Below are 71,391 nucleotides of genomic sequence, written 5' to 3' on the forward strand. Positions count from 1 at the left end.
TAAAAATGACTTGAAGAAAAAGGTAAACCTATGTTGTTTTGATAATGCAGAAATAGATTTCATGACCATGGGAATTCCCAGCTGCAGTTCCACATACGGTCGGTGGATGTCCCGTGATGATACTGTACTTTCAGAACAGGATATGTGAGGAAACTCGCTCACCCGTACATTAGTAAGGAATCCCACACCTAATCTTGTGGGTGGGAAAAGGCCGAAGTTCCGGCAGTACTAGCAGTAGGTATCAGCAGGTTCGCTGCTGCCCTAACCAGACGAGTACAGGGTGTCTGCCATGTCCTTCCGAAGTCTCGCTTTAAATTATGTATCTGACGGCCTGACCGGACGGGGGAGTGACTGTCGCGTCTAATATGCATATGCGTACAATTCAGCCACTTTCAGGGGGGGGGGGGCTGTGTACCGACCTGTAGTCTGTAGCCAATTTGCTGTTTGTTCAGTATTTAAATGTTATTTTTACAGCTTTGTTTTGTTATCATACATAGGGCAGAAAAAGCAGTTTATCCCACAGCACTCAGAAGTGGTTTGGCAAAGAAGAAACACCTGGTTTCAGACCATAATTTATTAGTATGGTGTACAGCCTCCTTTAGCAATGTGATTGGGGAATGACAGATGCAGGTCCTGCAGTGGCCAGAAGGATTTTGAGCCATTCCTCTTGCAGAACAGTGGAGGAAAACATTTTCTGTCTCACTCCTCCAAAACACCTCAAAGTGGCTCAGTACTGTTCAGATCGGGTGACTGTGCAGGCCATAGATGATGTTCAACTTCAGCAGCCCCACCATGAGCTCTGACCCTGTGGAGCGCCTACCCAGCAGTTTGGGTGGGAATAGGAGAGGCATGGTGTGCATTTAATTCCGCAGTGAGTTGGGCAACTTTCATGTTTTTTGGATACAATGCAGACTAGTACCCAGACATCCCTTTCAGAAGCCTCCTCTTGTAGCCACAGTTACTCCTGTTGTACACGGGCCATCCTATTGAACTCTGTCTCCCATTATGTTGTGTGGATTGCCATATTTTACGTACAGCTATGCTATTGCGCTGCTAATTCAATTTCACACCGGTCTAACTGCTGGAATGTGCAATCAGTGAAGGCTGGCCATCAGGCTGCACATATACACACGATACCTCAAATGCTATTGGCCACCAGGCTGCACATATACACACGATACCTCAAATGCTATTGGCCACCAGGCTGCACATATACACACGATACCTCAAATGCTATTGGCCACCAGGCTGCACATATACACACATGATACCTCAAATGCTATTGGCCACCAGGCTGCACATATACACACATGATACCTCAAATGCTATTGGCCACCAGGCTGCACATATACACACATGATACCTCAAATGCTATTGGCCACCAGGCTGCACATATACACACATGATACCTCAAATGCTATTGGCCACCAGGCTGCACATATACACACATGATACCTCAAATGCTATTGGCCACCAGGCTGCACATATACACACGATACCTCAAATGCTATTGGCCACCAGGCTACACATATACACACGATACCTCAAATGCTATTGGCCACCAGGCTGCACATATACACACGATACCTCAAATGCTATTGGCCACCAGGCTGCACATATACACACGATACCTCAAATGCTATTGGCCACCAGGCTGCACATATACACACGATACCTCAAATGCTATTGGCCACCAGGCTGCACATATACACACGATACCTCAAATGCTATTGGCCACCAGGCTGCACATATACACACGATACCTCAAATTCTATTGGCCACCAGGCTGCACATATACACACGATACCTCAAATGCTATTGGCCACCAGGCTGCACATATACACACGATACCTCAAATGCTATTGGCCACCAGGCTGCACATATACACACGATACCTCAAATGCTATTGGCCACCAGGCTGCACATATACACACGATACCTCAAATTCTATTGGCCACCAGGCTGCACATATACACACGATACCTCAAATGCTATTGGCCACCAGGCTGCACATATACACACGATACCTCAAATTCTATTGGCCACCAGGCTGCACATATACACACGATACCTCAAATGCTATTGGCCACCAGGCTGCACATATACACACGATACCTCAAATGCTATTGGCCACCAGGCTGCACATATACACACGATACCTCAAATGCTATTGGCCACCAGGCTGCACATATACACACGATACCTCAAATGCTATTGGCCACCAGGCTGCACATATACACACGATACCTCAAATTCTATTGGCCACCAGGCTGCACATATACACACGATACCTCAAATGCTATTGGCCACCAGGCTGCACATATACACACGATACCTCAAATTCTATTGGCCACCAGGCTGCACATATACACACGATACCTCAAATTCTATTGGCCACCAGGCTGCACATATACACACGATACCTCAAATTCTATTGGCCACCAGGCTGCACATATACACACGATACCTCAAATTCTATTGGCCACCAGGCTGCACATATACACACGATACCTCAAATTCTATTGGCCACCAGGCTGCACATATACACACGATACCTCAAATTCTATTGGCCACCAGGCTGCACATATACACACGATACCTCAAATGCTATTGGCCACCAGGCTGCACATATACACACGATACCTCAAATTCTATTGGCCACCAGGCTGCACATATACACACGATACCTCAAATTCTATTGGCCACCAGGCTGCACATATACACACGATACCTCAAATTCTATTGGCCACCAGGCTGCACATATACACACGATACCTCAAATTCTATTGGCCACCAGGCTGCACATATACACACGATACCTCAAATTCTATTGGCCACCAGGCTGCACATATACACACGATACCTCAAATGCTATTGGCCACCAGGCTGCACATATACACACGATACCTCAAATTCTATTGGCCACCAGGCTGCACATATACACACGATACCTCAAATTCTATTGGCCACCAGGCTGCACATATACAGACCTGATACCTCAAATGCTATTGGCCACCAGGCTGCACATATACACACATGATACCTCAAATGCTATTGGCCACCAGGCTGCACATATACAGACCTGATACCTCAAATGCTATTGGCCAGTGTTTCTCTTGCATTTCCTTTTTCTGAAATACTGACCGGGACAAAAAAAAAATCTGCAAAAGGAACTTCAGTTTATTGCATTGCAATACAGACAGCCAGTCTCCTGAGCACATGGAGTATGTTGCATCACATCCCAAGAAACTGAAGAGGCCGACAGAAGGAGGAGCCAGTAGTTGGGTATATCGTCCAATCAGTGTCCAGAACCTGAGGAGTGGATTGGAGGGAAACTTACTTCATCACAACATTGGTTAAAAAGGGCAATGTTATACATGGCATGTTAATTAAAGCATGTGTCACCCAGGTGACTTCATGTAGGTTCCACCACATAAGTGTCACAGCCAGAAATGTCTGGGTAATTCTCAGCAAGCCACATTTACTTGCTTGCTTGTTTCTGTACACCAGAAAGCTAAGTTGGAGAGTAACTAGGAAGTCGATGTACTTACTGCTTTTGACTGCTTTCTTCCCTGTGAGAAATAAAAAAAAAAAAAAGAAAAAAAAAAAAGCCAGTCATTGGCCAGGACACACAAAAAAAGCAGCACAAAGCAGTATATGTTTTGTATTTGATCTTCTTTTAAGGCCAGAGCCATTTTGTTGGTATGTCTCATAGTGCAGATCTATTCTGTATCGCTCAGAGGAAGCCCCTCCCAGCTGGGAGACCCTCAGGGACACTATGGCGGTGATGTGCACATTCAAACCGATCCTTGCATACATCCTTACTAAGGCGGCCATGTGCACATTCAAACCGATCTTTGCATTCATCCTTACTAAGGCGGCCATGTGCACATTCAAACCGATCCTTGCATTCATCCTTACTAAGGCGGCCATGTGCACATTCAAACCGATCCTTGCATACATCCTTACTAAGGCGGCCATGTGCACATTCAAACCGATCCTTGCATACATCCTTACTAAGGCGGCCATGTGCACATTCAAACCGATCCTTGCATTCATCCTTACTAAGGCGGCCATGTGCACATTCAAACTCATCCTTGCATACATCCTTACTAAGGCGGCCATGTGCACATTAAAACCGATCCTTGCATTCATCCTTACTAAGGCGGCCATGTGCACATTCAAACTCATCCTTGCATACATCCTTACTAAGGCGGCCATGTGCACATTCAAACTGATCCTTGCGTACATCCTTACACACACACACACACTATCAAAAATATCACTTTGGATGAAAGGTAATTGTCATGAAATAAAATGTTCAGAATTTCTGGATATTTTTTTCACAAATGTTACTGACGTTGAAGGTCAACCATTTAGCTTGCTTTTAGTCTACAGTAAGAATGCTTTTCATTTATTTTTAAAATATTGATATTTCCTCCAGATACAGGGATTTTTTTTATTTTTTACACAAACTAAGTTTTGGGATGGCAAAAAGCACACTTCCACACATGTGACGTCACCTTAAAGCCCCGACTGTCCTCTTTGAGAAGCAGGACTGGCATGTACACTATGAGGGACATCAGCAAGATCATAATGTCCCATAGAGAGAACAAATGTGCTGGATCTCTGGAGGAGACACAGTCTTCAGTGGGCAGCGTAATTTACCTGAACACCACCCCATGTTAAGAGGCGATGTACAAATCCCTGCATGTTTCTATTCGCATGCAACCCCATCTGGAGACAGGCAGAGGACTCACCTCCATAGGAGACCTTGTAGTACAGATAGGTCATAATGCCAACACCGACCCACACCTCCTGGTATGCCTGTGTGTAGTAGGGCTTCATCTTGGTCCACCACGCCGAGAGCACTCTCCCTGCCATCTGCATCAGCACACAGAGAGAAAGACACCCACATATCAACACCCCCATTTTTCATAGTCAGCCTACGAAGTTGCCCCACCGCTGCAATATTCGCTACTTTCAATGCAGAGGTAGACTTCATTCAAATTCAAGTTAAAAATCGTACATAGAAAGTTTGTCCTCTATACAACACACCGATCTCGTGCCCACAATGTTGTCCTTTATTATAATTGTTTTAAAAATGCATAATGCCCAACAGCTCATCCCTTCGCACAGGGCCAGCATTCCCTTTCTGGTATATACATTTGCGTATGTTACAGTGTTTGAGTTGATGAACAGATCTTAACGCACTTCTTGCTGATTCTGCACCGAAAGACACTCACGACGGTGTTTATAGCAATTCCCGATCCGCCATTAGTTTGTACATAGGCGAAGGATCAATAAAGTAGATTAAGCACAACCTAAGGTAGCGAAGAGGACAAAACACGGACGCGTTAACAACATCACAAACGTTATTTTATGCCCAGTGAAGCCGCTTACATTAACATCAAGTTACAATTTTACAAATTTACACACTGTATGGTTAAGTTAAAGCACAATTACTAGGTTAGTTTGTTCAAGTACAGTGAGCTAGGCCTCGTAAAAGCATAACCATCTAGCTAGACACATTGTTAAATTACTCGTAGACAGATTATCATAAAAAAAGATTAAATACTCCTATTTCCAAAAATGCATAAAAGGCCGTAACTTTAAAAATGTTTCCAAACGTTAAGAACTTGCCTTGTGAATTACTGGTACCGGCTTCTATCAGCTGAAGGCTGAGGAAGGTCACTGCCGCGGGGGTTTCTGGGAAGGCACGAGCTGCTCATCGCCACACGTCAAACTCATGCGTTTATGGCGGTTTCCACCTAGCGGACACCTCCGGTACTGAGTCACATTTTTTCTTCTGATAAGCGATTGTCTTACATACTGTACGCGCAAAATGCGGCAGTATTGCTATAAACCTGCATTTAAATGAGCTGTTTTTACTTTTAATATTTTAATATTTAAAATTTACTTTTAAAAGTATGACATTATTAATCTACATTTTGAATATATTAATAGACATTTTAATTTAACCGAAAGGGTTATGGTTAGGGTCAGATATATATCAGACTAATCAAATAAAAGCCTAAGCTGAAGTCTGTGATTTTTTCTTCACTGAATGAAAAGGCAAGTCGGTGAAAAGGCAAACGGGGGCACAATCAAAGGCCGAGGGCATCCTGCTTGTGGATTTCTCTTCAATCCTGGGAGAACAGAGCCTCCCGGGCTCCCCGCGCTGACTGCGCCGCGACGCCTCATGGCCAGAACACCTCCGGCACCATGAACTTCACAGCACTTCTATGTAGATATTTTTTATGTTTCTTACCATCTATCTACAATTCAATGGAATGTTTGTTTATATTGTAAGAGAGACACAATCCATTTTGGTGGGACGTGTTTTCAGGTTGCATGTAGCCACATATCCGGGATGATAAGATCTTTGGATTAATTAATCTCTTGCAGAAGGGGAAGGTATATTTTGTGACTTTTGATTTGGCATAAACATCATTCTGTTGAAGTATAAAGTTTTCCTCAGCTCATGTTTCTAACATTTCAAAACTTGTTTATCAAAGGAATTTGGGAGAACTTTAGGGCAACGGCAAAGAGGAGAGGGTAGGATAGTATACATAAATAAAGGAGGAGTCTTACTTATATCTGATTGGTTGGTCCAGCCTCCTCTAGTTACTTGGTCTCACCTTCTCTACAATCTGATTGGGTATCTCTCTCAACCAATCATTTTTCATTCAGCTCTAAGAACATTTTTGTGTAAGTAAAACACCCATGAGCACAAAGGACAGGGAAGAATGAAAACCAAAAAGAAAGAGGAGATGGAAGGATGGTATACACAAAGAGCAGAAGGAAGGGCGGTATACATAATAAAGAGGAGAGGGAAGGATGGCATCTGCATCCTGTCGTCTGAGAGACCCTCAGCATCCCGCCACGTGTGGGGAGCCCCCCCCCCCCACCTCACCACTGCCTTGATCACAAGGTAAAATCTGGTTCGTGTCCCACCTGTGGGACGCATGATGTACAGCCCGCTGGGCAGGGGGTTAAATGCCCAAAGAATGCTTCTTGCACAGTCTGTATCAGAATCAGATTTATTGGTCAAGTATGTTAAGTTACACAAGGAATTTGGTTCCGGTATTGAGTAATAATACAAATAACTCCGACATGAAAATAAATGAAGAGTACATCTACATTTAGAAAGGCGTTTGGCAAGGTGCAGGAGTCCGGGCTGTTGAATAAGCACCAGGAAACACATGAACAGGACTATTGCTTTTGAACAAACAGTTTTTCCCCACTCTGCACAGTCGTGGTACAGAAATCTCTTCACTTGCATATCCATAAAAAAAAATATAAAGCTTAATTCTCCTTCATGCTGGCACTGTAGATAAACAGTGTTTGCTGAAACACAGCAGACAGGTATCAAAAGGATGGCTTTCACCATCTACTGGCACCCAGGAAGTGCCGGCTTGCCAGTAGACATGGGGAGATGAGGAGCCACACAGCCACTCACCGGGTCCTAGGGCACCGTCAGGAGGAACAGCCTCAAAGCTGGAGGAGCAGGGGCTCTGCAGCCACCTGTGGGGAGGGTTAGACACTCCCAAGGCATAGAAGGTTTGTCTACTGCTTTGGTCCAGGAGCACTGAGTGAGGTCCACTGACAGGTCGCAGCTGCCACAGGCCCAGCTGGTGACATCCACCCTGAGCTGCCACACGCAGTACCAGTCCCAGGCTCCCGGAGGTCTGAGAGGAATGGCTCCTTATGTAACTAAGGGCAGGGTTGGTATAGGAGCAACCTGACCGCAAGTCTTGTGTTTGAGGGCCAATTATTAGCATAACTTGCTAGTCTGTTGCCCGGAACTGCATGAGGGTGTGGCCTTGAGGGGGCGGAGCCAGGGCCTATTCAGGGAGGAGTGCAGTGCTATAGGCCAAAAATTTGGTTAGAGGTGTACAGAGGAGAGGCCAGACATAAGGAGGAGGGGCCATCACAAAGCAGTGCTGTAAGCCTGAGAACAGCGCTGGGGGGCGGGGCAGTGCCGGGGGGCAGGGCAGTGATGGGGTAGGTCCCAGTCCCTCTGGGCCTCGTAAGGCCGGGCCCAGCGCATGCTGCGTTCCACATGGCTGGAGATGGTGGGGATCTCCTCCCTCTGTGGGTCTGGACACTCCGGCGCCGTGGCCGCTCCTGAGCCCAGCTTCCTCGGACAGCGTCTGTCCCAGGCCAGCACAGGCCCCGCCTGCTCTACCTCCTCCCCGCAGAGGAAATCTCGCAGCACCTGCTGAAAAGCGTAGACCAGCTCCCAGGGAGGTAGGCTGGTGCCCGCCAGCACCTCCTTGACCCTGGGAGAGAACACAAAGCTGTGTTAGTGACGCTGATGAAGTCGCTCATGCAAGGCAGCCCCCACGAATGAAGGACATTTTTAATGGCATCTTAGTGTGCAAATGAGGGAAAAGCCTTTTCTGTCAGGCTATGTAGGGTCCCAGAAAAAATGACAATGAAAAGTAACTTAATGAGCCGTCGGTGCACTGAACCCAGAGTGCAGTGAGTCCAGGCAGCTTTCGGTCTGATGGCTCTGTCCTCTCCGTGGTGTGATGGGGGAAAGTGTGTGTGCATCTGTGTCTCTGTGTGTGTGTGTCTGTGTCTCTGTGTGTGTGCCTGTTTGTATCTGTGTGTGTCTGTATGTCTCTTTCCCCCTGAGCGATGCACCCCAGCCATCTGAAAGCAGCTGTCTGACAGCAGAGATGCAGAGCCAGCCCAGCATGTGATGCGCCCACCCCCCCACACACAGCTGGGGTCTCGCCAGTGCCACAGCGCCTTCCATGCTGTACTGCATTTCCTATGATATGCTGCTGCACTTTAATCGTCCTGCTGGATGGTACACTGGATACTACAGTTAATACGGTTACTACAGTTACTACGGTTACTACGGTTAACGCATCACTGCCTAATGACTTACTGTTCACCCATTTCTACAGTGGGACGCTTTCTTCATTCGGGTCACGTTTCTCTTGTGCAAAATATCAAGGACCCTGTGTACTTAGACACTGTGTTAATTTTAATCATAATATTCATAATAATCAATAAGCTTCAGGGGTATTTTTATGTCCTTAATATAGTAACGGTACTGCATGATTCAGAAAAACAAAATATTTCACACGCAGAAAAGGAAGCATGTTGATTTTACATTTGCCGATTGTGGATTGGTCAGGGCACCGTTATTATGTAATGACCCTCCCCAGCCGACAGCCTGAAGCTCTAACACACACACACACACACACACACACACACACACACACACACACACACTGCGAGCGGGAGGGAGGAGTGTCTCTGACAGCCCTGGGGTGTCAGGCCATGTTCGGGACATTTTGGATAACCGCGCCGTATAGCGGGCAGCGGCGATGAGGCACAGGGGCTCAGCACTTCAGCACAAGATGCTGTCATTCATCCGCGACAGCCAATGCAAGCTCTCCTTTGTCTTGTCTCTTCTACCTCCCCCCAAAACAAGGAGATGTGGGGTCGAGGAGCTGTCACTTGCCATAAACATGCTGAGGGAGTCCTGCATGAAGGTTATGGTTGGGTGTGCCGTGAGAAATGCGTGGAGGAAGGTAACAGAAAAGAGGTTCAGCGGCTCGCCGACGGTACGTGTCAGGCGGGATGGGCTAAGCATGCTGGGAAGGAGGGGGGGACCGTGACACGGAGCCGGGACGAGCCGGAAGGACTCCCACCTGGAGAGAACGGCGGCCGCGTGAGCCGGCGGCACTCGAGCACAGAGCAGCTCCAGCTGCTGCCGGTCCTGGGGGGCCACGAGGGGCCGTGGGGCCGCCGGCTGGATGCCACGGGCCAGGCGGCGGCGCTGCTCACGCTCTTCCACGTGCCGCAGCAGCTGGTGCAGCAGGGGGCCGCCTCGCACCTCCTCCACAGGGGGGCGCTTCCTCCAGCTGAAGAGGGGCATCGCCAAGCCAGGGGGTAGAAAAGTGAGGCTCAGACCTCCGCCCAGCAGAGGGCGCCACTCGCTCTGTGTGGCCTCCGCCGCTTACTGTAAGAGCTGGCCTCCTAACCACCTGCGACCTCCCTGCCAAAAGAGAGCAACCAAATCCTGTCCTTCAGTCAGTAAGTTATGTAAATGTATGCTGATGTATGCAAATATATGTAAATTTCCATACATTGGTCTTTCTCTTTGTATCATTAATTGCCATCATCCACGCAGCACTAGTAAGAAGCTGTCAGTTGAAGCCGCACTTCAGGGAGCGCCCGCTCGCCTGCTCGCCCGCTTCACCCTCCGCCACCATCATCGCTGAAGGAGACGCCATATCTGCCATGACGCTGGCGTGGGCTTGGAAAGGCAGGCACGGCGCCCCCGCCTTATCAGCCTGTGTGCAGGGCAACCCGTAATGCCCTGAGGAGGCGGGGGCAGGGGCGTGTGGTAGCCAGGTGGGGTAACACTGTCTAGAGAGCCCTGGGTCGGGGGGGGGGGGCTTGGTAACTAAACAAAGGGAGACGACCCAGCGAAGGTTTCTGAGCAAATGGGGGACACATGTGCACGCACACACACACACCCGCTCGCACACACACACACACAAAATAGGCTATAGATACAACTATCTACAGATAGATGAATTCAGTACATAAAAACATTCACGTCCATGCCGAAATAAACACTCACGCTGTTCACAGTCCGTTACTTTCAGCCTCGCTTGTTGCTCTTCCGCGGTTCGTTACATTTAGGCAGCTGTCATTCTCAAACTTGAACGTTTACCGAAGGCTCAAAAGAGACGACGGACTCAGGGGATTTGCGCTGAGAATTTTCGTCGGATTTAACATTATTTAAGCAGTTTAACTTCAGATTTAGGTCGGCGGTTGTGATGGAAAGTGAATCTTCCAAATTCCAAATGTAATTAAATCTCTTGCCTCACGTGTTGGTGAGCATGGATTTTCATTGCACAAATGTCCCTGTTTTAATACCAGCAATAATCTCGGCGGACATTCCCTCAGTGAACAGACACCTGGCCCCGACGTTACATAACCGCCCTGTGTTATTTAATGATGCTCCATGTTAAGTTAACACTGCAAACCACCCGATCTCCCGAGCCTGTAGCCCTAACCCTAAAACTGCGTTATGTCACCCCAAAACCTCACGACACCCGCACCTGTCCAGCTCACGGTTGTTTACTTTCATCACTGATAATAAATCGTTAAGAATAAAGAAATTTAACGTAATTTCCCATACACCAATTTCCCCAAATAATAAATAAGGAATATTTCTATTGTTTTTACTGAAGAAACCATAATATTCACTGTTTAAATTTCCCTCAAGTTAAACGTTCGAGCTGGAGCGGTTTAATGCTGTATGGTGTTTGGTGCCTCTGTATAATACAGGCGATTTGGCATTTTTACACGTTGGCCTAATAAGTAAATTGAAAACGATAAGAAACTATGTAAGGCATTGTAGCATTATAAATAGATAAAAGTAAAATAGTCAGTGTTGAAACTTCTCTGTCTCTTTAGTCAACATATGCGAAACGTAGGATATTAAAGTAAAAATATATATGAGTTAGTAAATATATTAAGGACAGTAATTAATTACAAAGCCATGAATAAAGCCTGCGATCTGGGACGGGGTAGACACGAAGGAGAGAGCTGTTACTTACGGCTGCCAGGTAATCCGCAAATGCAGGGAGGAGGGAAAATGCTCCTCCTGTCTCTCACTGTTTCTCAGCCTGCGCTACTCGCTGCGCCGGCTGCTCTGCCCCCCTTTGTCCATCACTGCTTTAACTTCAGAAGACCGCAGATGTAACTTCTAATGGGAGCGACGCGCCTCAGCACCCAGGGTTGACAGGAGTGCGTCTCCACATGAGCGTGGTAGAGGAGGCGAGCTGGAAGTTCGCAGGGCGCACGACTCGGGCCGTGTCCGCCGTCGCCGCTTCTATCGGGTGTCTGAGCCAAGGTTCTGCTCCCCAAAGGGAGGCGCGCTTTCGCGTCTCCGCTCCTCTGCGATCTGACTGTGTGCGCGCGCAGAGGTGCGCGCAAATGCGCACAAACGCTGACACGCTGACGCACACACACCTGCACACATACACAAATAGATGTTAAACGAACTGAGCTACAGACAAGAACATTCCATCTGTTATTCTATAAAAGTTTTTAGTAAGACTGTAACAGAATCTCACAGACGTATCCAATTGTACCGTACACTTGCCACCCCAAGCCCCCCTCCAATAACATACTGTACAGACTTATTTGGCAGCCCTTTCATGGTCTGAGACTTCAGACCCCCCAGTCCTGTAAGAGTCGTGCTAAAGTGCCCCACCATAGCATTGCAAGACTCACTTGGGACATTTAACTCCTCATTGTGCCCTGTGTGCCTCAGGCGGCACCAAGGTGAGAAGTTAGAAGATGGATGCACATTGGGTACCCGGGCCATGGACTCCAGTGTCAGCAGCAGCAGATCCCTCTTTCCCAGGTCTGTATGGGGATAGCAGCCCGGCCGCAGCGTGTGTGACACGCCGCATGTGGCATGTGGATGGGGGGGGGGGGACATGGAAAACATTGAGGGGACAGAGGTGGTGCAAATTGCTGCAAGTGTGTGGATAAAGGGCAGGAGAGCGTGTGGATAAAGATCAGGAGAGTGTGTGGATAAAGGACAGGAGAGTGTGTGGATAAAGAACAGGAGAGTGTGTGGATAAAGGGCAGGAGAGTGTGTGGATAAAGGGCAGGAGAGTGTGTGGATAAAGGGCAGGAGAGTGTGTGGATAAAGGGCAGGAGAGCGTGTGGATAAAGGGCAGGAGAGCGTGTGGATAAAGGGCAGGAGAGCGTGTGGATAAAGATCAGGAGAGTGTGTGGATAAAGGGCAGGAGAGTGTGTGGATAAAGATCAGGAGAGTGTGTGGATAAAGGGCAGGAGAGTGTGTGGATAAAGATCAGGAGAGTGTGTGGATAAAGGGCAGGAGAGTGTGTGGATAAAGGGCAGGAGAGTGTGTGGATAAAGGGCAGGAGAGCGTGTGGATAAAGAACAGGAGAGTGTGTGGATAAAGGGCAGGAGAGTGTGTGGATAAAGGGCAGGAGAGCGTGTGGATAAAGGGCAGGAGAGTGTGTGGATAAAGGGCAGGAGAGTGTGTGGATAAAGGGCAGGAGAGTGTGTGGATAAAGGGCAGGAGAGTGTGTGGATAAAGGGCAGGAGAGTGTGTGGATAAAGGGCAGGAGAGTGTGTGGATAAAGGGCAGGAGAGTGTGTGGATAAAGACCAGGAGAGTGTGTGGATAAAGGGCAGGAGAGTGTGTGGATAAAGGGCAGGAGAGTGCATCCATGAGGAGGTCAGACACCACGAGGAGGGGGAGGGCTGGACACACTCAGCTCCTGGTATTTCAGTAACTTCGATTCGACAGCGAGGGGCTGAAATGAAAAGCGGAGCTGTCTGTCATGTTACACAATGGCCTGTCAGACAGTTACATGGGGCTTAGCAATGCTCCATCTGCAGCCCTCCGATCCCGGTTGTACACTGGCCCCTCCTCATGTGTTCTGCATCTTCCTCTTATCTGGCCTCTGTGATACTGGAAGTGCCTGATTCCCTCTCTGACATCAGCCTGAGCCACACAAGCAGAGTTAGTTGTTTGAAAAAACACACTTACATAAAGGAGCATGCTGTGGGTCACTAGGCTTCCAATGGGGGGCTTCGGGGCCAGAAGGGGCTGTTACTATGGCAACAGTAGCCACAAAGCGAAGTTAAACTCTTGTGGAAAGGTGCGGTTTATTTGTCTTTTCAGCACCTGATCCTGACACAACACACTTTGTTTGCGTTTCACACACACATCTCTGTTCCTCTCTGCTCAGCCTCTCAGATGAGGCTCTGGTTTGGGGGGATGGTGCTTGCTGTGGAGCTGTCTGACATCCGTAAAATGACTGCGCAGTGGAACCTGCAGACTCACACACACACATATGTACACATGCGCACACACACAAATACACACACACATACGTCACAATGTCACGATGCTGTGACTCTTAGTCTGCAGGACCCAGCGTCTGCCTTTGGCTTGAAGATGACTCGCCCAGTCTGGCACCTCCTGCTGGAGCTCTGCCGCGTCTCCTCCTGCTGGAGCTCTGCCGCGTCTCCTCCTGCTGGAGCTCTGCCGCGTCTCCTCCTGCTCTCCCGTGAGCTCAGCTTCATCTCGTGTCACTGGCTGCCTGTGGCTCTGCTGCCATTCATCCTTTCAGAACTTTCTCTTCTATTATTACCATTAACACGTCGGCATTACTGCCCATGCGGGTGGCTGCCCATGCGGGTGGCTGCCCATGCGGGTGGCTGCCCATGCGGGTGGCTGCCCATGCGGGTGGCTGCCCATGGTCGGGGCACAGCCGCCCTCCTGTAACAGCTGGAGTTGACCAATGGCACGCAGTTTAGTGCAGTGGTGTCACCGAATCACTGACCGTTTCTGGTCCGGCATCCAGCCCAGGGTCTGTACAGGGGGGCAGTCCTCAGGCCAGCAGGGAGTCTGTGGACAGACGGATGGCGGCGGCTAACCTTTCAGGATGAAGTGACTCACCCAGAGTGATCATTTCCCTTCTCACTGGCTACGCTCCACGAGCTCCGTCCACCTCCTGGCTCTCATCCATTAACCGGCTGAGGTCTGAGGTTGATGCGAGAAGGCAGAGAGGCTGGGGGGGGTCAGGGTACGAGGAGGCAGAGAGGGTGGGGAGGGTCAGCTTGGGGCCTGGCGTCAAGCACACCCCGAAAACTTGCCGGAGAAGGGAAGGGCAGACTGTGTACATATAATGTGACTGTCATGCATATTGCCTTTTAAATACATACTTTATAAGCATGGGTGTCATTAGGCCTATTTAGGGTGGGCTTCAGCCGCCCCAAAATGATTCCAAGACCCCCCTAAAATATAATAATTATCATACTATTTTTAAATTATCAGAGGTGGACATTTCAGGTCCAGAAAGTAAAAATCCAAACCAGGATTTCATTTCAACCAACCAGTTGAACATAAAGAGTCACAGTCACAGAGTACTCAACTGGTTGGTTGACATGATATCCTGGTTTGGATTTTTACTTTCTGGACCTGAAATGTCCACCTCTGTAAATTATATATCCATACATTTCATACAAGATATCACTGAGCGCAGGCACGCACTTAGCAAATAGAAGCAAGACTACGAATTGAAATTAAAAATAATACTGTAAGTCTAGCTATCATTATTCAATTAAAATTATCTTCTGGTTGTTTAAGCTGCTATAGGTATGGGTATTAGGACCCAGGCCGAAGCTATAGTATATGTCGCTGCTTGTTAGCGAGTAGCAACGTTTAACAGAAAGAAGTGGCCAGATAATTTCATTGTCAGAGATTGTGAGTAGGTGTCAATAACTGTTAATTGCTTAACTTTACTTATGTTTCCTTAAGTGAAAGGAAAGTGACGTTGTTGGCTATTTTAAAACTAATTTACAGCACCAAGCAAGAAGAAAGAGGAGTTGTGAAGCTACATATCTTTAGATATTATGTTTCACATTTAATATTATTAAACGCATTGTTTGATATATTTGCTAGCATGTTTTTAATGAACACAACCCCAACATGTAGGCTGTTAAAAAATACTCATGGACTCATTTAGACTGTAATAAAAAAAAAGGTGGACATCCTAAAGACTAAGAAGACCAAAGGCAGGGAATGTTCCAGAGAAGCCAGTGAAATGAACGTGAGCCAGATAACAGCATAATTGCTGTACACGACATAATAAAATTAAAGAAGCCTGTTTAGGTTTGGTGAAAAATTTTCAGCCCTCTATATGTGCTAATTCCCTCCTACAACCCTGGGGGCTAAAGCCTCCCTTGTCTTTCAGTCCCAGTGACGCTCCTGAGTATAAGTGCTGTGGCCTGACACCTGTGTTAAAGGCAGATGTGGCCCCCGGCTGCTGACCGATGTTCATCCTGCGCTTTGATCCATTTCCTTTCTACACCAAAAAGGACTTACATGTTTCGGAATAGCACATATCTGGCAGCTTCCAAAGCAGCCTGTGCATATTTTTCTTATTCAATGGAAATATTGTAATTCACCGTAAAATATAATCACAACCAACACTCACATTTTGCTAGTGGTGGAACAACTGTATACTGGGCCCGAGGGCAAAAATGGGCCGTGCCCCCCTATGCCAGTTGCAGCAGGTGCAGATGATGACATTTAAGTAGGCTCCGAATATCATACCCATCATGCACTGCAGTAGTTAGCAGAGAATCACAAGCATTTGTTAGATGCCTGACATCAGCACCTTAATCTGCTCAAGTATTTGCATATATCTGAGATTTGCAGTCGGTGGAGGGCTCTCAACTTTCATGGGGGGGCCCTGGACCCTGTGGCAACTGCCCCACCCACTGGGCAGTGGTGGCTTGATGGTTAGGGTAGCGCACTTGTAATTGAAAGATTGCAGGTTCGAATCCCCCACCAGCAAGTCACCACTGAGGTACCCTGAGCAAGGTACCGCCCCCAAGCACTGCTCCCCGGGCGCTGAATTAGCTGCCCCCTGCTATGTCACGAAAGTCACATATGGGTCAAATGCAGAGGACACATTTCGTTGTTGCGCACTGTCTGCTGTGGTGTGTTGACAATGACCACTGATCACTTAATTCTAATTCTAGTCCACTTGCATATTGCACCCAAACTGCAAACTCAGCAAGCCTATCAACAAACGCCACACCAAACAAAAGGCCGCCTTCCATTTGTAATCTACTTTTATATTTTTCTTCAGCAGGAACAGCTGTGGGGTAGTTTGATTTACGCGGCGGGAACCTTGTTTCTTTCTGACAATGCGGGGTACAAGACTGAGTAACGTTTTAAGAGGACGCAATTATTTTGTCCAAAGCCTACCATCCAATGTGCACACCTCGAAATTGAAAATAAATTGGAAACACGTATCCCTTTTCTTTCTGCTTACTTTGTTCGGTATGTGGCAGCTGAAACCGGAGAACAGGCGAGGCTTTTTCAGCACAAACACAGGTCCTTTGCGTAACAAACTCAGCATCCAGGGCGACGTTTGACCCCTCTGGTGACAGCTTGCTCCAAATCTCACTTGACGTTTCTTTTACGATAGAGGAAAGACACATCATGTGTCCCAAACCCACTCCTGACTGTCATGTCACGTCGTCTCCCAGAAACTTCCGAATGTGTCTAAATAAAAATAAAACGTTCTTCCACAGGGGCAATAGACTGACAGCTGCATTAGCTGCACTTACACATCTTTGTCACAAGGTGTTGTATTGAGCATCTCGCTGGAAACAGACATATTCACACATTGTGTAAGATGAGACCATCAAACTGCCTTGGCAAACATATAGAGAGTCCAGGGACAGATTAACATCTGTGTTCAGTGACTAACCTCACCTTTGGTCATGAACTGACTGTAAAGAATGAGGTCGTGGATCAAAGCGGCAGAAATGGCCGGGCTCAGCCTTAGGGATAGGGTGGGGCGCTCGGACATTCAGGAGGGGCTCAAAGTAGAGCTACTGCTCCTCTGCATTGAAAGGTGCCAGTGTAAGAGGTCTGGGCATCTATGTAGGACGCCTCCTAAACACCGCCTCTGTCCATCCTGGAACGCCTTGGTACTCTGATGGAGCTGGAGCAGGTGGCTGCGGAGAAAGAGGTCTGGGCATCTATGCTAAGACTGCGAAGTACCCCCATGTCTGTAAGGCTGTGTGAAGACTGTCCATATGTCCCCTCTGTGTCTGTGTAGCTGTATGTGTGGACCCTCTGTATGCCCCCCCCCCATCTGTGTGGACCCTCCGTATGCCCCCCCCATCTGTGTGGACCTTCCGTATGCCCCCCCCATCTGTGTGGACCCTCCGTATGCCCCCCCCCCCATCTGTGTGGACCTTCCGTATGCCCCCCCCCCCATCTGTGTGGACCTTCCATATGCCCCCCCCATCTGTGTGGACCCTCCGTATGCCCCCCCCCCATCTGTGTGGACCCTCCGTATGCCCCCCCCATCTGTGTGGACCCTCCGTATGCCCCCCCCCATCTGTGTGGACCCTCCGTATGCCCCCCCCCCAATCTGTATGCCCCCTCATGTCTGTAAGGCTGTGTGTGAGAGCCATCCGGATGTCCTCCCTGCGTCTGTGTGAACAGTCCATATGTCACGCCTTTGTCTGTGTAGACTGTCCTTATATTCCCCCTGCATCTGTGTAGACTGTCCTTATATTCCCCCTGCATCTGTGTAGACTGTCCTTATATTACCCCTGCATCTGTGTAGACTGTCCTTATATTCCCCCTGCATCTGTGTAGACTGTCCTTATATTACCCCTGCATCCGTGCAGACTGTCCTTATGTCCTTGCTGTCACTTTGGCTGTCTGCTGGGCTCTCTGCTCTCCTCCACCATGCTCTGTTTGTCCTGGGTCAGCTTTCAGGCTTAACATTTGTGGTAACAGGTTCACTATGATAAACCCATCTCAAATCACTGGCGACAGCTGAAACCACCTAGTGCTGGTGCGTTAGCGCCATCTAGTGACACATTTCTGTAAATATGCACATTGTGTTTTTTTCCCCATTAAAGCATTTACTGCCTAAAATGTGTTTGTTATCATACCGCTGGCAAGTACAGCTTCTGTGCAAATGGAACAACATAGAATAATCGCATCATGAAGCCCATAGAAAGAGGCAAAAACAAACCTCTAAACCTTCAGCCAGATTAGTGATGGACAAAATGACGCTTCAAGAACCATTTGCTGTATTTTCTGATCCCATTAGATGGTGCTTTCTGTTCAAATGCCATGCTGTCCATGCTCCAGAGCCAACCAAGAGCACCATCTAGTGGGGTCAAAAAATATAGCAAATGGTTCAAGAAGTGTCATTTGGTCCTTTTACCCAGATTTGTTAAGCTGGTTACACAATGAAGCTCCCAGTTCCTATATTCTGCCAAGGAAGGAGACAGTGTTCCATTGCAGCAGCTGGACATCAGAGGGCTCTCTGCCGTTTCACCCGGCCTGGGAGCGAGCTCCTTTAAAACGGGTATTCATAGCTCTCTTTCAAATAACCTGAGCTAGAAGCAGGGCCTCTTTTGGAACTGGAAGCCCCCTCTAAGATTCACCACCAAGCTGGGAACAACTTCACAAGAAGTCCTGTGTCCATAGACACAAAAGGTCATCATTTCTGTGCGTATTACATTCTTTAGAGAAACACCTTTCTGTATGCTGCTTTGCCATATAGAACCTTTGGAAACAAGTGTACATTTAGGAACATTTATTTCCGCATTCATTAATGAGTACATGGTAAGTGCAAACGGTCCATGGCTACAATCTACACTGAACAACATACAAAGTCGGACAGATTATGCAGGCTAGCACTCATTGACTGGATCCCTTGGCACCTTGGTAGTGTTCTAACAATAGTACCTAAAATGGGATTTTGACTCCCTTACAGATTAAGAAAACTGAAACATACTGTTACCATACATCATCAGTACATAGTTTCATTATTTTGTGCAGGAAGAACACAAAAAAGACACCTGTCCACCTTTCCATTCCATACATATATATACATACAGAAGTATGCATTCAAACTGAACAAAGGAAAGATCCACGAGCCACCCAGTGAGATAGTGAAGCGCCTTCAAGGGACACAGCTGAGCTTTAGAGCTAAAGTATCTGCCACACGGTGCCGTCAAATAAGCAGGAAATTACAGCGAAAAGATACCGAAGACTAGTGATGGACAAAATGATGCTTCACGAACCATTTGCTGTATTTTTTGAGCCTACTAGATGGTGCTCTCTGTTCAAAAAGGGGCACAAAGTATGTTCCAAAGCAAACGAAGAGCGCCATCTAGTGGGGTCAGAAAACACAGCAAATGGTTCATGAAGTATCATTGTGTCCAAAATTACCAAAGACCATTAAGACTCCAGGAACTGCAACTCCACGCACTTGAGAAGCGACACGGAATAAACACATAGAATTCTTTTTCTTTTTTGTCACTGTTGTTTTCCCTTGGATTTCTCTTCCTGGCTGCAGAGCGAGCAGTTTGGAGCGTAAACGCTATGGTTCTACAGACGACCTTGCCGGGGAGGGGAGAGGGACGGCTGTTCCTGCCACGAGTGGCGCTATGACAATGACATCATCATACTAACTAACGGACACAACGGCTTCCCCCCACCACCCGTGTGTCTGCCCTCAGTCCCCTTCCATCTCTCCCCGGGGGGGGTAAGCGGCTACTCCGCCTTCCGCTTGGCTCCAGGAATCTTCTCTTTGATCCTGTGGATGAAATAAAATGTGATGAAGTACATTCAGCGCCTGGCTATTGTGCGATTGTGTGAAGCATGAGAGTGTCAGGAAATAATGAAAGTATTCATTAGTGTGACTTAGTCACCTTTGTCGACCCGTATAGCTCCTTATTAAACTTTCCAATTTTCATACATTAAATCGATTAATCTTCGAGATATTCCATCTAGCAGAAAGCTTCTGGTTTTGAGAGCTACTTACTTTCCAACCACACAATTTACATGTGTCCTTATTAGTCCAAGGTATTGATCAATTTGGGCCTGCAGAGACAGAGAAACATGCAGGTGAAGCCTGAGTCTGCAATCCCACAGCTGGCCTGCAGGGGGCAGGTGGTAACAAGATTTACCCCCACCTGGTATTTCTCATAGACCACCGGCATGGAGAACATGGACACCACCGCTGAGGAAAGGCAGGGGAGAAGAAGTCACAGCATTAATATCTTCATCTTGATGACAACCAGGCAAAGGTGATTCATACTCCTCCACATTGTAATGATTGTTTAACTAAATACTTGTACAACCCACTGTTTAATCAATATTTAGGTTAGAGTATAGCACAGAGTACACATCAGTATATGTCCCAGTATATAGGTCAGAGTATAGCACAGAATACATATTGATATACAACCCAGTATATAGGTCAGAGTATTGCACATTGTACATGCCAGTGTATAGCCTAGTATATGTCAGAGTATAGCACAGAATACATACTGTACTAGTATATCAACCAGTATACTACAGGTCAGAGTACAGCACAGAGTAAGTTCTGGTATTTAGTCCAGTATACAGGTAAAAGTATAGTGCAGAGCACATACAGTACTGGTATATAGCCCAGTATATAGGTCAGGGTATAGTGCTGTGTGTAGCCCAGTGCAGAGCCCAAGATCCTGTGGTTCCTCACCCATGATGAGCAGGGTCAGGCCGTTGAAGAGCGCCCCCACGTAGGTAAGCAGCCACATGAGCACAGCGAACTGAAAGAGCACCACTCTCTTAGTACTGCACTCTGATTGGTGGATATGTCACACAGTCACACAAAAAAGTGTGTGTGTTTTATGTTTATTACCAAATTTGTTATCAAATGTCCCCCACAATGTGATAAAAGCCTGCTATTTTCACATTGTGGGGACCATTTGTCAGGTCCCCACAAAGATCTGTGAATGCAGTCAAAAAACTAAGAATACCAAAATTCTCTTATTTTGTTGGGTTACTTATGGTTAGGGCTGGGTAGTGGTTAAGGTTATCATGTTGGTATTAGAGTTTTCCCCATAGAAATGAGAGTCCCCACAAAGACATAACTGCAAACCTATGTGTGTGTTTGTGTGTGTCTGTGTTTGTGTGTGCGTGTGTTTATGTGTGTGTATGTGTGTCTGTGTGCATGTGTGTGTTTGTGTGTCTGTGTGTTTGTGTGTGTGTCTGTGTGTGCGTGTGTCTGTTTCTGTGTGTTTGTGTGCATGTGTGTGTGTGTGTGTGTGTTTGTGTGTCTGTGTGTTTGTGTGCGTGTCTGTGTGTTTGTGTGTGTGTGTGTATGTGTGTGTGTGTGTCTGTGTGTTTGTGTGCGTGTCTGTGTGTGCGTGTGTGTGTGTGTATGTGTGTGTGTGTGTATGTGCTCCAGACACCTGCCTGACCTTGAGAGAGTCCACCAGGTCCTGCACAAGGAAAAGACGACGCAGTTCCTTCAGGCTGCTGTTCAGGTAGTGCTGTGCTGTCTCGGCGTACCTCTGCATCTGCTCCGGGGACAGTGCCACCTCCATCTCCAGGTACGCCCTGGCCAGGGGCATGCAGGCTGTCAATGCACGCACAAACAATACAGGCACACGCGGGGGGGGGGGGGGAACCATGCAGCCACTCACTTGAAGGGGTGTCCCTCGTCAGTCTTCTGCACGGCCTGCAGCACGGACTTGTAGACCCTGAAGCTGATGGTGGTGGAGAGGGCGGCCAGGGCCAGGTAGGCCATCACACTGACTACGCTGAACTGGGTGAGCGAGAGCAGCAGCAACAGCATGGCACTCAACAGGAGGCCCGTCTGTTTCACATCCCGCCAGTACAGAAGCTTCACGGCTGCAGCGAGACACAAAGAAGGGGGCGAGCTCAGGGCCCTGGGCGGGGCTATCACACACCAGTGGTGGGGAGCGAGCACAGGGCCCTGGGGCGGGGCTATCACACACCAGTGGTGGGGAGCGAGCTCAGGGCCCCGAGGGCAGGGCTATCACACACCAGTGGTGGGGAGCGAGCTCAGGGCCCTGGGGCGGGGCTATCACACACCAGTGGTGGGGAGCGAGCTCAGGGCCCTGGGGGGCGGGGCTATCACACACCAGTGGTGGGGAGCGAGCTCAGGGCCCTGGGGCGGGGCTATCACACACCAGTGGTGGGGAGCGAGCTCAGGGCCCTGGGGCGGGGCTATCACACACCAGTGGTGGGGAGCGAGCGCAGGGCCCTGGGGCGGGGCTATCACACACCAGTGGTGGGGAGCGAGCTCAGGGCCCCAAGGGCAGGGCTATCACACACCAGTGGTGGGGAGCGAGCTCAGGGCCCCGGGGCGGGGCTATCACACACTAGTGGTGGGGAGCGAGCTCAGAGTCCCGGGGCGGGGCTATCACACACCAGTGGTGGGGAGCAATCTCAGGGCCCCAGGGTGGGGCTATCACACACCAGTGGTGGGGAGCAATCTCAGGGCCCCAGGGTGGGGCTATCACACACCAGTGGTGGGGAGTGAGCTCAGGGCCCCACGGCGGGGCTATCACACACCAGTGGTGGGGAGCGAGCTCAGGGCCCCGGGGCGGGGCTATCACACACCAGTGGTGGGGAGCAATCTCAGGGCCCCGAGGGCAGGGCTATCACACACCAGTGGTGGGGAGCAAGGTCAGGGCAGGTTTATCACACACAGGTCTAAACCACTTCCTGCTCTAAACCACTTCTTATTGGATACTTCAGCAATTCCTGTTGGATTAAGCTAAGAGCCTGATGTTACACTAAGAGGCCAACTGTTCCTGAGGCCTCCACCTAACAAGCTGTGTGAAGGTGGCCTCACACCGGGCATCAGTCACAAGTCTTTGCATTTTTCCATGTTTCCATCCATGTTTCCATCCTTGGAAGCCAGACCAAGCTACAGTACAGAGAGCCCCGGGAGCTTAGCCCCGTTGTTACCATGATGCCTAGTAACCCACAGCGCTGCCTCAATGAGGCCTCATAGGCTTCCAGCTCTCTGCCTCCCCCCCTCACTCCCTCCCTCCTCTCTTCATCCCACATGTACTTTCTTGCTCTCTCTCTGTCCTCCTGTACCCTCCCTTCATCTCTCCATCCTGCATGACCTCTCTCTCTCTCTCTCTCTCTCTATTGTGTTGTACCCTCCATCTCCCCATTGCCCCATACCCACAATGCATTGCATCAGCATGTGAGCTACAGGACATAGACTGAGACAGTTTCCTGCTTCTCATTAACCCCAATAATCAGATTCAGTCAACCGAAATAATCAATCACTCAAGCTAACAAATCACATCATGCCAGTCATGTCTATAGCTAATGAATCCCCCATCCATAACTAATCAATCTCTTCTGTAACCTAACATGGCCGCGTGATGGTCTACACAGAGCATTGGCCAAAGGATGGAGCTACACCCTCACACCCTTCTGAGCACAGAAGCTGGTCACTGACCATGGCTGGACTAGGACACTGGTGCTCCACAAAGCAAACTGACCCATGGCTGAGGTCTGATTGGATGAAATCATGGCCGAGTTCTGACTGGATGGAGCCAAGGTCGAGTTCTGATTGGAGGGAACCACAGCTAAGATCCGATTGGATGGAGTCATGACTGAGGTCTGAATGGATGGAGCCATAGCTGAGCGCCGTTCTGACCCAGCAGGAGCTGAGCACTCAGTGATCAGCATCATGGCTGAGCTTTAACTGGGTTATGCAGAGCTGCTCTGGGATTCAAAGACACAGCTAGTATATCACTGATAGAGCTCAAATGCAAATTTGGTACATGCTGCTCTCTTAAACGTCCACCATAAGACAAACGGCTGCTGGGTTCAGAAGACACAGAGCAGACATAATATAGGCTGAAATTCACACAGGAACTGCAATTGATGCAGCCAGAAACAGGGGCACAAGCGTCATCAGCAAGCACCAGCTAACCCTGTGTGAGTACAATCACCATAAGAGCACAGAGCAGACGGACAAACACAGGATTCCGTAACCATGGAGACCTGGCCCTGGCTCCTCCCACCCACAGCTCAGAGCAACGCATAGCAGAGCGAAAGGGGCACGTTTGATCCCTACCTTCACACAGAGACATACGAGACCAGGGAGCTCATGGCAAATGTAGCTTCAGAGGGTGCAGAAGCACCAGGGAGGCCCCCCCAGGGCAAAGCAACGACACCCGGCTTTCACAAGAGCCAGAGATGCTGCCAGCACGAGAAGGAGCAATTAGAAAGGTCTTTCCGGAAGGCCATGTGAAGATCTGAAGCTTGTAATGACCAAACCAGCTGTTTTCTTTATGAGGTGCCTATTGCAGGGGTCCAGTGTGTCTCCTATGGGGCCAGCAGGGAAGAGCTGCGTGGAAAACTGCAACCTTCACCCAGAACAAGGTGGCGTTGGAATATACTTGCTGAAACCGGCCAGTGTAAGCTGACCAGCTCTGCACGAGGGGGCACAGCTAGAGGTGACCGTGCTGCTATGAACACTGTCCGTCCTCAGGACAGGCAGAGAGCTCAGGACGCCTCCGCACCGTCCCTGCGGTGCAGCAGCCAGAGCCCGAATGCTAACAGCACAGTGGCGATATTCAGCAGCGGCGCAGCTCTGTGCGGCATGCAGAGCATCTGACCTGCTACGCTGAGCCAGGAGCCCAATGGCTCAAAGCAGGCAGGAGGTGGCGCTCAGGTTATATAAAGAATCAGATTTACCAAATACTAAAGTTTTTAAGTTTTTTAAGCTATACAATTTTATCAATGCTGCCCATTTGTAAATGAAGATCACAGTCTTTAAGTGTAAAGCTTTATTGTCACTGCGAGATGAGGGATTTGGCTCTTAGTGCAAGAATCACACATACAAATAGTGTGAAAGAAGAGATTAGGGCAGAGCAGAACATCTGAGTGTGATCCCCTAAGGTAACCAGCAGTGTGCTTCTGCGCAGTCCTGACGCTACACGAGGCACATCTGCATGCCACCTCACTCACACTGGGCAGAGCTGACATCATCTCTGTGTTCCTCGACCAGCTCCCCCACAACACCCATGGATTTCAGCTGTGCCATTTTGGGCAGCATCACAGCCAGTCTTTCCCCTGGGAAGCTCTGCAGCACGCCTGGCCAGCTGCACCGCATCTCAGAGGTGCCTGCACAGCTGCAGCATGCCTCACAGGTGTCTGCGCAGGACATCGCAGGCCATGGGAGCCGTTAACGGAGAGCCAAAGTAGGCGCTCACACCTCAGAACCTCACATCTCAGAACCTCACATCTCAGAACCTTCCAGACTCACCTACATTAAACTCTCAACTAGGTACAAAACAGACATTTAATAACATTTAACTAAAATAAAATTATAAATATAAACAGAATTAAATCTATGGTTACATATTATTCATATTTTTTTTCAAGAAGTAACAAAAAGAAAGGCAAGAAAAATCCACCTTTCGGTCTCCTGTGACGTCCTCAAACAGCAGGCGAGCATGAAGGACGTCTATCCCGGCTAATGCTTCTTCTCCATCTCACACCAGCACCCATGACCTCCTCTGGTCTTTGCTTTTTGACAGCTTATCAGTTTGACAGCTAGCCAATCATGCGCTAGCATTTAATGTGGGTAGAACCGGCCAAAGGTCACCAAGGTCTCACAAGAGCAGCCCTGAGCTGCAGCCTGTATTTCTGCAACATCGCATTACATGCATTTCAGCAGACTGCTGTGGGTGACTTGTTTACTGGATGCACACTTTGAACACAGGCTCCTGAGAGAAGGTTTGTGCAATTTGAGGGGTCAGAATGATGGAACCGTAGCAGTGCTGTAGCTCCCAGCCGCAGTACAGCTCCAGGCAACACAGAACAGCTGCCAAACCCTGAAGACCAAATGGACCAACATCTGCTTCGCAGCCTGAACCTACAACCTTGTACTCACCAGTCTGGTCCTGTGACCAGGTCCATGCACAGGTGGGAATGTCGATTACCAGGCGCCCTGATCCGGTCACCAGAAAGTACTAGCAAAAGCTCAGGGACGGAGCCCAGTTTGTAATCCAAACATCACATTAACTGTAACTGGATCTCAAAAGGTTCACACGGCGGAAGCCTAAGTGCTGTAGAAACAGGTAACATATGGGGGGTGAGGGGGGGCAGCTGGCCGGTCAATAGACAGCTAGTTATCAGGCACACAAAGACCCCCAAAATACACACACACATCCCATGTGCCCGCAGAAATACAGGCTCGCTCTCAAGTGACAAGCTGAAGCACAGAGACGAACACAGGCTCCAGGGGGGCAGGGGGGGGGGCAGCCGACAGCACCTCCTCCGGGCTTCAGTGATGGTAAGCATCGCCGTCAGCGTCTCAGAGCCCCGGGGGGGGGGGGGGCTGCTGAACTACAGCCGCCCAGCCCTGACTCAGCACATCTGACCTGGTCACATGATCAACGAAAATGAGAGGACAGGTGAACAGGACACCGGATCGCCAAACCAGCCACCCCCGCAGAGAAGGCTAGCAGTGGGGGGGGGGACCCCCCACTTCCCTGCATGGAATGTTCCAGGCCACCTCCTGCCATGCGACAGCCAGCCACATCCAGCCGAACCATCTCACCTAAGAGCCCCATGCCGCTTTGCCATGGCGATAACCAGGGTGGGGGGGGCACTGCACACAATAGGTCCCCCGACAGAAGGCAGCCGTGGATGTGGATGCCATCAGCTGGAGCGGCTTGGATCCCTAATCCCCAGCCCCCATCCTGCAGCCCCCAGCCCCCCCCATCCTGCAGCCCCCAGCCCCCCCCCATCCTGCAGCCCCCAGCCCCGCTCCCTTTGTCTCTTGCTACCGCTGCCTCACCCACCCCAGACACTCACACGCACACACACACACACGCGCGTGCATACAGTACCCTGGCACTTCCAGTTGCTCCAGAGGCACGGGGGTTGGGTGGAGTCGGCGACGGTCTGCATGCTGGAGCACAGGAGAGCGAGGCAGGCTGAGCCAGAGTGGACCGGGCTGAGCGGAGCGCAGTACAGCTGAAGCGTCTGGCTGCCTCACTGAGCACACGGGCGGGCAGGGAGGGGGGGGCTGGGGGAGGGGCCTCGCTACGCGGAGAGCGGGGGGGGGGGGGGTGTGGAGGGGAGCAAGAGGAAGGAGAACAGCGGAGAGGATGACAGATGGTGGGGGGGGGGGGGGGGGGGGTCAGGGGAAAGTGGGGCAGGGAGAACAACAGGATGGCAGGCGGGAGGAGGGGGGCAGTGGGTGGGGGCTGGGAGCAAGAAGGGAGAGAGAGACAGGGAAGGGGGGGTGACTGTCAGCCGGAGGGCGGGGCTCAGAATGAGAGCAGAATAGAAACAGGCACAGCCTCCACTGCAGCCAATGAGAAGCAGAATATAACATGCACAGCCTCCACTGCAGCCAATGAGAAGCAGAATATAACATGCACAGCCTCCACTGCAGCCAATGAGAAGCAGACTATAAACAGGCACAGCCTCCACTGCAGCCAATGAGAAGCATCACTGCTTCATACATACAGCCACAGACCTCCATCATCAACACATACAGACCCAAATACCTACAGCACCAACACACAGCCACAGACCTCCAGCACCGACACACAGCCACAGACCTCCAGCACCAGCACACGCAGCCACAGACCTCCATCACCGACACATAGACCCACACACCTACAGCACCAACACACACAGCCACAGACCTCCATCACCGACACATAGACCCACACACCTACAGCACCAACACACACAGCCACAGACCTCCATCACCGACACATAGACCCACACACCTACAGCACCAACACACACAGCCACAGACCTCCATCACCGACACATAGACCCACACACCTACAGCACCAACATACACAGCCACAGACCACCATCACCTACACAGCTACAGCACCCCAAACATACACATGGTCAGGCAGCTACAGAACTCCATCACTGACAAACACAAAGCCACAGACCTCCATCACCTACACTTACACAGCCACAAATCTCCTTCCTCAACACACACAGCCACAGACCTCCATCACCGACACACAGCCATGACAGCACCCTAAGCACAGCCTGTGTGTTGAGCAGCAGATAACGACACCACCCCTCCACCTGCTGTCCGTCACACAGACTTCATGCCACTAATGAGTCTCACGCAGAGCCATCAGATGCTATTCCACACTGGCAGCCAAATCAGAGGTAACGAGACACTAGGAGAGTCCATGCAGGACGGTGTCACGTGACATAATCCCCCCTGCCCTGCCTCCTGGTTGACAATGCAGTTGCAGCTAAGCCCCACACGTACAGTGAACCAGTGCTGATGGCTCAGACACACTGCTCCTTCCAGCCTTTGGAACCCAGTGCGTTGTGTAATATTCAGCGTAGGTTGCACTCACGCCCTTAAGCAATATGGCACAGTCTGCTGTGGCAGATCATGACATGGCTCGTGAAAAATCGTATTTTATCCAACCTGTTTTTCATTCCACCACCAGGGGTCTCCCCCCAGCAAATGAGCAGAGCCAAACGCTGAAGTATCACAAGCCAAGTGAAGCTGCAGACAGGACGCCCACTTCTCATTGGCTGCTTGCTGTCCTGACAAAACTGAAAAATCAGGGCGCTGACAGTAAAGTGGGCCGATCGCCTGAGTGCAGGCTGCAGTCACCACGGCAACCAAACGGGTTTGGGGGATGGCACACATGCTGCAGTGCTGCCAGTCAGTTGCAGGACACACATACACACACACACACACAAATACAGGTATTTCAGAAATGCCAGTTTGCTTCACTGCATCTCTGCAAATGCAAATGCCACAAGAATAGCAAAAGTGGGACTCGAACCCTGACCCTGGAGGGGTGAGGTTACCCCCCACACTGCCATTCCAGGAAGATCAGATACAGCCCATAGGTAAAAGAAGACACACAATGTGCTTGCTGTTAAGGGGCAGTAAGTGTGGAGCAGAGGGGAACAGCCACAGTGCTGAGATAGAGACCCCTAAACCTGCAGCTGTGAGCGGCTGGGAGCTGCCGCCTCATCCCCACGGCTCCGCTGCTGCACCCATCTCTGTTCCCATAGAGACGGGAAGGGAGAACCAACAGAGCAGGTCTCCATGGCAACTCAACGCATCAATCCCCAGCTGTCAGCATGCCAGCTAAACAGCTGCTCTGATGTCAGACGACGGCGCTCCTGCCCTGGGGGGTTTGAACCCCACAGCTGTCAGTCCTCGGTGCATATGGGCTCCAACCTTCTAAAACCCTGGAAGCACTGATGCAGAGCAGGAAGCCTCTGCTCTTTGTACGCTGCGGTACATTCATGAGCTCAGTGGGAGACGGGGGAGGTCGCTCAGGCCTGCCGGCTGGGGTCCAGTCCCCAGTAGTCTGACAGCAGCACGGGCACACAGACGCGTACACACACCCCCACATGAGTTACAGCACTGCTGACACTCAAAGATGCACCAGAAATTGTACTACTGCAGGAAAAACCTGCTGCTCATCTGATTCCTGCATCTGAAGCCTCTGCTGCACACCTTTTTTAACTTTTGAAGCAGCAAACCATTAATCATCAACTGAATCATCACCTAAAACAGGAACCATGAAGCAGTGCAGGCCGTGGAGGTTCTGGAGATGAGCCTGGCTTTAAACGGCACACCTACGCCCTGCCTGAGCCAACCCCCAGCTCCCTTCAGCCATTAACAGCTGCCCCTTATCCTTCCTGCTTGGTGGAGGACCAAAGACTCTCCCTGTAAGCCACTGGAATTGGGCCCCTCGCTCAGACAGGCAGCCAAACACAGTTAAGTGGACAAAGCGAGGAGGAGACCCCAGCAAATCACACACCGGGGATACCCAGCATGACTGCTCAGGATCGCCATAGAAACGGAGCAGGCACCAAGGTGTTACTCGCGGAGTAACTGCCACCCAAACAGCAGCCATCCAGTGCTGAGTTGGGGGTGAGGCATGCACTCTGTGAGCAATCTGGGAATGGCGCTCACATGCGACCCCACCCTCTGCCTCACCCTTTTAGAAGGTTATTCTGCAGGCTGACAGTGACGGTGACGGTGACAGGATTTTGGCCACTGTCACTTTTTCGGTTTGATGGCTGAAATGACAGCAAGAGCAGAAACACCAGCAGTTACAACACAGCGACACAGCGCTAACCTGAAGGGAAAGGCCAGCAGGTACGACGCAGCACTAACGTGAAGGGAAAGTCCAGCAGGTACCACACAGCGCTAACCTGAAGAGAAAGGCCAGCAGGTATGACACAGCGCTAATCTGAAGGGAAAGGCCAGCAGGTACGACGCAGCACTAACGTGAAGGGAAAGGCCAGCAGGTACGACGCAGCACTAACGTGAAGGGAAAGGCCAGCAGGTACGACGCAGCACTAACGTGAAGGGAAAGGCCAGCAGGTACGACGCAGCGCTAACGTGAAGGGAAAGGCCAGCAGGTACGACGCAGCACTAACGTGAAGGGAAAGGCCAGCAGGTACGACGCAGCGCTAACGTGAAGGGAAAGGCCAGCAGGTACGACGCAGCACTAACGTGAAGGGAAAGGCCAGCAGGTACGACGCAGCACTAACGTGAAGGGAAAGGCCAGCAGGTACGACACAGCGCTAATCTGAAGAGAAAGTCCAGCAGGTACAACACAGCGCTAACCTGAAGAGAAAGGCCAGCAGGTATGACGCAGCGCTAATCTGAAGGGAAAGGCCAGCAGGTACGACGCAGCACTAACGTGAAGGGAAAGGCCAGCAGGTACGACGCAGCACTAACGTGAAGGGAAAGGCCAGCAGGTACGACGCAGCACTAACGTGAAGGGAAAGGCCAGCAGGTACAACACAGCGCTAATCTGAAGAGAAAGTCCAGCAGGTACAACACAGCGCTAACCTGAAGAGAAAGGCCAGCAGGTATGACACAGCGCTAATCTGAAGGGAAAGGCCAGCAGGTACGACACAGCACTAACGTGAAGGGAATGGCCAGCAGGTACGACGCAGTGCTAACGTGAAGGGAAAGGCCAGCAGGTACGACGCAGTGCTAACCTGAAGAGAAAGGCCAGCAGGTATGACACAGCGACGCAGCGCTAATCTGAAGGGAAAGGCCAGCAGGTACGACGCAGCACTAACGTGAAGGGAAAGGCCAGCAGGTACGACGCAGCACTAACGTGAAGGGAAAGGCCAGCAGGTACAACACAGCGCTAATCTGAAGAGAAAGTCCAGCAGGTACAACACAGCGCTAACCTGAAGAGAAAGGCCAGCAGGTATGACACAGCGACGCAGCGCTAATCTAAAGGGAAAGGCCAGCAGGTACGACGCAGCACTAACGTGAAGGGAAAGGCCAGCAGGTACGACGCAGTGCTAACGTGAAGGGAAAGGCCAGCAGGTACGACGCAGTGCTAACCTGAAGAGAAAGGCCAGCAGGTATGACACAGCGACGCAGTGCTAATCTGAAGGGAAAGGCCAGCAGGTACTACGCAGCACTAACGTGAAGGGAAAGGCCAGCAGGTACGACGCAGCACTAACGTGAAGGGAAAGGCCAGCAGGTACAACACAGCGCTAATCTGAAGAGAAAGTCCAGCAGGTACAACACAGCGCTAATCTGAAGGGAAAGGCCAGCAGGTACGACGCAGCGCTAACGTGAAGGGAAAGGCCAGCAGGTACGACGCAGCGCTAACCTGAAGAGAAAGGCCAGCAGGTACGACGCAGCGCTAATCTGAAGGGAAAGGCCAGCAGGTACGACGCAGCACTAACGTGAAGGGAAAGGCCAGCAGGTACAACACAGCGCTAACGTGAAGGGAAAGGCCAGCAGGTACGACGCAGCGCTAACCTGAAGAGAAAGGCCAGCAGGTACGACGCAGCGCTAACGTGAAGGGAAAGGCCAGCAGGTACGACGCAGCGCTAACGTGAAGGGAAAGGCCAGCAGGTACGACGCAGCGCTAACGTGAAGGGAAAGGCCAGCAGGTACGACGCAGCGCTAACGTGAAGGGAAAGGCCAGCAGGTACGACGCAGCGCTAACGTGAAGGGAAAGGCCAGCAGGTACGACGCAGCGAAGCAGTGCTAACCTGAAAAGAAAGGCCAGCAGGTACGACGCAGTGCTAACGTGAAGAGAAAGGCCAGCAGGTACGACGCAGCGCTAACGCGAAGGGAAATGCCAGCAGGTACGACGCAGTGCTAACGCGAAGGGAACGTGAGCCTTGGAGGTGAGCTTGTTGCCTTTGGGGTTAGGGTGCCTCATGGTTCCTGGACTGGGCATCATGATCCCTGTGATCCCACAGAAAGTTATATAGGATGGATGGATGGATGGATGGATGAACTTAGTGTTCATCAATCTGTGAACTCACTATTTTGTTTTGAAATCTAGTCCCTTTTCTTTGTTAAAAAAAACTGGCCTCTTAAAGTCTACTTAAATGCCATGCAATTCCAGCCCAGAGCTCTCTAGCGATGCCAAATGGGCCATGAGCGTTTTTCTTTGGATGAGAAGTCAGGAGTCCAGGGACCTTTTCAGCAGCCACACAGGTGCACGCTGAGGTTAGGAGGGGCGTGTACAGGCACCGCGGTTAGGAGGAGCGTGAACAGGCACCGCGCCCCGGTTAGGAGGGGCGTGAACAGGCACCGCGCCCCGGTTAGGAGGGGCGTGAACAGGCGGCGCGGCGCGGTTAGGAGGGGCGTGAACAGGCACCGCGCCCCGGTTAGGAGGGGCGTGAACAGGCACCGCGCCCCGGTTAGGAGGGGCGTGAACAGGCGGCGCGCCCCGGTTAGGAGGGGCGTGAACAGGCGGCGCGCCGCGGTTAGGAGGGTCGTGAACAGGCGCCGCGCCGCGGTTAGGAGGGGCGTGAACAGGCGCCGCACGGTTAGGAGGGGCGTGAACAGGCGCCGCGCCGAGGTTAGGAGGGGCGTGAACAGGCGCCGCGCCGCGGTTAGGAGGGGTGTGAACAGGCGCCACACGGTTAGGAGGGGCGTGAACAGGCACCGCGCCGCGGTTAGGAGGGGCGTGAACAGGCGGCGCGCCGAGGTTTGGAGGGGTGTGAACAGGCGCCGCGCCGAGGTTTGGAGGAGCGTGAACAGGCGGCGTGCCGAGGTTAGGAGGGGCGTGAACAGGCGTCGCGCCGAGGTTTGGAGGAGCGTGAACAGGCGCCGCGCCGAGGTTAGGAGGGGCGTGAACAGGCGCCGCGCCGAGGTTTGGAGGGGCGTGAACATGCGCCGCGCCGAGGTTTGGAGGGGCGTGAACATGCGCCGCGCCGAGGTTAGGAGGGGCGTGAACAGGCGCCGCGCCGAGGTTTGGAGGGGCGTGAACAGGCGCCGCGCCGAGGTTTGGAGGGGCGTGAACAGGCGCCGCGCCGAGGTTAGGAGGGGCGTGAACAGGCGCCGCGCCGAGGTTAGGAGGGGCGTGAACAGGCGCCGCGCCGAGGTTTGGAGGGGCGTGAACATGCGCCGCGCTGGAGACTGGCTTCATAGCGCTCTGCACCCTCAGACTGCATGCTGTGTAAAGAGATTGTGTTCCAGCAGCTGATGTTTTAAGCTCACAGAAGGACAGCGAATGCTGGCTGGGAGTCAAGCGGCGATCCCTGCATTTGCGGCTAACGTGCCGTGAAAATATCCGTGTCAGACTGAGCCTGTGAATGAAAGTTGAGGCTTGCCTGGGAAGAACCTGCGCTCCTTTTCTTCTGCTCCTTTTAAGGCAGGTGGCTCCAAAGGTCACACGTTTCCGAAGGTGTGAAGCAGGTCAGCAAGACAGGAAGAAACTCACATACAGCGGCTGCTGCACCAAGTCACAGCATCAGTATCAGTAGCTGAGGATGGTGGCAGCACAGCAACAGCACAGCAACAGCACAGCATAAACGAAGAGCAGGTTCAGACGCCTACCAGCGTAGCACATGCTTAGCAGCAATCCGGGACACAGGCTGACCTGCAATGCACTGCATCCCACTGCATGACTCTCCTGCGTCTCAAAGCTGGATCACCTGCCTGCCTTTTTGGTGCCCCTGATCTTCAAATGCGTCACAAGAATTTCAAAGTGGGTAAAGGGGATTTCACCCACCAGCCCCGTGGCATCGCTGGCTATGTCTTCTTAATAATTAGCAACAAAAAGTATGAAAAAGTAAAAATGTTCTCCTAAAAACGGCTCTTGTCTGCCCGGGATCTGAATGAAAATAATAGCTTTTTGTAAACAGTGCTTGCAGGGCCCTGAGTTGTGAAAATGTTTTTACAATCTGCCATTTCAGACCTGAATGACTCATTATGCACTCTCACCAGGCATCCAGAAAAAGGAATTATCACTCTTCTTTGTGACAACTCTACTGCTGATGTGTGTTTTCCAAGGTAACAAGGACAGGTGTGGACAAGCTGTGCTTTCAACATCTTACCACTAGAGGGCAGCAAACACTAACCAAATAACTCTGAGCCCTACAGAAGTAATATTATCTTGCTACATTGCGATCCACTAAGCCTGTGTGTTTCAGTCCCTTCATATATCTCACTTGGACTGAATTTTTCAAAATGAATGCAGTCTGAATCCTCGTAAATTCCACAGTAAAATACATTAGAACTGGACTTTGCCTTAAGCTAATAGGATTTCTTTTTGTAAATGACACTGCAATCACAGTAACCTGCACTTACTCCTACAGCACTGCATATTTGACTTATTAACTCTTCTAATTGTTCTCAAAATGGTCATTATACCTGTGATTAATCATGAAGATGCAGCACAAACACTTTGTGGAATATAAAGCATAATATTAACCATTATCGTCCACCCACCCAATACGATCTGAGTCAGTATAAACGCTGTAAAATGGCATAAATGTATGACTTGCTCATATATACGGAAGCACTTAGTTGCTAAAAATAGCATCCATTTCCCATACAGCTTACCCAGTAGAGTGAGCCTATTCCAGGAAGGAGAGGGCATGAGGCAGGAGGCTCTCAGGAGCAGATGCCAGGCCACCAGAATGTCTATGCTGATTAGTGACACAAACACTTCACCGATAGACTGACACCTTACTGGAACCTTAGTATTACAGCATTCATATGGTCCACAGATAACCAATCCAGGTGGCACCAGTGGCCCTGACTCTCAGCGAGTTCCCTCTGCTTGCCTCTCATGAACTAATATTTAGTCAAAAAGATCAGAAGACACATAAACACCCAAAAGCGAAACATCCACCTCCGTATTTCATGGGGGTGTCGTACGATGGGCCGATCTGCCCACTGAGGAGAGCATCAAGCTAGAACGTTCCGAAAAGAGGTCAAGAGATATAAGCAAACGTAGCACAGGACAAAGCGCCCACGGCACGCTGCAGGAGTGCAGAGGAGGAGCATCCTCACAGGTTCTGCGACCTCACAGGTACTGCGACCTCACAGGTTCCGCGACCTCACAGGTACCGCGACCTCACAGGTTCCGCGACCTCACAGGTTCCGCGACCCCACAGGTTCCGCGACCTCACAGGTACTGCGACCTCACAGGTTCCGCGACCTCACAGGTACCGCAACCTCACAGGTTCCGCGACCTCACAGGTACCGAGGCAGCTCTGATAACCTGCAGGACGAGGAGGGAGCAGAGGCTCATAGCATGCGAGTCCATGCATAAAGGTTCATGCAAACCTAAGACACATGACAATCAGCAAGGAAAAGCACCCATAAGATGGGTGCGTGACGTGCATCACAAATGCTAAAAGTACTGTTACATAAGAAAAATATATACACCACCGTTCAAAAGTTTGGGGTCACTTACAAATTTCTTTGTTTTCCATGAAAACATACATGAAATGAGTTTGAATAGGAAATATAGCTAAATAAATAGGAAATAGTCATTGAAAAAGTTAGAAATAATCAATTGTGTTCTTCAAACTTTGTTTTGTCAGAGATTCGTCCATGTGCAGCACTGACAGCCTTGTAGATCTTGCCCATTCCAGATGTCAGTTTGCTGAGGTAATCTGATTAGATTTCACCCCGTGCTTCTGGAAGCATCTCCCACAAGTTGGACTGGCTTGATGGGCACTTCTTACGTACCATTCAGTCAAGCTGCTTCCATAACGGCTCGATGGAGCTGAGATCTGGTGACTGTGCTGCCCACTTCTCACATGGAGTAGCCTTCATTTCTCAGAACAAGAACAGACTGACGAGTTTGAGAGAAAGTTCTTTGTTTCTGACCATTTTGAGCTTGCAATCGAACCCACAACTGTTGATGCTGCATTCAACTAGTCCAAAGAAGGTCAGTTTCATTGCTTCTTTAATCAGCACAACAATTTTCATCTGTGCTAACATGATTGCAAAATGGTTTTCTAAAGATCAATTAACCTTTTAATGATAAACTTGCATTAGCAAACACAACATTCCACTGGAACACAGGACTAATTGCTGCTGATAATGGGCCTCTGTACACCTATGTAAATATTCCATTAAAAACAGCCATTTCCAGCCATGATGCTCATTTACAGCGTTAACAATGTCAACACAGTATTTATGATGAATCTGATGTTATATAAAAGGACAAAAAGCAAGAAGAGTTCTAAGTGACCCCAAACTTTTGAAGAGTAGTGTATATACAAACAAAGGCAGAATCAGTCAAAACTACCACAATACCACAAGCTAACAAGAGAGAGAGAGAGAGAGAGAGAGACCTTAATCTTCAGGGACCAGTGAGAAGGTCCGCAGCTTCCATGGGGAAGCTCTTTCTCGACTCGAGCAAAAGCAGCATTTGCTTTCTGCTCTGGTTATTCTCAGTCCTCGTCGCCGTCTGAGGACTGTGACTGACACAGTGAATCGCAGCTGCTTGTTCTGAGAAGCACCATATGGCTTTTCCTGACTCTGCCCCCAAGGCCCCCCATGTTCAGCTCAGCAGTACCTATAGCACTGCTCATACCTTCTGTAAGGGATTTAAATCCATACTTTATTCTTACAGGGTGAAAAGGGGGGGGGGGGGCTTAACCTCAGCTGCACACCATGGGTCAGACTCCCCCGTGGTGCAGCTGATATGCTAATGTTAGCCGTGCATAGTGAGTGTGACTGTGCATATGTGCTGCATGCGGGTTGATGTAGCTGTTCGCTCGGCATTCCCACCTGTCTGCCGATCCAGGCTCTGCAAGAAGGCTGGAACCGAGGCCCTTCTGTCTGAGCCCGTCCTGGTCTGGCTGGTCCGCCTCTGCTTCACGGCCTTTTCCTCCACTGGGGGCTGCTCCACTCGCACTGTCGTGGTTACCGTGGCGGCGGGAGGCGTGGCCTCCACCACATCTCTTCGGATAGCAGTGACGTGGCCCACGTTGGGGGTAGGAGCAGCGCAGGAGTCAGGTGGGAATGGTTTATGTGCAGAGATGGGGGACGGAGGCGAGGCAGCCCGTCTGGGCTGGGCTTTTTCGGCGGGGGGACGGGGGGCCACACGCTGCTTAATGGGACTCTCATCACAGGGCTCCAGGATCAGCTCGCTGTCCAGCTCTGCCTCCCTCTCCTCCCGAAGGATGCTGTACTGGATGGGAGGTGGGGGGGGAGCAGGGCTCGGGGCTCCTGCAGGGGCGGGGCTGGGGTGCGGAGTGCTGGCCGGCCCTTGGCGAGGTGGGGGCGGCTCCTCCAACACCAGCTCGATCTCAGAGTCACCTGACTCTATGCTGCTGTCCTCCCGGTCCTGGGAGTCTGGCTGTGTAGCGGTGCTGCTCGGCAGGGGACTTTCCTCACTGGCCTGCAGCTCGAAATCCAAGGGAGAGTCTGCCTCCTCTGTGAGGAGAGGGAAAGGAATGAGGGAAGAAGAGGAAGGGAAAGAGGAAAAGGATAAAGGGGAAGAGGAATGAGAAAAAGAAGAGGGAGAAGAAGAAAAGAAAAAATAGGAAGGGGAAGAGGAAAAGGATAAAGGGGAAGAGGAATGAGAAAAAGAAGAGGGAGAGGAAGAAAAGGAAAAATAGGCAGGGGAAGAGGAAAAAGGAAAAAGAAGAATGGGAATGGGAAGAGGCAGTGGATGAGGAATTGGAAAAAGAGTAACAGGAAAAGGTAATGGTGAGCCAGAGAGAGACACTGCACCAGCATGACTGTGGGCTGCCATGTGACCTGTGTTACTGTGAGCCCACTGCAACCCCCCCCCCCCACACACACACATACAAACACACACAAAGGCAAGATTCAAACCCCAAGAATGTTACCCACAGCAAACCACACACAGGCAGCAGGGAGGGGATTCAATCGCCATGCATGTTACCCACTGCAAATCCCACACATAGACAACGGAGGGGGGGTTCAAACCCTAAGCATGTTACCCACTGCAAATCCCACACACAGACAACGGAGGGGGGTTCAAACCCTAAGCATGTTACCCACTGCAAATCCCACACATAGACAACGGAGGGGGGGTTCAAACCCTAAGCATGTTACCCACTGCAAATCCCACACACAGACAACGGAGGGGGGTTCAAACCCTAAGCATGTTACCCACTGCAAATCCCACACACAGACAACGGAGGGGGGTTCAAACCCTAAGCATGTTACCCACTGCAAATCCCACACACAGACAACGGAGGGGGGTTCAAACCCTAAGCATGTTACCCACTGCAAATCCCACACACAGACAACGGAGGGGGGTTCAAACCCTAAGCATGTTACCCACTGCAAATCCCACACACAGACAACGGAGGGGGGTTCAAACCCTAAGCATGTTACCCACTGCAAATCCCACACTCAAACAACGGAGGGGGGTTCAAACCCTAAGCATGTTACCCACTGCAAATCCCACACACAGACAACGGAGGGGGGTTCAAACCCTAAGCATGTTACCCACTGCAAATCCCACACACACACAACGGAGGGGGGGTTCAAACCCTAAGCATGTTACCCACTGCAAATCCCACACACAGACAATGGAGGGGGGTTCAAACCCTAAGCATGTTACCCACTGCAAGTCCCACACACAGACAACGGAGGGGGGTTCAAACCCTAAGCATGTTACCCACTGCAAATCCCACACACAGACAACGGAGGGGGGTTCAAACCCTAAGCATGTTACCCACTGCAAATCCCACTGTCCATAAATTCTGTCACTGTTACTCTCCTTGCTTCCCGGCTGTTCTTTTTCCTGTTCATTATTTTTCCTTATTCCTCTCCCTGCTTCCTGTCACTGTTACTCTACCTGCTTCCTGGTTTATTATTCTTCCTCGTTCCTGTCACTGACCAATCAGTGACATGTGCTGTGCTGAGTGACATATTACCTGTTTTGCTCTATACAACAATATTCATGGCCTATATTTAAATTTGTTCTGTGTTGTAGGAGGGAACATCACAGAAAGGTCTGTGGCTATTCACCTGTAGGGGGCGTGGACGAGCCATGGCTGTCCTCATCCGGCTCTGACAGGGTGACGGTAGGCACGCCCATCACACCTACACTGAGGATGCTCTCCCGCTCTGACACCAGAGGGCGGCGCTGCTGTGTGATCCCGGCTGCAAGGGCCTCCATCGTGGGGGTGGGGCCGGTGGTAGCTGGGGCAACCGGGGTCTTCGTCAGGTCCCTTCCATAGGGGTCCTTGTCCAGCAGGATGTCGGAGGCGGCGGCGCTGACCCGCTCCCAGTCATCCAGGGCCAGCGGCTGGCCCACCAGCGGATCCTTCCGGCAGCTGATGTCCATGTAGTTGTAAGCTTCTGTCTTGCCCGACTCCAGCAGGTCCCGGGCAACGTCGATGGGGTCGCTGGGGGTCATCTCGATGCCCGAGTCAATGCTGAACATGCCCTGCGATTCCAGGCCAGCGATTCGGTCGCCCAGCGGACTAGTCTTCTGCTCCTCACGCTTTACCCCCCCGGGGAGATGGGACACCTCCTGCTGGAAGGAGTAGCTCTGGCCTGAGAAAGAGGAGGTGAAAAGATCACTCTCAGTTTTGGGGGATGTCCTCACTGGACCTCCTGCTGAAAGTGAGACACATCAAGGATGCCTGGGAATCGGGAGACGGCACCAAAGCACCTCACTGATATGCATGATCACAGAAGGTTGGGGACAAGATGCTTAATGTGTCCTTCAAAGTGTCTCCATACCCTGCTTGGATAGTGTTAGTGACTCCTGAGGAGAGCAGGACCACACCAAGTATCTCGTTCTTTGAATCACTAAGTGACAGGCTCTGAGAGGGGTGCTGCACACACTCACACACAAACTCACACTCTATCTGCAGTGAGCTGCCAATGACCATCCAAGAAGATCACGGATCCACCAGGCAGTCTACCTCCAGTGATTACAGCTTCTTAAACATTGTCCATCTTTCCTGTGCTGTTTTTGGTAACTGGAAGCCTATATTGTGTCACTTTCGTGCTGCATTTTAGATGCATATATGCAGCTTATTAACTGGTTAGATTCTCTTTCCTGCACTGGCCCATAAGGGCTCTAAGAACACGTGGAGCTCGTGTACGTTTCACCTTTGGAGAAGCTCCTGACTTTTCCGAAACATTTCCGTGAAATTGGTACTGCTGAATGAACACCTCTATGCCATGACACAGGAGAGTGTCTAATGTTGGGAGGGGGGACACAACTTTCAATTTAATTATTTAAATACAAAGGTCTGTTAATTGAGGGGATGAATGAATCCAAATTAAGCAAAGGGTGTGTGCGTGTTTGCGTGTTTGCGTGCTTGCGTGTGTGTCAGCTGACATGCCTGCATGTCCTCCATGTGCTCATACAGGCAGTGCAGGCTCCTACTGCACCCCACAAACATGTGATTAGCTGAGCTGTTGTCTCCACACTGCCCTCAAAGTGGTCTCCCTTCCTAGGTGAGCTCTGTCCTGTGTTGTCTGGGACAGACTCACTCTTGCAGGCATTCTGGCAAACCAAAGGCGGCGCTGTGTAGCCCATCTGACTAAGACGCTGAGCTGGTCATCAGAAGGCTGCTGGCTCTAATCCTGCGACTGGCACAGTGATGTCACCATGAGCTCCTTAAGCCTGTTTCCTCACACTGCTTCCTCACACTGTTTCCTAACACTGCTTCCTCACACTGTTTCCTAACACTGTTTCCTAACACTGGTTCCTAACACTGCTTCCTCACACTGCTTCCTCACACTGTTTCCTCACTGTTTCCTAACACTGTTTCCTAGTACTGCTTCCTCACTATTCCGCTTTGGATAAAAGCATCAGCTACGTAATTATAAATAAATATATCAACAAACCCTGGAGCAGAAACGGGAAAAATGAAGAAACGGGAAGAAAAAGACTGGAATCAAGGCCACATGGAGGAGGAGGCGGAGGGGTGAGGGGTGCCGAGGTTAATTGGTCTGGGCCGGAGGCGGCGGAGCGCCCCGCTGTGGTCCCCTGGATAACGACGCCATGGCAGAGATTCACGCTCGACTGCAAAGCTGAGCAGAGCCGAGGAGTGCAGAGAGGCGGAGGAGCGCAGAGAGGCGGAGGAGTGCAGAAAGGCGGAGGAGCGCAGAGAGGCGGAGGAGCGCAGAAAGGCGGAGGAGCCGCCGGGTCCTCAGCTCGCTCACCACGTACTGCAGAAGGGCTGTGCTTCCCCAATCAATACAGAAAGCTCTTAACTCGTCTGGAACGTTCCATGCTGTACTGCTTACAGGGGCTCTGCCTAATATACGATGTCTGCAAATTGCTCTAGAGGAGATAAGTGGGGAGGAATAATTGCTCAGTAGCATATAAGAGCCAGCTAACAGTGAGCATTAGAGAAGCTTTTTGTCAGCATGGAAGTTTTAAATCCAGCGCGGTCCCAGACGCTGCTGTCCTACATCTCACTCTGAGGCCGTCTGGGAAAAGGGTATTTTTACCATCCCGCAGCGGAATAGGCTGTGAGTTCTTTCCATCAGGCTGAGAGTACCCATGATGCATTGCCACAGCCTTCTGATAGGGTAGAGGGGATGGGGGTATGGGGGGGGGGAGAACCAGCAGGTGACAATATCGACACCACAATGAGCTCTTGCTGCTGAGTTCATGCTTTGTCCACAGGAATTAGTCTCTCAGAAGAAGCTTCACCGTGACTTAGGTCACGCATCTCTACGAAGGGCATGAGGGCGGCTTGGTAGCTTCAGACGGCACAGACTGAACTTTCCACATTGTCATGGACTCCAGGGGGAGCTGAAGGGTGAAAGGTCACGAACCAGTGGGAGTTCACTGTGTGGAACATAAGACAAATTTAGTGACCCCCGGCTGGGTCGGTGGTTAAATGGGCCGCTGTCCACTGCGGGTCGCTGCGGCTACTCAGCGGCAAGAGGCAGAAAGAGGAAGACCACATGAGAGAAGGCGGCAGAGTGCCACAAGCAGGCCGCAAAGCTGGGGAGGGAATGTTGGCATGTTTGATGGCATGGCAAAGGAGGGGGGCTCACATTCACAGCTCAGCATGAACTGTCCGTGACACATGTGTGTGTGTGTATGAGTGCGTATATGTGTGACTGTGTCTGTATGAGTCTTTACGTGTGTGTGTCTATGTGCATGTGTGTGTATGAGTGTGTATATGTGTCTCTGTATGTGTGTCTGAGTGTGTGTGTATGTGTGTCTGAGTGTGTGTGTATGTGTGTGTGTGTATGTGTGTCTGAGTGTGTGTCTGAGTGTGTCTCTGTATGTGTGTCTGAGTGTGTGTCTGAGTGTGTGTGTATGAGTGTGTATATGTGTGTCTGAGTGCGTGTGTATGTGTGTGTGCGTTTACAGTTTCCTTGCTAACATAACCAAGCGCGTCTGTATCCCTGTGCTGCTTTAATATGCACGCTCACCGGTCTTCCTGCGTATACGCACAGGGTTTGGCCTCACAGCACATCAGCCAGCACAGTTTCAAACCTCACTAATGTCCTCCTGTTAATGACCCCAAGTTAGGCTACAGGAAATGGGTGGGGGGGGGGGGGGCACTGAGGGGCGATAGATCTTCAGGCCTTGGTGGGCAGAACTGTGGAAAAAGGTGGCGAGAGATGACAGGCAGACAGAGCAGTGACACGAGGCTGTTTGATCCTAAGGACAGAGACCTGGGGTCAGTGATGATGGCCAAGTGGGGGTTAGAGCGACACAGACCGTGGAGCTTGGCACCCTGCCGATTGTAGGAGCTGCACTAAGTACAGGGTCTGTAAGCAGGACATGGGCCAAGAACGGGGGGGGACAGATGCTGACACACGGAGAGACACGTGCGGAGGGAGCGACAGCGGGCATGTGTCCCGGGGAGGGACATGGACCTCTGAGGGAGACGCGACTGCTTCTGTTTCCCTGTGTGGAGCTCAGCAAAGGATATCTCTGCCGCTTATTAATTAGCCTCATTTCCCCACGCGTCTTTCCATGTCTTGTCCAGCCTAAGCTCCATCAGCCCATCCCAGCAAGCCCCTGGGACAGGGCTGAAGCTGGAGGCAACGTGGATGGGATGCTAAAAGCAAACACTAGGGGCACTATAAACTAACCGTAGTCTTTGGCTTTGAATGATAAAACAATAATGGGGTTAAGGGCCATGTTAAGAGCGCCTGATCCCCACCCACTGCTGATCCTCACCCACTGCTGATCCCCACCCACTGCTGATCTCCACCCACTGCTGATCCTCACCCACTGCTTATCCCCACCCACTGCTGTTCTCCACCCACTGCTGATCTCCACCCACTGCTGATCCTCACCCACTGCTTATCCCTACCCACTGCTGTTCTCCACCCACTGCTGATCTCCACCCACTGCACTCTCCTCTGATGTTCAGGTCCCATTTCCACCTGGGGGAGGCACAGGTAGGCCCCCATCCAATCAGAACTCTTCATATCCCAACAATTAATAGTGCAATGACCCATTTTCTGGCCAAAAAAAGCTCTGGTACAAACTGCTGAATTAGCAGCACTTGCCTTAACCCTTTGGCAAAGCTTATGCGGTGCTTGGAGCTGGCACACCACACCACAGCTGGCCTCTCATCGTACCTGATGAGACAATGGCCAACAAAGAAGGTCTTATGCAGGTTCTCTTCTGACCTCCAGCACTAACGGAACAAGGGGACACAGCCTGACACATTGGGGGAGGCGGGGATGGGCGAGTGGGGAATTCCAAGCCCATCGTGCTGCAGCAAACAGCCAACAGGACCCGTCACCTCAAAAGAAGAAGCCTCCTGGGCTCAGACACAGAATAAGTGAGGGAAAGAGGCCACTTTCTGCATCTCCTGCTCCAGACTGCAATCCAGCACACAATAAGAGCAAGAGCCAGTGTGCCCGACACCTGAAGGAGAGTGTGCACAGAGATCACCAGTGTGTGTGACACTGGAAGGAGAACATGCACAGAGATCACCAGTGTGCATGACACTGGAAGGATAGCATGCACAGAGATCAATAGAGTGAGTGACACTGGAAGGAGAGCATGCACAGAGATCATCATTGTTCGTGAAAGAGAGCGTGTACAGAGATCAGTAGTGTAGATGACAAGGTATCGCTCAAGGGTCAGTTAGAAGTGGATTCCTTATGATCATGGGCGGAGTCATAACCCACAGAGTCAAAATTAGCGCTAAAATTAGTGCGTTGATCTGTAATTGTTGGATGAAACAGAATGATCAGACTATAACTGCTGCTAGCAGGTCAGACTCTGCCCCCTTAGATCTTTTATGGACACGGACTCTATGCAGAAGCACATCATGTGCCTCCTCCTCTTCAAGGATACCCAGGGAAGAAGAGTCTGCCCCACTTTCCTGCCCCCGAGGAAACAGCTATGCGGACAAACACCCAGGATCATTCACAGCACCGTTTTAAAAACACATCCTGATGTTAATGCTCCTTAAAGGATATTTCTAAACTGAAAATCACCCCAAATCACGCCATGTCGCAGAGACCGGCCACGAATCATGCCATGTTGCAGGGGCAGTGAGAGACCGGCCACGTATCATGCCATGTCGCAGGGGCAGTGAGAGACCGGCCACGAATCATGCCATGTCGCAGGGGCAGTGAGAGACCGGCCACGTATCATGCCATGTCGCAGGGGCAGTGAGAGACCGGCCACGTATCACGTCATGTCACAGCATTACACAAGCGCACTGCAGCCTTTCTCACACTCAATCTTTTCATCTTTACCTGAGATACAATATGTGGCCAAACGCATCTGCACAGCTGACTGTCCAAAAAACTCACTCTGAGACCACGGCTTTGGCTCACTCTTTAGAACATAAGAACTATACAAACGAGAGGAGGCCATTCGGCCCATCGAGCTCGCTTGGGGAGAACTTAACTAATAGCTCAGAGTTGTTAAAATCTTATCTAGCTCTGATTTAAAGGAACCCAAGGATTCAGCTTGCACTACGTTATCAGGAAGACTATTCCATACTCTGACTACACGCTGTGTAAAGAAGTGCTTCCTTAAATCCAGTTTGAAATGTTCTCCCGCTAATTTCCACCTATGGCCACGAGTTCTTGTATTTGAACTAATGCTGAAGTAACTATTCGGTTGAACAGCATCCAAACCTGTTAGAATCTTATAGACCTGGATCATGTCCCCCCTCAGTCTCCTTTGCTTGAGGCTGAACAGATTTAGCTCAAATAACCTTTCCTCGTATGACATTCCTCTAAGACCAGGAATCATTCTTGTGGCCCTACGCTGCACCTTTTCTAAGGCCGCTATGTCCTTTTTAAGATATGGTGACCAAACCTGTACACAATATTCTAGGTGAGGTCTCACCAAGGAATTGTATAATCTTAGCATTACCTCCCTTGACTTAAACTCCACACACCTGGAGATGTACCCCAACATCCTATTGGCCTTTTTTATTGCTTCCCCACACTGGCGAGAATGAGACATGGAAGCATCAACATACACACCAAGGTCTTTCTCATAATCAGCTACCTTTATTTCAGTAGGTCCCATAAAATACCTGTACTTTATATTTCTGCTCCCTACATGGAGTACCTTACATTTGTCTATGTTAAATTTCATCTGCCAGGTGTCAGCCCAGTCACTAATTAAATTAAGATCCCGCTGTAGCTGCTGAGCCGCTAGTTCAGTATCTGCTACACCACCCACCTTGGTGTCATCTGCAAATTTCACCAGTTTACTGTATATATTGGTGTCTATATCATTTATGTAAATTAGGAACAAAAGTGGTCCTAAAATTGAACCCTGCGGTACCCCACTATGAACGCAGGCCCACTGTGACATCGAGCCTCTTATAACTACTCGCTGCTTCCTATCCGTTAACCAGTTATCAATCCAAGTCGCTACAGTTCCTAAAATACCTGTCGCTTTGAGTTTAAGTGAGAGCCTCTTGTGGGGAACAACATCAAAAGCCTTTTGGAAATCTAAATAGATGACATCATAGGCCTTCTTATCATCAACTTCCTGAGTAGCTTCCTCAAAAAACTCCAACAGATTTGTTAAACAGGATCTACCTCTCCTAAATCCATGCTGGCTATCCCTCAAAATGTTATTTGAGTCCAGGTAATCTACCATTTTCTCTTTGATTATAGCCTCCATAACTTTACCAGTTATACAAGTTAGACTGATTGGCCTATAGTTTGACAAATTACTTCTATCCCCTTTTTTGAAAATGGGCGTTATGTTGGCATGCTTCCAATCAGAAGGTACCACACCTTCAGATAAGGATTTTTGAAACAGTAATGTTAAGGGTCGGCAAATAATATCCCTCATCTCTTTTAACACTATAGGTAAGATGCCATCAGGGCCCTGTGATTTATTTATTTTGAGCTTAGCTAGGCTTTGCAAAACATCAGCTTCAGTTATATATATATTAGTTATAGACGATGTTGAATTAGTAATAAGAACTGGTAAGTTACTAGTGTCCTCGACAGTGAATACCCGTGCAAAACTATCATTGAACTCATTTACTATGTCAATGTCGTTTTCAATTATAAGACCCTTACTATCCTGCAGATTAGTAATTTCAGCTTTTAGAGCTCTTTTAGAGTTAAAATACTGGAAGAAACTTTTAACGTCATCCTTAGCCTCCAATGCGATCTTCCTTTCGACATTCCTTTTAACTCGTCTAATGTCATTTTTTAATTCAGATTGTAGATTTAGATACTCTTGCTTTATTATGTCATCATCAGTTATTTTCCATCTCTGGAACAAAGCCCTTTTCCTCCTTACTTTATACTTTATGTCCCTATTAAACCACCTAGGTTGCAATTTCCTAGATTTATTCTTGCTAGAAACAGGTATGAAGTCCTCTTGTACTTGCAATAATGTGCTTTTAAAAAATTCCCATGCCTCTTCAACAGTTTTGTTATTTAACTCCATCCAGTTCACGGTTTCTAGTTTTAATCTCATACAATTGAAGTTAGCCTTCCTAACATTATATATTTTTGATTTGGACTTTGCTCTTCGGGCACTAAACTTAACCTCAAATTTAACCATGTTATGATCGCTACTGTCAAGTGGTTCTAAAACATCTAATTTACCAATCCTGTCCTGGTTATTAGACAAAACAAGATCAAGAATGGCATCTCCCCTGGTAGGGGTGTTAACAAACTGAGTAAAAAAACAATCCTGTACTAATTCCACCATCTCAAGTTCATTTTCAGAAGAGCCAGCAACAATGTCCCACTGTATCCCCGGTAGATTAAAATCACCCATAACTACCACATCATTTTTATTGCTCATAATCCTAATATCACTGTATAACAATCTGCTTTCCTCAGCAGCTACATTGGGTGCTCTGTAACAAACACCGACAATTAGGCTATTTGAGTTTGTAGCATCTAATTTTACCCATATAGCTTCCGTACTTTTACTTATATCAGTAAGCTCCCTTGCCTGCAAGATTTCCTTTACATATACTGCAACACCACCTCCCTTCTTACCTATACGGTCTTTACGGAACAATGTGTAACCATCCATATTATATTCTTGTCCATCCTTATCACTCAACCACGTTTCAGTTATTGCTATAATATCATAAGAGTCCGATGAGATAAGAGCCTCTAAATCATGAATTTTATTCCTAATACTCCTGGCGTTTAAATACAGACAACAAAGCGTAGGCTTATTACGGTGCCTACTTATAATATGATTTTTTTGGGCTTTCCGTTTCCCCCCAGTTACATACTTAACTAACCTCCCTGCCCCCCCAGTCCCTAGTTTAAACATTCCTCAACTACTCTACAAATACGCCTTCCCAGTACACTGGTTCCCCTCCGGTTCAGATGCAACCCATCCGGCTTGAACAGGTCCCACCTGTTCCAGAAGGTCCTCCAGTGCCCCATAAACCTAAACCCCTCTTTCCTACACCATCCTTTTAGCCACGCATTTAATCTCCTTATCTCAGCTAACTTAGCCTCACTTGCGCGTGGCACGGGGAGTATTTCGGAAAATACCACCATGGACGTTCTGCTTCTAAGCTTATTGGCGACTTCTATAAATTTATCCTGCAGAACAGCCCTTCTACCCTTGCCTATGTCGTTGGTGCCAACATGCACCACGACAACTGGATCCACCCCAGCTGGGGCCAAAAGCTTGTCCACACGATCTGGAAGGTCTCCTACCTGGGCACCAGGCAGGCAAGACACCGTACGGGACCCTCTATCACGCGTGCACACATAACTGTCTACTCCCCTAATAATTGAATCCCCCACTACCACAACCTCCCTCTTTCTGGGGGGAGGGGGCTCCTCAGTGCCCAAGGGCCCACCTGCTTCCCCAGTCCCTTCCGGCTCTAAAGCTGGAAGCACCTGAAACCTGTTAGACACAGACACCTCAGGTGATGCCGCCTCTGTAACGTGTGTACGCCTTTTCCTGCGTCTACGACCTACGGTCACCCAGCTCTCTCGACCTCTCTGCTCTTCATTCTCCCTCCCCCCCGTTAGTGGCGTACACACCGTCTCCCTAAACGGCGTATCAACTAGCTCATCTAACTCACTGTTGCATTGGATGCGAGCCAGTTGCTCCTCAAGGTCGCGAACCTTGACCATGAGTGAGTCCACTAGCTTACATCGCTCGCAGATGAAGTCCGACTGGACACTAACGTCCAGAAGGGCAAACATCTTGCAAACGCAACACTGAGCTGGCCCCTTTGATGCTATAATAACTGCTACTTTCCTTTAGGTGACCAAGTATTGATGTTGGGTGATCAGGTCCCTTCCTGTAAGCTTGTTTGTCCTACCACTCCAGCACTGAACCTGTTCCCAGATGTTTCTACTTCACAATCACTTCACTTGAGGCTGACCATCCCATGATGGTTCCAAGAGGAAACTCACTAACCTCTTATGTATGACCAGCCAGCCTGCTGCCAGTGTTTCTCGCTGGAGACTACACAGTAATTAGTTATTTGTGTCAGTAATGGGTGCAGCTTAATGAGCCAGTTCCTGTAAGCCAGCATTTCCCAATCCTGTCCTCAGGGACCCCCAGACAGTCCACATTTTTGCTCCCTCCCAGCTCCCTGCCAGACAGTCCACATTTTTGCTCCCTCCCAGCTCCCTGCCAGACAGTCCACATTTCTGCTCCCTCCCAGCTCCCTACCAGACAGTCCACATTTTTGCTCCCTCCCAGCTCCCTACCAGACAGTCCACATTTTTGCTCCCTCCCAGCTCCCTACCAGACAGTCCACATTTTTGCTCCCTCCCAGCTCCGTGCCAGACAGTCCACATTTTTGCTCCCTCCCAGCTCCCTGCCAGACAGTCCACATTTTTGCTTCCCTCCCAGCTCCCTGTCAGACAGTCCACATTTTTGCTCCCTCCCAGCTCCCTGCCAGACAGTCCACATTTTTGCTCCCTCCCAGCTCCCTGCCAGACAGTCCACATTTTTGCCCCACCAGGCGCTGGGAGGGAGCAAAGACGTGGAATAGATAGGAAACATTGTTATAAGCAATAGGGATGTCCACATACTATTAACCATACAGTGTAACAACAACAGTAGTGGCAGAAGCCTTTGCAACTGCTGCTCTTACAATATGAGGGCTGTCAGCTTCCTCTCTGATGGTGTCATGTGGTTCCAATGCTCACCCCCCCCCCCCACCCCACCCCACCCCACCCCACCCCACGAAGCTGATCCAAAAGGTGCAAATCCGACCTCTGAAGCAGATGAACTGAAACCTGGTAGGATCTGACATCTTCATGTCCGACGAGCAAATCCTTGTAAATCTAAGAACCTCCCCCCCCCCCCCCGAAAATCCACCCCCCTGTGAACGGCTTTGCTCCAGAGCCGGACGATCCTACGTGATTGTGGCAAGTGAGCACTGCTAGCTCTCTCGTTACATAACCCGCTGGTGGAGCTGCTACGTGGAGCCCACAGTGAGCCCCATTGAGAGCTCATTAAGGCCGCTTCCCTGGCGCCGGTGTGCCCGCTCCCTGCTCCCGAAAGCCCGAAGCGTGGGCAGCTCTTCCCCTCTCACATACAGCTCCAGGTGACAGCAGCGCAACGCCATGCATAAAAATACAGCCACTGCTATCGGGAGATGGGGCTCCTGAACTGCACTTTACTAAGTAATCATTTGGCTTGGTGATTCATGCTAATTCTTTTTATTCAACAGCAGAAATATGTTTTACTTGGAATGTTATATAAACTGTAATGCAATAAACATGCTGGTTTAAATTATACAGAAAGGGACTGGGCCTGCAAACCAGAGCATGTGAGCGGAGTGGAGCGGTGAGAATTTCCGCTCCTCGCTCACGAGGCTGTTGGCTCCGCCCGCTCCTCCGCTCTAATTCGCACTAAGCCGCTCCGCTCAACACCGCTCCTCGCTCCACTAAAATGTCCTCCCGCTCCAGTCAAATCGCTCCACGCTCGCTCCAATTTAAAAGAGGAACAAATAATCTGCATGCCTAACAAATGTCACCTTAAACCGAAGCCTTATGTCATAAAGAAATATGAGCAACGGCAACATTGCCAGTCAGAACAGAAAATATTTATTTTTAAGCAACCTATCGGCAACAACGGACAGGTTTGGAAATGGCATTCCACACAAAAATAGGCTTAAAAATAAAGGAATCAGTGGGTTTAATAGCCTAAAGAATATACAGACACGTTTTAAATTCCTCAATTTTTTTCTGTTGATGCAGCACGTCTCTAAAATAAAATTTTACGTTACGTGAAATAAAAAAAAATCTTATTAGACCTACTTTGAATGACAAAACGAATTTATTTGATTACCAATATTTACTTTATAGGCTTTTATACTTTAATTTACTTTATAGACTTGATATGCTACAACCATATAAAACTTGCACGCGTTTTGCTCTGGCTTCCGCTTGTTCGCGTAGCACACTCAAGTTTCTGAGAAAAGTGATTCCAAAGTGAATCTTTACTCACTGAAACAGTTTCACCACATTGTTGTTCTTGCTGTACATTCTTGTCATCTAAACGTTTGATAAGAATAGTACACTTGTATGATTTATCAGTTTCCTTTGTGAAATACTTTGCGAATTCCATCTCGGCCAATTTGTGTAACAGTCTTGATAATTGTACAGATGAATTCTGGGTAGATTTGGGCACGCCTCAGAATTGTAGTGTGAGCGGTATCGGAGCGAAATTGGAGCGAGACAAAGCGACCGCTCCAGCCTTAATTAGAAAACCTGCTCCGCTCCTCGCTCACGCTCCGCTCCGCTCACATGCTCTGCTGCAAACCACCACCCGCTCCACAAACCGCCACCCCACCTCTAAACCACCACCCCCTCCCCAAACCACCACCACACCTCTAAACCGCCGCCCCCTCCCCAAACCGCCACCCCACCTCTAAACCGCCGCCCCCTCCCCAAACCACCACACCTCTAAACTGCCACCCCACCTCTAAACTGCTGCCCCCTCCCCAAACTGCCACCCCACCTCTAAACCGCCACCCCCTCCCCAAACTGCCACCCCACCTCTAAACTGCCATCCCCTCCCCAAACTGCCACCCCACCTCTAAACCGCCACCCCACCTCTAAACTGCTGCCCCCTCCCCAAACTGCCACCCCACCTCTAAACCGCCACCCCCTCCCCAAACCGCCACCCCACCTCTAAACTGCTGCCCCCTCCCCAAACTGCCACCCCACCTCTAAACCGCCACCCCCTCCCCAAACCACCACCGCACCTCTAAACCGCCACCCCCTCCCCAAACTGCCACCCCACGTCTAACACAGGTACTATAAGATACTGTCGTCTATTTAAAAAAAAGTCACTACAAACACACAGGACCCCTATTCCTGCACACTCCTACACGCGTGTCTGCACACACACCTACACACACACCTGCACACGCATCTGCACACACGCCTACACACACACCTGCACACGCATCTGCACACACAAGCTCCCAATCACACACCCAGGAACAGATCAACTAATTAGCCTTTATAACGGTTTGTGATTAATTTAATACCGTCTCCTCGGCTGTTTGACTGACCTTTCCAGCTCCGCTGCTCTTAGCTGAAGCAGTAAGACTGCAGTGAAATGCTGACAAAGCCAGAGACCAGCTTTAGAAGGAGAGGACTGCCAGGCCAGCAGAGACGTGGATGAAATCTGAGAGGGAGCTCAGCTCCACAGGGCCAAAAGAAAGCACTCCACTGATCCATGGGACAAAACATCAGGCCGCAAATTTGTCTCTCAAGTATGACACGCACACAAGGACTAACTTTCTCAGTCACACCAAAAGAAACAGTCAAGGTAAGTCAACCAAGAATATTCAACAGGCCAGTCTGCACAAACATCACCTTCTTTAAGGCTAAGCAAGGCCAGGTTCTGCCTCGCTCCCTCGCAGGGCCCGCATCTCACCGTACGCGCCGAGCAGTGGCAAAGACACTGGCGGAGATGCTGACGTCAGAAGAACCTGCTTGTTCATACAGAGAGAATGGAGACTGCATGCTCTGTAAGACAAAGTCAGCTGAACACTGCTGCACTGCACAGGTGGAGGAGAGACAGCAGTCAGACCGGAAAGCCTCTGACTCCCAACACTCGTCAAAATGACTCCGGACCCTCTCGAAAAAGTCACGGGGTCACTCAGTCCTGCCTCTGGACAACACCCCACAGATCACTTTGTCCCTGAGACCAACCACCAAGCAGGAGACAGCTTTGAAATGTCCTGGCTGTGATACATGCCCAAAAACATCACCCCCACTATCACCACACTCAAGCTACACATGACTTTTTTTCACCTTATACTAACTTTCTTCCTCACATTCTGCTTGTGATGAAAATAGCACAGTATTTGAGTGTCACTCTCATTCTGCGCCCAGCTGCGAGCAGGTCTGCAGTCGGCCCAGATACTTGCCAGAGAAACTCATTAATGGTCCTTCTCCTGACTCTATAAAAATAGTTGTCCTATTAAACTCATTTTTTTAAATTGTACTCACTGATAACTGTAACACCTTTTGAGCAAATATCCCATTAAAACCAAGGCTTAAAGATTTTCATTTGCTTCAAGGCAATATAGCAAAAGTGTAAATTAACAAATAAACAAACAAACAGTGTTTGTGTTCTACTTTGAAGGAATTAACACTGAAATCTCTTGATGCACACATACTTTTTAATACCCCACCCTCCAGAACACATACTTTCAAAATAAAAATGATAATGATGATAGGTACATTACAACCGATGAAGTTCTTCGGTTAAAACAAAAAAGATTCTTTTGTGAGTTTCACTGTATACCCCTCAAAGACGCGGTGTAACGAGAGAGTCAAACCATGCAAGGAACCGTGTTTGCAGTGATCTGTGCAAGCAGTTGATAAACAAACAAACGAATGAACGGATAGACAGATGATTAAATTAATGAATAGACAGATGGATAAATAACACGGACTTAACACGTGGCCAACCAAAACACACACGAACCCATAGAGGATGTCTGCTTGCATAGTTGCTTTCGGGACCGAGTTCAGTTTGCCTAGCCAGCTCCAGATACGCGCTGAAAAGTTGTTCCTTGCTAGATCTGAGTTATTTCCCCATCAACATGGAGAATCTGGATTCGACCGTGCGGCGCGCGCGTGTCTCAAGAGCCGATGCTTTATTCTCATCCGGTCTCTCGGCTGGCGATTTACCTGTAGATGCAGTTTCCATGGTAACAAGGGGGTACTGCTTCTTCTCCGATTGATGGAGAAGTCGCTTCTGATCGGTGTTACCCTCCCAGCTTTTATCCAGATGTCTATCTCCCGAATCACCGAGCCCAGCCACGGTAGTCCCAAAGCGAGCGCTCTTCTCCAACTCCTCACGAAAGCGCTTTCCTTCCGGACTTGGCTCTTCGCTGGGAACGGACATGCTAGACTAGAGTTATTTTCTGGGAAGCGTAATGTGACGGGCGAGGCGATACCGACTCGAGAAATTCACCACGAAGCTACTGTTACGAAATGTCCAAGCAAAGAGCACGTACTCCGGCAGACCATTACGCGTGTGAAACGGCTAGTCCGGCTCTCTGTTTTAGTCCTGACGTCACCGCATCCGTGTCTCATGCTAGGCACGGATTTGGGATGGAAAGTAACGTTCTGTTAACCATTTACTGCGATGGCACACCGGAGGCCGCCTAATGCCGCTCTAAACAACAACATCAGCAATAATAATGAAAACAACATCAACAACAATCATTATTATTAATATTACTACTACTATTATTACTACTGTACTACTACTGCTGCCACTATTATCTGTTTTTATTGTTGTTGTTCATGATGATGATACTGTATAGTCTACTTATTGTGTAAATTTCAGTGGGCAATATGTTAAATACATTGCAGTGTATATTGCAATAGTAATGTGCGATATTTAACACATTATAGCCAAATAAACTACATTACGGAATTGAATGATAGAGATACTGTAGGTATAACATATCTAATGAGAAATATATCTAAACGGCTTCTTGTATTTATGTTTATAATGAGAGCTGTTTCGCGATTTTTTCTTTTACATGGAATCAAATACTTGGATGAAGTGAAGGAAACAAACTTTTAAGTCATTCGACACTATGACTAATTATTAATAAAGAACAGCAAATGTAACAGGCGACAGCACTGTGTCATATTTATGTTGTGATTAATTACAAGGAAAAGATAACTGGTGTTTCAGATTAAACCGAAAGGTAGATTACGTTACTGCTGATTAAATCATTAATAATATATACCATATGTTAAACCGATGAAAATTTGTAGCGGCACTGATTATGTTCAACGCGATTTATATGTTGCGTTATGTCTAAGTTAATAATTAGGAAAACCATTCTTTTTGGCTAGTATTCTTTTGGTGAGTGATGATATTTGCCATAACTGACTGTTTGTGAGACAGCTGTACGGCGCCCTCTATTGGTGTTAAACAACACAAATGGTGAGAAAGCGCAATTGCTCAAGTGTTACGGTAAAATGCCCAGAATAATGGGTACCTTCTGGAAGGCGCTGTTACAGCCCGCCGTGTGCCCTGTCGTGGCGGTCTTTTTCAGATCATCCATTCTCCGTCTTCTAACCGCGTATCTTGTTCAGGGTCGCCAGGGACTCAAATCACTTTAGATTGCAATTTAATTTGCCTTACTTGACACCCACAGGTAATAACAGAATAGCACAGTGGAGGCCAAGATCAAGGCTACTTTTGAGTGCCGCCGTACATCAACAATTGCTGCTCAGAATTATTTGAGATTTTTAAAATGATTTATGGGTGTATTTCAAAGGTCTGATTATACTAATGATTTCTGCATATTTTAGATGTTAAAATTGTTCGTCGGGATTAGTTTTTTTTCTTGTGCAGGTCTGTTACTGTATTTAAACGAAACACCGAACAGTATCTTTCATTTGTATGCGGTTATTTTGAAAGGAGACTGATTACATTTTTACGCTTTGCGTATATTTCTGCACGGGCACGACTGGGATGTAGGCTAATTAAAAATGACTTCTATGTTCCCAGGAAAACTAGAAAAGCTGTTCGTGTACACTGGAGTGGTTATTGTGCTCTTGTATATTGTAAGGGCCTTACAATCGTGCTTTTTACCGTTCACTTTACGGGTTTATTTTGCTTTACGGCATTACTCGCAGAGTGAAGCTCTTTTAAATAAACCCTGGTAAATATGGGGGAGATCAGAGGGACACTTAAGTCAAGTAATCGCAAGGATTTAGTTTCCCTTATAGCCTCGTAAGCTTCTAGCTTCCTAGAGCAGTGATTCGTGTGCATGTTCTGCAGGACGGACCGCGAGAAAGCATAGCGGCGCGCGCAACATCCCGCGTGCACGTCTGCCGTCTGCTAAGCGCAGTCAGGTCCCAGGCCCTTCAGACAAAAGATGATGGTGCCATGATCAGAAATAACGGTATTGCAGGGACACCTTCGGGGCTACGTGTGCATCTTCTGGATGCAGCTCCGTGTCACAATGTGTTTTTTTCCGAATCTGCTCCTGATTATACAGCAGTAATTAGTGTTAATTGTTTTAATGAACCGCGACTATAGACGTAATAAGGCTTTCAGACAAAACAACAAAAACGACAACAAAAAAGCATGCAGTATAAGAGCAGGGGACACCTTATTGGCACTATTTTGTTTCTATGCACACCTGTTTAAAAATAGCAGTACAAGTATGGCTTTTAATGTGGATTTCTGCAATGTGCTTTAAAAAAGTTCTCTTTAATGTCCTATAGGGGGCAGCAGCCTTCCATGTTTCTTCTTCTTGCTCTGTGACGAACAGTTCTTTTCCAAAGGGCACGCCTGCCCTATGTTTTTATCACCTGGGACCATGACAGATAGGAAAACAAAACATTCCTCCTGGATTAAACACAAGACTGCAGTCGTGCGCAAGTCATTGCAATGGTGACAGAAACATAATTTATAATAATATTATATAATAATTTATACACAAATACACTGATACGGCCTCAGCCATAATTAAAACCAGAACAATCACGCTTCTGTATGCCACTGGACAATAATAATACATAATATAATCATTTTTAAATAATTTATGCTTTTTAGGGTTATTTGTTGACTCCAAAGCTTCATAAAGATGGATTTGGTTCAGCAGCTTCTGTGATCTGACCCGGCCTCCTCGTGGCACTCGCCTGCTTCTTTACTTGCTTCGAGAAGCTGGGACCTTTTATTGTGGCTCTCTGAGCTGCTAGCAGGTCACTGATGATCGCGCTGTTTAGGTTCTGATAGCACTGAGTGGCTAACTGAGAGCATTCATAGAGTCCTTATGTCAGGACCTGAATAAACTTGCTTTAAGAGCAAGAATGAGCATCACCTGGTGATCAGGTGCCTGTGAGTAAGGCAGGGACACCATGACGATGTGCTGCCTGTGGGACACCATGAGGATGTGGTGCCTGTGAGACACCATGACGATGTGCTGCCTGTGAGACACCATGAGGATGTGGTGCCTGTGAGACACCATGAGGATGTGGTGCCTGTGAGACACCATGACGATGTGGTGCCTGTGAGACACCATGACGATGTGGTGCCTGTGAGACACCATGAGGATGTGGTGCCTGTGAGACACCATGACGATGTGGTGCCTGTGAGACACCATGACGATGTGGTGCCTGTGAGACACCATGACGATGTGGTGCCTGTGAGACACCATGACGATGTGGTGCCTGTGAGACACCATGACGATGTGGTGCCTGTGAGACACCATGACGATGTGCTGCCTGTGAGACACCATGAGGATGTGCTGCCTGTGAGACACCATGAGGATGTGCTGCCTGTGAGACACCATGAGGATGTGGTGCCTGTGAGACACCATGAGGATGTGGTGCCTGTGAGACACCATGAGGATGTGGTGCCTGTGAGACACCATGAGGATGTGGTGCCTGTGAGACACCATGAGGATGTGGTGCCTGTGAGACACCATGACGATGTGCTGCTCGTCATTCAGGCCTGAATCCTGATGACGCCACCTTGCTGGTGCTCATCATCCTTCCAGAACTTCTCCTGCCGAGGGTCGTGGTGGCGGCATCCCATTCAGGGCAGGATGCAGCTGCTTCTGAGGACACAGACTGCAGCTCGTGCTGCACAATCGCCCGACATCCTCAGGGCAGCTGGCAGACGGCTGAGCACGGGGACACGGACTGACTGGTAAGCCACAGGTTAGTCAGACCCCTTAACTGGATGGGAGCAGCCTGTTCTTTTCTGAGAGAGCACTATGGCCTCAGGTTTGTACGTACTGATTCTCCTTCCTGCCAGTGCCCGGCCAGCGTGGGGCTGCCACAGTGCGTGCCCGAGGACCTGGTGGCACTCAGAGCACCGCGTCATCTGCATGAGCGAAGGTGTCACCCCATCCCTTGGAGGCTTGACTGCACCTCGAGTCCCTGCCCATGAGAAGCTCCAACAGGAGTGGAAAAGACAAAGACACACCCTGGACAGCAGACTTTGCCTTCCGGAAATCAAATGTCTTAAAATGTCTTCTAAGACCTTTGATATTCAGTGAGCTGGCCTTGTTCCCTTTGTAATGTGTTTTATTGTCTCAGCATCGTTCCTTTAAGATACTGTTTCACAGAGCCGCTGTGGAGCCCGTGAATCCATCTATAGCCAGCAGATTCTCCCTGATTTAGTGCCCCTCCCCCCCTCAATTTGGGGCCACATGCCCATCTAAAGCACTGAAATGGTGGCTGACTGGCCATTGACAACCTGGGTAACAGAGACTGTCGGAGCTCGAGTCACGCTGGCAGCCAGTATTGACGGCTAATTCCAACCACAAGGAAGGGAAACAGCATTCTTCAAAGATGTTCACCACCTGGACGCACCTGACATTGAAACAGTCAGAGAACATTGTTATAGCTCTGCCACTAGTTCAAACCCCGGAAGGTTGGGAAGCCTTTGAAAAATCTTCAGTCTGTACGACATGAGAATTTCCATTCATGTCACCCGGCGTCTGCCTCCTTTACAGAGCCTTCTGCAGAGTCCCACTTGTCCCTGTGAACAATGTTCCAGGTCAGGAAATATCAGAAGGTCTGGCCTCAGTAGCGCTAGAAGGGCTGTTTGCTTTTCACTGTGAAAGTTTCATCTTGAGCGGATGCAGAGCAGGTCCGCCCGCATGAAGGCGCTGGGTCTGGCCTCTTAAAGACGCCACAGTGCAGGGCTAACCTTCAGGAGAATGAGGGACGGGAGCTCCTCTGTCTGCCACGATGTCGATTAGTGCCGAGTGTTTGGGCTCAAGTGGCAACAAGACGTCTCTCAAGATAGAATTTTAATTACTTCACCAAGCTATATTTTCCACGGTGCCACAAAAGGCACATTTACTCCCCAGGTCACGCGGCGCAGGCGTCACTGAATACAGCACATTGAAAAGCCACGATAATGGCAAGACTCGCATTTAACGGCGTCGCTCCGCGTCCTTTCTCTGAGGAACGTCAGAGCGCAAGCGGTGGAGAAGCCAATTAACCAGAAAAAGACAGGAATGAGACATGAATAGGTGTAAAACAAATGGGGTCCTCCATTTAACAAAGTCATATCAAAGAGACGGAGTCAGACGGAGCGCCAGCCACCGCCGGTGTATTTGCCAATAAAATAATCAGACAAAACAGCATCACTGCTGCACGACCTTGATCATTTGATGTGAAGTAAATAGGGCGGCATGTAAGAAAACTGAAATCTTAAGCCTCACTTCTGAGGAGAAGAAAAGATGTCAGAGGCGTGAGATGCTATATTAGCAGCGTTAGCAGAGTGAACCCAGTGCTTGGGAGGATTTCAAAGATGTTGAGTAGCACAAGGTTGACGGCTCTGCGTAGCAGCCCCCGCGTCCACATGGAGGATTTCTGATCGGTGTACTTTGCGAATATGAGGTGATATTTCTGTGGCCGCACCTTTAGCTAACTTATGGCACACAAAGAACTATGAAGCCAATTGCATCACGTTCAGATAACAAGCAGCACTGAACATGTCAGAATTAAGCTGTTTGTTCATTTGGGGAGCTGGTACAAAATCATTAAATAAAAATTATTTTTAATCATACGTGTAATGAATGTTTGGGGGTAAAAGTGGTACAGAGATACAGGAAACAGGAGTATGTGTGCAGTGTAAGGCATCTTTGTCGTACCCAGAATCCTTTTCTGTGTTGAATGGTACTGGTGTTTGTACTCTTAGAGAGACGTGTAAGATATGGTACAGTCTGAATACAGTCTGTTTTGGCCTTCAGCTATCAGTCCAAACAAAGACAGCTGTCACTCACCTTTCATGCCTCTGCACTTCTCCTTTACATTGGTGTTTTTGATGACAGGGGCACAATGCTTAGCGTAAAGCTAGAGAAGGCCGGCTTTGTTATAGCATTACTGCAGTTTGGAAAGGGTCAGAGACCAAGCAACAGATAAGCAGATCTGAACAATCGGTACTTCATTATTGTGACCAGCCCACAAGCCCATAATCCTGATGCATAAAAGGAGATGAAGTGTAAATTGATTTAATTTAATCAGCAAAAAAACAGGAAATAATTTTTATTTATCTAGAACAGTGTTTCTCAATCTTGTCCTCGGGGACCAGCAGACAGTACGCGGTAGGACAAAATTGTGGACTGTCTAGCGGGGAACGTGGACCGTCTGCAGTTCCCCAAGAACTGGATTGGGAAACAATGCTTTAGATAATTGTATTGGTTTGTTCTGAAGGGTTGTGTATGTAGAACTGAATCTCTTAAACTCAATCTGCCTCAGTCTTGTGAAAATGCACAGTTTAGCTTCCAGACTAAATGAAGTAAGATGTCCTGCCTCAGACGGAGCTGCAGAGGCGTAGGGACAGGACAGGCGAGGCAGGCGATTGCCTGGGGGCCCCAAGCTGGGTCGATTACACAGTATATCATAACGACAAATCTGCTTTGTCTATTCTTTGTTTCACAGCATAGTGAAAATAAAGGAATTGTGTTTATTAAATTCTCTTTCTTGATGTTATTAATTTTAATAGTAAAATAAAGCTAATAAATGTTAGCATGCCGGGGAGGGGGAGGTGGAGGGCCCCTGGGGTTCTTTGCCTAGGGGCCCCAGTGTCCCTAGAATCGCCTCTGCGGAGCTGCCTGGTGTACAGAGGGCCAGAACTCGCTGAACATTCCCCTTTCACCAGAGAAGCATTTCTCCATTTCCAGAAAGAGGTCACAGCAGAGATGAGCTATAGCCAGTCTCAGTACCCTAACATACGTGTGTATTGGAATACACTTGTTTGTTCCAGATTTCAGTTAGACAAGCTTTTAACTTGTTGTGTACAGGACAGAATTAAGGCCATGGATACAAAATAACATATTTTTCAGTTTTCAGACAAAGTGAAGGCAAGGCCAGGGTAAGTGGTTTGTTTTCCTAAACATGAAAAAACTGGGAATGGTACTCTGGATACATCCTGTATTTCAGTGTCTCGTCTGTGGCTGAAAATCTGTCTGTATTTATACACGGCTGCCGGGACTGGTGAAGGGCATCGTGGAAAGTCAGTTAGCTGCCTGAAAGCTCTGCTGAGTCGGGTCACATCCTGGTCCCATTTGTACACAGATCTTACGGTTTTCCATATTGGCTTCTTACAGGTTTCTGTGGTTTCGAATCCCCTTCTTGCCATTTGTTTCGCAGTAGCCGTACCCAGGAGTCCTTGGGAAGCAGAATTACAGTAAATCTGAGAGCACTGCACTCCTCTATTATATGCTCCCATTTTCAATGCTGGATCACGGCAGCAGTCAGGATGTTTTTGTGTGTGTCTCTCAGTGTTGGTCATGTATATATTACATTATGGGGACATTTGGTCCCCACAATGTGATAAAGACCTGTTATTTTGACATTATGGGGATAATTTTTTTGGTCCCCTTAAGGAGAAACTCAATTTTATAAAAATCTGTGACCGCAATCAAAAAAATGTCCTACATTTTGTTTGGTTACTTATGGTTAAGGTTAGGACTGGGTAGGGGGGGAGGTTGTCATTGTTGGCATTAGCATTTTCCCATAGAAATGAATGGACGGTCCCCATAAAGATAGGAATACAACCATGTGTATGTTGGTCTATGTGTGTGTGTGTGTTTGCTCCACAATGGACTGGATCCCATCTACAGTGTGGATCCCATCTCTCTTGTGTCCAGTGTCCACTGGTCTAGAAGTTTACTGGTTTACCGGAGGATAAATCAGGTTGTGAAAATAAATTCTATACATATATATGATTCTAAATTTTTTTCCTAAGAAATACTTGGATTACGTCACAGCTACTGACACACCCTTATAACCAAATACATCCCAGAAACTCACAAGATCATATCAAACATTTACTAAAGTTGATGTGGTGATTCCTAAGACTATGCCTCATAAGTCCAGAGGAGTGACGGTGCCCGGCGCCGCTGCGGCTTCTCGTCATTGATGCTTTCAGCTTCAGTCTATTTCAGACTTTACACTAATACCCAGCTCAGCTCATGTAACAACAATAACATGCTGAATACACTTAAATGGCGTCTAACTGCTCTACTAAGGTGCAAAAACACAGAGAGCAGAAGGCCGTGAGCTGAACAGTAGTGAATAAAATGGGATTTTAAACAAATAACAAACTGAAATAGTATTGTAAACTGCTACCGATATTATCAAAACAGGCAACTGAAGTCAGCAGTTTTGCACAGAAAAAACAAACACAGAACAAAATTAAACATGCTTCATAATCAGTACAACCATAATAATGATACTAAACTGGATAAACTAGATTACTTGTCATATATATTCATGAACTGGTCAGGTGCATGAGAAGCTTTGCTTCTGACTGTGAGGTGACAGGTATCAGTGGATGCCATGAGTCAGCGTCCAGAGCTCCAGTGCTATTTAGCAGGTGTTTTGAGTGCTCGGTTACCATGGGTTCTTATTGACAATGGGACAGCTACCACAAGCATCACAATACAGGTGAATGAATCCAGTGCAGCCAAGTGAATGGCCGACTGTCCAGAGGAGGGGCTTGTCACCTCCAATCAGGCAAAAGGAGGAGGCACAGATAGTAAGACAGCAGTGGTTTGGTAAATATGCAGGCCCACTGGACGGCAGCTACTGAGAATGAACGGCAGGGTAAATGCAGGTACACAACTGGGAAAATACAGGTACACAACTGGGACTCAGTATTTCAGAGCTGTATGTAGGAGTTTTGTGATACTGTTATGAAGAAGAAAAAAAGTCACCGCACACTGCTGAAATGTAAAAGTAACCTTTTAAGCAAAGCAATTGGTTTAACTTTAAAATTGATTTAAATTTAAAATTGATTTAAATGTAGATCAGTGCACCCCTAGAACGGAGAAACAATTCTTGAATTTAATTATGAATAATTATGAATAATATAATGAATAATAATCAATTTAAGTATTAAAATTATTTAACTGATATATTGATTTTTTTGACATAAAACATTTAATCGACCTGGAAGACAAAAACAAATCTGGGCCAAAAAGTATTTTATACAAGATTACTAGAAGCATTTGTGTGTCCCACTTAAGATAGATCATGAAAACATTATACACTTGTGTTAAAGAGAACAAGAATGATTTGGTAAATTAATTACACTCTGTTGAAAATATTCCGTAGTCGAACAAACGCTTAACATATCCATAATTTACTGTAATTCCAGTGTATATAACTGAAGCCTTTATTAATAGTTTTTGTATTAATATTTCATAAATTACTCGAATATCAGCATTGCCATCGTTAGAACACAGTTTCAAATCCTAACATGCTGTATTATTGCTGCAGAAACACCACCCTGTCCCCGTACATTAGGTTTTCTGTTGACAACAACCACGCCATCCTTGCGATCTATTTATACGCCTTCGCGGTGATGTAATGGTTTCACGCCTACGGCCTGCAGTGTGTACATCCGGGTCTCGGAGCCACTGTTACGCTCCTTACGCACCTTACGCACTTTGCGGAGGTTACGGTTGCGGGCTTTCTCACAGGGACGCTGGGGTAGAGCTCCGAGCTTAGGGCTTTTTTTCCCCCACCTGAGCACACGCCGGCCTAAAACCTAACCAGGGCACCAGCTAATGACCTTTCAAAGCGTTTTCTTGTCGCCTTAGAGGTCGAAGTGATGCGAGTGAGGCTCACCCATAGCGGAGAGCCGGTCTCTTTTTCTATTTAAATGCGCTGACGGCGGTTTCTGTCCGTCTCTCTTTCTCGGCGTTTCTCTCCGCCGTCGCTATACCACAGCCGCTTTACTTATCCAGCCCGCCGCCTTTGTGTGCTTCTTTTTTCTTTTTTCCCCTCTTTTTTAACGCATAAATTCGTTTGAGATTCGGGTAAGTCAGCAGTACCGCGGCTAGCTGGCTAACGCGGGGCCGCAGTGGGAAGGGAGCGCGAATGAGCAGGCCGCGGGGAAGGAGCCGAGTGACAGGCGGCGCTGAGGCCTGAGGGACCGCGGCTCGGGGCCTGCCGCCGCGGGGCCGTGTGTGTAGGTGTGTGAGAGGGAGAAACAGGGAGGGCGAGGAGAGGGACGCACACCGGGCTTAACTAGAGCAGTAATCCAAGCCCGATACCAGTTCTTACTGCACAGCAGTGCGTGAATATGCGTACGCGGAGCGGCGCTGAATTAGCCGGCTAAGCTAGCCTGCTGAGTAACCACGTTCACTCTCTCAGTCAAGATAGACGTTAGCCTTTACCTTGTCATCTCTATTAATAACTGTGTGATTAACGTGATTATCCCCTAATTACGAAAATCAATCGTTTGCTTAATATTAGGTGCTTGTTGGTCAGTATATCTGTCGCATATTGTCTAATGTTTAATAGTGTCCAAACTTTACGGCTGCCATTTGGTTGTTTTTGTCACCAGCAAATAGGTAGTATCCGGACAGAAGTGAAGGATGTACTTTCTTGGCTATCAGCAATTTGCCGAATATTATCTTTAACTGATAAATGCTCACTGTTGTAACGCATCTGCATTTGTTTGGCATATTAACCGCGGGCCTCCCACCCCCTGATAGCCCCGCATGACAGCTGTCATCGCCACAACCTTTCGCTGTCATTCTCATCTTTAATTTGACCTTATTTCAATTTTGGTAAGGGAGCCAGCCTGAGAATGCTTTTCAATGTTTCTTCCCTCCCAGTAGCACCTTTTCCCCATATTTAAAATATGTAATCACGTTGTAGATTGTGGGGTGACTTTGGTAGCATTTCATGCTTGCGGTTTTCTTGTACCTGGCAAATGTATTTTACTTTTCAGTAGTAATAAAGGGGTGCTGTCTTTTAAAGGTGGTAAGTTTGTGTGAATTCTTTTCTGAGGTGTTCAATCCCTTTGTTATGAGCAGAAATATGTTTTTTTTATGGTCAAGTGCTTAAGAGTATGTTCTTGTACTGTAAGTGAAATGGTAAGTCTTGATACTTGGCTAAAAGTTGTCTGCTTGTTCATTCTTGCTTTGTTGACTAGAAGGAGGTGACAATGGGGGCATTCCTGGACAAGCCAAAGATGGAGAAGCACAACGCTCACGGAGAAGGCAACAGCCTCCGCTATGGTCTGAGCAGCATGCAGGGCTGGCGGGTGGAGATGGAGGACGCCCACACGGCCGTCATCGGGCTGCCCAACGGCCTGGACCCCTGGTCCTTCTTCGCTGTGTACGATGGGCACGCCGGCTCGCAGGTAGCTCGTTACTGCTGTGAGCACCTGCTGGAGCACATCACCAGCAACCCAGACTTCCGCGGCGGTGAGCGGGAGCCATCGGTGGAGAGTGTCAAGAGCGGCATCCGCACCGGCTTCCTGCAGATCGACGAGCACATGCGCGCCATCTCAGAGAAGAAGCACGGCGCCGACCGTAGCGGCTCCACAGCCGTAGGTGTGCTGGTCTCGCCGCGGCATACCTACTTCATCAACTGTGGCGATTCGCGGGGCTTGCTGAGCCGCGCCGGCCGCGTCCACTTCTTCACGCAGGACCATAAGCCCAGCAACCCGCTGGAGAAGGAGCGCATACAGAACGCCGGCGGCTCAGTCATGATCCAACGTGTCAACGGCTCCCTCGCTGTGTCACGGGCCCTTGGAGATTTTGACTACAAGTGCGTTCACGGCAAGGGCCCCACGGAGCAGCTGGTGTCACCAGAGCCAGAAGTTTATGAGATCGAAAGATCGGAGGCCGCTGACGAGTTCATCGTGCTGGCATGCGACGGCATCTGGGATGTCATGGCCAACGAGGAACTGTGCGACTTTGTCAGGTCGAGGCTGGAGGTGACGGAGGACCTAGAGAGAGTGTGCAATGAGATAGTGGACACCTGTCTGTACAAGGTAAACAGCCTCAGATATCCTATTCAGTAAAAGCTTCTGATTTTCTGGGTAATAGTCAAACATACAGCAAATCTCAGAAAATAAGATTTCCTACAGCAAACCCAGCCTGTGGCTGCACATGGTTTGTCTTATTTGTAAAATTTTTTTTAAATCGTTCCTGCAGTAACAGGAGCAGTTTAATAAAGGGAATTCACTTATAGTTTTGCTCTTCATGTTACAAACAAAGAAGGGACTTACTTGTGGCCTGCAAAATAAGACCCCAGTAAAAAAGGAGAAATCAGTATCTCCCTTGCCACAGTGTGTGGATCTGGGTAATTAGTCAGACTCGGTACTCTACCCTCAGGCCGTTTCAGCAGAACGCATACATGTTTAATGGTGCCATTTTGCTAAAATCTGATGGTCACTGTTGGAGCAGAGAAGGGCCTGACTGAGCTGGTTCTGCCCTCTTGCCACAGGGGAGCCGGGACAACATGAGTGTGGTACTGATCTGCTTTCCTGGTGCACCCAAGATCTCTCCAGAAGCCGTGAGGAAAGAGGCAGAACTGGATAAGTACCTGGAAAGCAAAGTGGAAGGTAAAGCCCCTAAAGGTCTTGTGAATGCCCCATGTCACATAGTATCTAGTCTGCGTGACCCCATATACTTGTGTAATATCCACAAAATGCTGGCCTCTGAAGCTTTAAGATTATGTGCAATGCAGGCTCATGCCCATTAACCCTAGGGCAGGGGTCTCCAACTCCAGTCCTGGAGAGATACTATCCAGTAGGTTTTCTGTCCCACATGGCTTCTGATGAGCCACACCTGTTCCTGGTATCTTCAGAAGCCAGGTAGGATAGAAAACCTACTGGACGGTAGCTCTCCAGGTCCGGAGTTGGAGACCCCTGCCCTAGGGGGTATCAGCACAAGATGAAGGTTCAGCACAAACCTCATTTTTGGGTTCATGGTTCCATGTAATTTCAGTAGACCTGGCACAACAGAATTTTTTTTTCTCCCAATTTATTATTGAAGCTACAAACACAATTATAAGTAGCTGTAAACCAAAGAGCTCGTCTGTCAATGTGTCTGAATGAGAACCTCAGAGATGCTTCTTTGCAGACTATTAAAATAAAGAATTAAATTGGAAAAATTCAAATAATTAAATTAAATTCCATCGAAATACCATCATCTCTGCTACTGCGTTCAATCGTATTTCTGCAGCTGTAAACATCCTTGTAGCCATAATTTTTTTACCCCCTGTGTATTTCCTGCCCCCTTAAATGCCATGTGGGGGACTTGCTCCAGCCATACACACACTTGAATGATGTCGTCTCAAATGAGTTAGCATGCTGGATCTGTTTCCGGCAGCATGTTAAGAGAGCCAGTCTTGGTCTTATGAACTACTCTCTCCACTGCTAGTGTAGTTCACTGGGAAGCTGAAATGTTCCCGAACTACCAATCATGACTGACTATAACCAGCACTAGCCATGACCAGCTCAAAGCCCCTAATAGCATAATGTTTTCTGTGTTGAATATCTGCTTGTGAATTTAGCTTCTGCCCATGGCAAGAAATGTATTTGTTTGTTTAATCATCTTCCAAACTGTAAATGATGTAACCATGCGGCGAGTAACCAGCCTAACATTTTTAAGGGCCCATTAGGTTGATCAGTGTAGAGCAGTTCAAGCTGCATTGCTGTGTGGGTAGCAGGGGGGTAGCTGTCGTATTGAGATGTTCTCATGTTGAGAGGACTTATTTTACGATTATACAGCTGAACTATGTTAATTCCTGTAGACATCTGTATGGGTTGTTTCTGTATTAGAGGAGAAAACAGTTGTCATCTACGATAAGTGTATGTTACGAAATGTCTCATTTCCTGTAGTCAAAGGCTTCACTTTAAAGGTCATCACCTTTTGTTTGTTCCTTTTCGGTTAGAAATTAAGCAAATAGAAAATGTTATTCAAAAAAAACCACACGTTACAGAATAATACAATGCGTCATTCATCTGAAGTGCAGCGATATCCCAAACAGTCAAGCGAGAGGGTTTCTGCAACTTGTGAAGTTCCTTGCATTGTACTGTTAGTTTTTTGGAGAGTCATCAAAGTTGCTGTAACTCCAAAACATGCCTTTTACCCACTTTTATTTTGTAATTTGTGAATTTTTATGCTTTGGTAGTTCGCTTATGTTTTTTCTGGTTCTCAACGTGGCCATTTATGGGCTTCACAAGACGTAAAAAATACCCCGATCTGAAGGTTTCAATGCATGTTTAATTCATCTTATTCACAATTAAGCCATCAGCTTCCCAGATCTTGCATGTGATGCAGTTCGTTTCCCTCCTCAAGATGGGAACCTTTACTGGTTACATATTCACCATGACTAACATCCATGTTCTCTTCTGTGAGAAACTGCAGGTATTGTGACAACTAAATGCACGACTTGATGTTTAATTTGACTTCAGGGATTTCCTTGGTTTGTGGGATGCGCAGACTCTGTTTACATGGCCGTCCTGCAATGGAGCACCATCCCTGCTCACAGCCTGGTGGTTTTATTCGGGTTTACATTCATTATCTGTGGCTGCAGTAAAGTCGCATTAAACCACACGCCAATGAAGCCTTTCGGTTGTTGAGAAAGTCTTTGTGCTAAAACCGCTGCTGGTACATTAAGTCTTGAGTCTTCTGTGTATGTCCACAGGAGTGTAAAGTCCAGCTGCATGTCTCTATCTGTGCTCCTCCACCCCGGAATGTGTGCTAACCTCTTACACCCTTCTTGGTTTATTGGCTTTAATCCAAATAGACTTCAGTTGTTTTCTATTAAATCTGTCAAAATATACGTGCTGGAAGAATACTTAAAGTTGCTTGTGTTAGTTACATGGCCAAATCAGTTTTCACCAACATATATTGCTTGGCAGATCACTGTGCCTGGTTTTTCACATGTTAGATACCGTATGGATCTGTCTGACTGGCCGTTCTGCTTTTATTGTTCTGAGGAAATGCGGGGAATTTAATTCACTTCAGCGTTGCGAGTTCAAACTAGTTTCATAGACCTGAGATAATTTGTTTAATTTGAGTTAGGCTCTTTGGTTACGCAAGTCATCCAGTTTTTGATGTGTGTTTTAACCTGCACCGCAGCGGGAAGTTACTGAGAGCTTGTAATGTGTTGAATGTTTTTCTCAATTTGAACAGGCATGTTAAGTTGTAGTGGGTGATGTGTTTTCAAACAGGAACGTCAGCCAAATTAGCAAACCTGCTCCTGCCCCCCCCACCAAATATTTGTGCTCCACCAGCAACACACCTGGTTCAAGTAATAAATGGCTTGGGTGGTTAATTAGTTGAATCAGATGCAAGGTGGGGGAGCATAAAGATGGAATGGCTGGAGCAGGGCTGTCCGAGTTCTCCGACTTGGGAGCCGTGGGTTAGGTGACAGCTGAGGAGCCAGTCCCGGGTTTCGCTGTGGGGCTCTGCCAGGCTTTAGTTCTCGAGGCTGCTTCTGTTTTGTAGTCAAGGCTGAGCGGGGCTGTGGCTGGGGAGCGATACTTTTGCAGCACGTCTTCCAGTGTGCTGGAGGTGGGAACATGTCAATTAGTCATTGTATGTGACATAGGAAGTCATGCTTCAGATAACTCACAGCTAGATTTGTCTGTACCTATTTTATTAATGGACGAATCCTGCAGTTTTCTTGTAGCTACTGAAAGGAGATTTTTCTGTAGCAAACCAGAGGTGCAGCTGTCATATTCACTGTGATTACCATTATAATCTGTATGGCTGGAGTTTAGTCCTCATCCAATGTCATTTCTGTCACTAAGATAATCTGTCGGGTGACTAGGACACTGTGCTGTAGTGAGAGACGCATGATTGCTGTTGTTGGGTTAGGGGTTTGGCCATCACTGATTCATCTGTGTCTAATGTGCTGGGTTTGCAGTTTTCAAAAATAAGCACTGCTTCAGAACAGAATTTTAGCTTTAATTCCACCCCCTTATTTACTTTTCTCCTGTGTCTTTTGGGTTGCCTTGTCTAAGCTTTTATTTATTAATTTTAACTCTGCCATGGTAGCCCTTTGCAAGCTAAGTATGAAAGAGCAGCTTTTAAACATGAAAAATCGCACACCTCTTTTTGTCTGAAGTGGCTTGTTGTTCAGTTCGCGTTTTTACTCCGACAATTTAAAAAATGAATATGAGAAAACATTACATATGTCATCTTTTCGAAGTAAGACCGCCCATACCCAACTGTAACAGCAATTAAAGTGTACTTAATATGCTTTCATTTTTTTTTATTTACATAAAGGGACAGGCCATGCTACTCCTCCCAAAACTTGAGGAAAAAAGTAACACCGTGATATAATATCATCATCGTTCAAAAAGTGAAAAATAGCATGATATATTAGATCATGTCAGCCACCCCTGCTGCTGCATACTGTTAGTATATGAATGTGAAATTTGAGAATCATTTGTGTAATTTTCAGCTGCATTTTTAAAGCTGTATTTATATTTGCTTATTGCTTTGATATTGGGAAATGTGGTATATTGGCTGAGCACATTAAGACCTTTTTAAGAGGAACCAGTTTTGATATGGATTCATTAGTGATTTTTGCCACTTGGTTCGAGTTAAGTCTGACCACTCTCAAGACTTCAGTGTCTTAGCCTCCGCCTGTCTGAAGTTCCAGCTGTATACTTCATGCGACCCTCTTAACCAGAAGTCACCTCCTCCTCAGAGATCATTAAGAAACAAGGTGAAGAGGATGTGCCGGACTTGGTCCACGTGATGCGCACGTTAGCCACGGAGAGCATCCCCAATCTGCCACCAGGGGGCGAGCTGGCCAGCAAGTGAGTGTCCCCGTTTGTCGCTTTGTCCATCCAGAAGTGACGCCCGTCACTCGGCCGGTTTCTTCTCAGCTTGTCTGACCATGACTCTGATATGCTGTTAGGTCTGCGTCTCACAGACCAGCAGTCTATCAGTGGTGACTGTAACTTAAGAGCTGACTTGTTGGCAGTAGCCGGTAATGATTAACTGCTTGCAGATAACCCATGTTCCCCTCTGACAGGGACATTGGCCCAGCTGACTTTGACTGACAGCATTATACTTTAAAAGTCACGTCTCATGTGACTTAAAGACGGCGGGCATGTA

The 71,391-nt window shown here is 48.6% G+C and overlaps 3 protein-coding genes across 15 annotated transcripts in view; 1 reads left to right on the top strand and 2 right to left on the bottom strand.

Moving 5' to 3' along the window:
* Positions 1-7,055: 7,055 nt before the first annotated feature.
* On the bottom strand, positions 7,056-11,993 carry LOC111844448 (protein RD3-like). 4 transcript variants are annotated; one of them, XM_072702927.1, is made up of 3 exons: positions 11,598-11,993; positions 9,675-10,021; positions 7,056-8,285 (listed from the first exon to the last, which is right to left on the bottom strand). In XM_072702927.1, the coding sequence occupies exons 2-3, from the start codon at positions 9,899-9,901 to the stop codon at positions 7,934-7,936; spliced, it is 579 nt and encodes a 192-aa protein (XP_072559028.1). In that variant the 5' UTR covers positions 9,902-10,021; positions 11,598-11,993; the 3' UTR covers positions 7,056-7,933. The 4 variants fall into 4 exon arrangements, with proteins under 4 accessions (XP_072559028.1, XP_023668699.2, XP_072559029.1 ...); XM_023812931.2 differs by having other exon boundaries at positions 9,675-10,045; XM_072702928.1 differs by lacking the exon at positions 11,598-11,993 and adding an exon at positions 10,613-10,781.
* Positions 11,994-19,156: 7,163 nt separating this feature from the next.
* LOC111844386 (reticulon-1-A-like) lies at positions 19,157-54,558 on the bottom strand. 2 transcript variants are annotated; one of them, XM_023812824.2, is made up of 9 exons: positions 54,197-54,558; positions 39,626-40,156; positions 37,406-38,053; positions 22,053-22,260; positions 21,828-21,966; positions 21,104-21,173; positions 20,556-20,602; positions 20,405-20,463; positions 19,157-20,176 (listed from the first exon to the last, which is right to left on the bottom strand). In XM_023812824.2, the coding sequence occupies exons 1-9, from the start codon at positions 54,411-54,413 to the stop codon at positions 20,134-20,136; spliced, it is 1,962 nt and encodes a 653-aa protein (XP_023668592.2). In that variant the 5' UTR covers positions 54,414-54,558; the 3' UTR covers positions 19,157-20,133. The 2 variants fall into 2 exon arrangements, with proteins under 2 accessions (XP_023668592.2, XP_023668594.1); XM_023812826.2 differs by lacking the exons at positions 37,406-38,053; positions 39,626-40,156; positions 54,197-54,558 and adding an exon at positions 27,264-27,424.
* A 9,376-nt stretch (positions 54,559-63,934) lies between these two features.
* The window catches only part of LOC111844442 (protein phosphatase 1A), a 12,315-nt gene continuing 4,858 nt past the window's right edge, over positions 63,935-71,391 (top strand). The window contains exons 1-5 of one of the 9 annotated variants that reach the window (XM_023812918.2): positions 63,935-64,329; positions 65,011-65,281; positions 65,454-66,299; positions 66,755-66,872; positions 70,979-71,090. In XM_023812918.2, coding sequence (XP_023668686.1) covers positions 65,204-65,281; positions 65,454-66,299; positions 66,755-66,872; positions 70,979-71,090 — 1,154 coding nt within the window. In that variant the 5' untranslated portion in view covers positions 63,935-64,329; positions 65,011-65,203. Of the gene's footprint in view, positions 65,282-65,453; positions 66,300-66,754; positions 66,873-70,978; positions 71,091-71,391 lie in introns of all 9 variants that reach the window. The other 8 variants (XM_023812921.2, XM_023812923.2, XM_023812917.2 and 5 more) reach the window with 8 other exon arrangements.

Source organism: Paramormyrops kingsleyae, chromosome 19 (genome assembly GCF_048594095.1).
Source record: "Paramormyrops kingsleyae isolate MSU_618 chromosome 19, PKINGS_0.4, whole genome shotgun sequence".
NCBI classification, from domain to species: Eukaryota; Metazoa; Chordata; class Actinopteri; order Osteoglossiformes; family Mormyridae; genus Paramormyrops; species Paramormyrops kingsleyae.

Bases quoted from the DNA above. Each gene is read 5' to 3' on its own strand.
- LOC111844448 (XM_072702927.1), bottom strand. From the start codon at position 9,901: ATGCCCCTCTTCAGCTGGAGGAAGCGCCCCCCTGTGGAGGAGGTGCGA. The intron at 8,286-9,674 runs GTGGGAGTCCTT...GTTCTCTCCCAG, and splicing joins GCGGCCGCCGTTCTCTCCAG to GGTCAAGGAGGTGCTGGCGG.
- LOC111844386 (XM_023812824.2), bottom strand. From the start codon at position 54,413: ATGTCCGTTCCCAGCGAAGAGCCAAGTCCGGAAGGAAAGCGCTTTCGT. The intron at 20,603-21,103 runs GTGAGGAACCAC...GCCTTTCCTCAG, and splicing joins CCTGACCCTGCTCATCATGG to CGGTGGTGTCCATGTTCTCC. The intron at 20,177-20,404 runs GTAAGTAGCTCT...TTTCATCCACAG, and splicing joins GTAAATTGTGTGGTTGGAAA to GATCAAAGAGAAGATTCCTG.